Genomic DNA, 72,089 nt, shown 5'->3' with positions numbered 1-72,089 from the left:
AATCAATCTAGTACATTTTTTACACAGAAAAATAATTAATCTTCAATTATTAATTAGTTTTCTAATTACCATTAAGATTTTTATTTTTTGTCTAAAAGTGGTGCAAGCCCAATCTTAAATGTGTTGTACTACCCTATGAATATTGAAACTGTTCGATGCTTTTCAGAACATATTAATGCCAGTGCAAAATATCTCAGTCCTCCCCCCCACCTCCATGACGGAGTAAATTTTGGCTGGTTTTTGCCAAAAGACACAACCATTGGTTGGAGAAAATGGAATGAGAGAGAAAATATTACATAGTAGCGACATCCAAATGGACAGCTAACTTACCAAACTTACCATCGAGTAAATATATTCTTTATAACTGCTCATCTTTGATGCAGAATATTTTTGAAAACTATGGAGCAGCTCGGTCTTTGAAATTTTACAACACTAGCCTCCGGACATAGTACTTCTTAATAACAGTTGCCTATGTGACATCACTAGGCAGTTTAACAGCTCCTTTGCCTTACCCTAACATGGACATAGTACTTACCCTTACCTGGACATAGTACTTCTTAATAACAGTTGCCTATGTGACATCACTAGGCAGTTTAACAGCTCCTTTGCCTTACCCTTACCTGGACATAGTTCTTCTTAATAACAGTTGCGTGTGTGACATCACTAGGCAGTTTAACAGCTCCTTTGCCTTACCCTAACATGGACTTAGTACTTACCCTTACCTGGACATAGTACTTCTTAATAACAGTTGCCTATGTGACATCACTAGGCAGTTTAACAGCTCCTTTGCCTTACCCTTACCTGGACATAGTACTTCTTAATAACAGTTGCCTATGTGACATCACTAGGCAGTTTAACAGCTCCTTTGCCTTACCCTAACATAGAAACAATTGATAAGTATTTATTATTACTTTCTCAGTTTTCTGTTTTAATAGAAAATAGTTGTTTTATAAATATGGACTTGGTTCAAATCTCCCTTCTGTGTAGATTTTTTGTTCTATTGTTTTGAAAAATTTGCTTTGTAAAGGGTAAATTTTCAGTGTCAGACTTAAAGAAATTTGCTCCTATTTAACACAATGAATTTACCATGATCTGAGTTCATTGTCTGGTGGCATATATGGGTGAATTTTTCTTGCGTGAGAGCCATCTATTTCAGCTGGTTCAGTCATCTGACAGGAGCTAAACTTATCCGTTGTCTAGTCTGCACAGACTGACCAAAGAGTAAAGTAAACTAATAAACAAAGAAAATTAAATGACTTGATGTAGTATTCATAGAAATCGGAACTAATAACGTCACTGATGAAGCAGCATTATCGATCAGAAATAATAATAATAACAAATAAAAAAAATCAAAAGAACCATAATTTGAACTATGAATATGTAGATTTCGAAATTTTCTAAAATTACGCAGTTGAGTTTGTTTTTAACAAATTGCGTAGTTTAAAAAATAGTCAGAACTCTGCCAGTCGGTACGATATGGGTTAGAATAGTACAGAAATATACACAAATACACCTATCAGGATTTTTTTTTGGCAAAAATGGCTCTATTATCTTTGGCACAATTTTAATCCAAGGCGTAAAAAAATAAAAAAAAATAACGAATGCAACTAATCTATTTTATCTGATTTTCAAATACTGAGTTTGAAAACATTGATTTTACAATGTTTTAAAGTGACGATGAATATGAACTTGTGCGTTACCTTTGCTCTCAACTATCAAATTTTATTTCATATTTACAAATTAATTTAATTATTTTGCATGGTGATGCTAGATGGCGTTGATTTTATTTTTCAAAGACGAAAATATACCTCGTCTCTTACTAGCTAGTCAAACTTTTTAGGGTTGTCGGTATGATTTTTTTGTTTTCAGTCATTAATGAATCTGTAGTTTTCAAAACACCGCCTTTTATTTACTCTAGGTCATATTCGAATGATCCTATATATTCCTAAGAATGACCGTATATCAAACAAAGTACAGGATATTAAATTGCCACCAATCTTACTTGCTAGGACAGTAACAAAAGAATGGATAAGGTTTTTAGATCACGTTTCAAGAATGAAGGTAGTCAAAAATGGTTGTCAAAAATATGCTGTTTGACAATACAATTGGGGTTAAAAACAAAAATCAGGTTGTCATTTAAAGGGTTCGAAGAGGCCAGAGGATCAAATTAGAAGGATAATGGACCTCTGTTGGGCAGAGTAAAGAGTTAAGCTGTGAGGTTTGAGCAACGAAGAGCATCCACAGCTGTGTTGGTTTTTGGCGGCTTGGTTCTGCAGTCAGCTGTCAATTGTAGCGGTAGTAATAATAGTGGCAGTAAGTTAACTTCAGAATTAAATCTCTTCCTAAGATACACTTATTTAATATTCTGAAAATATATCATTGCGCGCCTTATTTATCAGATTTTTGGGTATGTAGCTTTTTTTTTCAGAAATTTCTCATGCGCAAAATATTTATATAATTGTCTCTGCTCAGTCAATTTAGTTCACACAATCTGAACCATAATGTGAAAAATATACCATAAATGGTAAATTAAGCTATATGCAGCTTTTAAGTAGATTTTGTTGAATCGATAGGTAAAACGAATATCTCGATTTTCTATTGGTTAAGTTCAATATGGGGTGAAATTAGAATTTATTGAAACTGTATAGTATATTCTTCACATTTTGCATTGTTTTACTTTGCTATTCGTTTTACTTTTGTCTTTGAAGCCCAGAGCAAATAAGGTCATAACTATTTTGATCAAACAATCCGTGGCAGCGAACTGTAAGTAAGTTGTGACTCAGGTTGATAGTAACCGAAACTCTACAAAACGAACTTTGATATCATAAGTCGTATCAAAACAATTGTTTTTTTGCAGTGATTCAACATATATATAGTTCATTAAGTTTACTGTTACTCATCAAAACTTACAAGCCAGAAAAAATTTCCTGATTTTTTAAAAGGAGGGCAAACGGAAAACACCCCAAAAGTCAAGGAATTTCAATGAAAATTTCATCGTCAGATTCAGCACCATATTCAGCGTATCAGAGAACCTCACTGTAGAGGTTTCGAGCTCCCATATCCAAATATGTGGAATTTTGTATTATTTTCTTGCCGGAACAAGGATGACGGATACGTGTTTAATGTTGTTTTTCCTAGCGTTGATCGCATCGAACCTACAGTACTAGAATATCGAAAGAGGACTCTTTTAACAAAAATTGAATGTTCTAGTGCCAGTTCAAGTGACCAAGAAAACCGGAGGCCCTTCCACTCCCCTTTTCCCCGAAATTTTCTGATCAAAATTTTGAGATGGCTTCGTCCAAGCCGTTTTGTTCAGCATTATCGAAACATTAAAACTTTGAAAAACGTCAAAACAACCAGAAATTATTTCGTATATGAGAGAGATTATCCCCTTCCAAATACCGTGCTCTTTATGGTAAAGTTCTACTTTGGCCCCAGTTCTTTGAGAACGACTCCGGCCCATAAAGGGCGTTTAATTTGAATGAGATACTTTTTATTTAATTTGAATAAAAAACTTTTGCGTGAAGAGTGATGTATTTAGTAGAGGGCAACCCCCCTTCCACATATATGGAATAATTTCCATTCATTTTAAGCTTAATGCTTTTCCTTACTTTCAGTTGAAAAAAACTTCTTTTTTTATTTAAACAAGATATGGTTCAGCGACTTAAAGAATCAGAACGTCAAAGTTGTCATTAAATTTGTCATTAAATTTGTTACAAGCTTTTGGTTTGTATTGATCAGACGGCATTAGTCTCTAATTTGGATATAAAGCAAATAGTTCAGCTCATTTGTTTAAGAGGCAAAGGCTGATACACAATGCTCTGAAAATAAAAGTTAAGAAATCTATTAACATGGTCATTTGTTTGAGGAGAACTAAGTAAGAAATTAGGAATAGGAAATATAATAGATAAACCTCAAATTCTGTACGCCATCTGTCTAGAATCTCAAGTACAACATGTAATATATTGTACTCACACAATTAAATGTAGGGGCTAATTGCACAGCATAGGAGTTGTTAGAATATGGTGGTTTCAAAAATAAAGATTAATTACTGAAGAATATGAATATTTAAAAAAAGGGGGTGAAAACTCGCAAGGAGGTATGGTTTGAAAATACAAAAATCACTCAAGCAGGATTCAGGCCCCACCGCTCTATAAGCGAGCAGACATTCAGTCAACGGGAAGCATTAGAATCGACGCGTGAGATTTGAAAAAAAGGCGTTCATAGTCTTCGGCATGTTTAAAACGCTTACGACTCTGTGTGCAGGGAGTCACTGTGGCTCGTACTGAGCCAACCAGTCTGCCCAAGAAGTACTACTCTCTTCGAGATACTGAATGAATAAATGACAAGCTATGTTCAAGTCAACAAGAAGATTAGCCATAAACTCAATATTTGTTCATAAGTTCGGCAGGGATGTGTCGCATCCCCTGAGCTATTTAACTGTGTAGTTGACAACGTGACGGTGAGGACGGCTACCTAATTGAACATCCACCTGCAATAGATTAACAGGCTTTTCAGTAACGCTTATAATTTCGTCCTCATGAAAAGCTCAAAGAACGTTTCGTAGCGTCGACAGTCATGAGAGGAAGCTAGCAAAACTGGGCTTAATGTCAGCTAAAGCAAAATGAAAATCAGTCTACTGATCCACACTCACTTCAACCACCCTCATCTGCATTCGAAGTATCTTAAAACCAAGTAGCAGTTATAGAGGAATTCGTATACTTCGGTCCGATTCTGTCAAGTGGCAGATCAGTCGACAGGGAAGTCAACGCACGAATCCCCAATGCATCTTCTTTCCTAAGGAGAATCAAAAACAAAATTAGGCGAAACACTGTGGTCATGCAGCTTTCAACGATGCGGATATGTAATGCGTCTGTTGGCGCAATCCCACTATCTGGAGCAAAAAATTGACGAACAACAACCACATTCCCGAGGAACCTGGATGTGACACAAACCAAAAGGCTCCGAAAGATTGAGATGTCCCACTGGTAAGACATCATCAACAACACCAGCCTATTAGCCATTACAACATAGATTGAATTTTCCCTGCAAAAAGCAAGCGTATGGTGAAATGGTAAGGCCACCTCCTGCAAGTGCCAGAGAAAAAACTCATATCGCATCGTCTATAATTTTAATGCCATCGTTACGAGTTAAATACCACCATGAGGTCGTTTAAGAATCAAATAGTCCAACAGCCTATATCAGTTCCTAAACAATACAAAAGTAAGAGCTGAAAATGCATCCTTGGCTGCCCATGAACTGCTGTTCTTAAGGAGGATGGAATCTCGTCTTTCAATGCTGGCACAATGCCGGCAGCAGAATTAAGTTAAGTAGGTTTTTATAAGAAAGATGGTAGGACTGAATGTAGTAAAGTCAGAGGCATTGCCTTGATTTTCACAGTGAACAAACTACTTGGCATGATGATACTTATTTGACTAGGAGATGGTCACACAACCCCTTTAATCCTCGATTTAATTGATTGACGACGAGAAATTTGATTCAGCTGCTAGAAAAACTTTAGTGAACATCTTATCCTTGTAGGGTGTATCAGATAATGCATAGAAATGATTAATGATTGTTAAGTAGGAGAATAATATTGCTGGGATAAAGATAGGACGTAAGGATACTCCTTGGCTCAATTTGGAATCAGGAGTCAAGTGCAGTTGTGTCTTGTCCCCATTTATATGGATAATTTGTTTGTAAACATTGTACTAAGAAACAGGGCAAAGAATATTGAAAATGATGGTGTCAAACGAGTAACATGGTATCACTGTATCAAACTCACCTATATCTAAATTATGCAGATGCTTTGAAATACTTAGACAAAATGTCGGTGATACGAAGGAATGTTTACAGATTTTGATTGTACAGGATGAAGGAATAGGTTTGACAGTAAATGTCAAGAAGACTAAGTTGCTTAGACTATGAATAAATAAATATGAAGAGATGATGTTACAGCTGTATGGTACAAACTTTCTATCTAAATATGCTGATTATTCTTCGAACAAACTTGATCTACTACGAATTTAAAAATTGCAGAGAAACAATATGGTATTAGCTTACTTCAACATTATTTACATTTGTAAACAGTTAAATCTTATCATAGCTGATAGTCAAAACTGAGTCTTAGCATTAATTCAACCCAAGCATCAATAAATTCTCATTGAAAATAAGCCTAGGAGGAAATGTCATAGTATTAAAGGGCACAGTTTTTCTCACTAGGGGAGAAGTAAAAGGGCATTATGGGAGCATACGTGGATCTTGAAAAGGTAAAGTGCATAAAATGTTTCATGCTTAGAATCTAAAAGGGATACTTTAAATTTTAATATAAAAGTAATTTTCAAGAATACTCCTATTCAAACTTTAAGAATTTAATAGTTTAGATAGATTTATCCGCACTGTAGCAAATACGAGGTTTTCAATCTTTAAGAGAGATAAGATATCAACTAAATAGAAAATTTCCTCTGGACAAAAGGTCAGACGCATCGCACCTCTACCTAATCATTGCACCTCAAAGACATGCAATTTTCACTTTTAGTGGTGATACGGATAGCTTTAGAATTTCAAATGACGCTCCCTAAAAAATGCTACACACTGGACATCTACAAGGAAATCCATGTATTTTATTTGTTACCTCAAAATTCTCTTGAAAAAATACGCCTTTGAACCATTATGATTTTTATAAGGTAAAAGTTAGAGGATAGGTTTGAACAGCTTCTTAAACCAATGAAAATATAGAAAAACGGATATAAAATTTTAAATAAGACAGCGGACAGAAAAAAAACACACTTTTAATAATAAGAAATTACCCCCCCCCCCAATTTTTTCGGGCACTCGGTAAAAAAATAAGTCAATAAAATCGAGACGCGAAACAACACTATTTTTCCGAAACCGCTAAAATTCTTTGTTTGGTTTAACAAAAATCACGAAAATACTGACATGCCATCGACAGAAATCTCGAATTTGGTCGGTAAACCTAGCAGTTTCATCGACTCCCGCCGCGAGTTTACAAATGGTTCCGCAATTCTCTATTTAGTTAAATAAAGAGCATTAAGATAGCGATATGGTATGCAACAAAATCTGAATCTCGGTTGGTAAATGCAGCGGTTTTACTGACTCGTGTAGTGATTGTACGTATTATATTCGGAACGGAAATTATGCTAATTATTGCTAAAAAATAGTCAGTAAAAATGACAAGTTTTTTTTTATTATATAGGAAACTAAAAATTAAAAAGGATCTGCTATGAAAGCACTGTTAAAACAAATAAATTTTAATATGCAAACAGCACCCAACCCGAAATTAACTGCTTTTCCTTGAACTGTTAGTTACTTATTTTAGTTTAAGGCCATCAATTTTTGGGCCCCTTTTTAGAGGCTCAAAGAAGGGTGGCGTTGTGATCCAACTATGCCCCCTCCTCTGTTGCTGCTAAACTGTTTGATACTTAGTCGTGTTATTAAAGAAAGTGTTTCTGTGATTGTTTTTTTTTTTTGCCACTCTGCTGTACTTTCCAAAAGTATTCCCTGTAACTCAATAGTGGTCCAAAGCATCCGTTTGTCCTTCAATTCCTCTATAGGCCTGATTAAACCCCTGCCCCCTTCCGAGATCCACCCAAATTAACAATTTTTTTACCTCACACAGCCAGTTTATTGAACAAATCACTATTTGTCAACTCGGTTGTGATAATAATCTGTATTTCAACTGTTAGGAGATTAGTTATTCTTAAAAAATTAAACTGATAAAATTGGAAGTCAAATTTCCCGCACAAATTTGAAGTCAAATTTTCCGTAAACATTGCGGTTTTTGTAACGGAATATTGTACGGTTAAAAATTCGTTTTAGGATACTTTGCTGGCGATCTTGACATTAGAATAAATGTAACAACATTGATCAGATTAGGTTTTATCTCAAGTATATACCTTGAAATAATAGGAAGAAGATATGAAAACATCGATGTAAAAAAATTCTGGAAAAGCACTTTTTGCCCGCTATTTACTGTGCGTTAAAAGTCCACCCGAAAGTTTTTCTAGTGTTTATAACAGTACATTTTACTGAGGTCCAGGTCCCTGCAGGAAAGGTTTTATTTATTTTTATTTTTTGTCCCAATAATTATTGAACTTTTATGGTCACAGCTGTTAGGCCTTCGCAGTAAAATAAAAGTAAACTTCATTCATTATGTATTTTCTGCGAAGTCTTAATATTGAAATTTCGAACACAGTTTGTATTTTATTATTGACTAGGTTGTCATTGACAACCTTGTCTTTGACAAATAGTTATACCTTTGACAAATAGTTATGGTTGTCTTTGAAAAATAGTTATACAAAGTTTACCTTTCTAGCCAATATCTCCTTCAAAACTAAACAGCTCCTCTAGGGAGGAGCCAAAGAGTTTCCTGACAGAGTGTGCGCAAATCATTGCCATTTTTTAAAAGAATTCATTTTCAATGGGGCAACATATTTGGCTGAAGGGGATGTTCCAGCTAAGTAGAAACGTTTTATTTAAGTATTCGAAAAATAATCAACTTCAAGATGATAAAAATCTTGAAGAAGAAAAAACAAGGGTATTTCCAGCCAGTGAAAAGGGGAGGATAAATATGCAGATATTTCAGTCAGGACATCCTCTCGGCCGTCCTCAGTGCCCAAAAGTAAATAAACAGAACAAAATATACGGATAAAATCTTAGTGACAAAACAAAACTTCGGAACAAAACACTGCGCTGACAACCCAAAACACAAACCTCAAAAACAAAACAAAAACACAGACCTCTCCAAGCAACGGTGAAAGGGTAACTAAATAACAGCATTAAACCTAGGAAGTCATTTTTTATGAAGCTTTCTTGAGCGTTGATCGCTTACTAGGTATAGTAATATCAGAAATTGCTGTGAAATAGAAATTTCTGAATAAAAATTATATGAAGAATCAGAACTTATAAAGTCTGATCTTCAGTGCACTGAAGACGGTAAGCGGAGGTCTTGAGAGAAACATAACTGGCCAGAAACATAACTGGCTTTTTCAGACGTCACCTATCCTTCCTTTTTCACTGGCTTTACAGCCAGTACCAATACCAATACCCTCGTTTTTTCGTCTTCGTCATTTTTTTTCATTTTGTCATGTATAGACAGTTTGACCTTAGAAATAACTTACAATAAACGGTTTCATGTATCTATTACATGAGCTTGCGTACGTCATACAGGGTCATACTTAAGGGGCTTCTCACTTTGCTTCGTGACCCAAAGAGAAGGAGAGGACCGGAGAAAAGGCACAAAAAAGACGCATGCTTAGAGAAGCAGAAAATGGGCTCGATTTCAGGGCCGGAGGCACGTGGTGTACACGAATAACAAACTTAAACTAATAATGATCGTCTTTTTTTAAATAGAAAACCAATTTTCACATCATGCGCTTGATGGATGGCTTTTATATAATTACGACAAAATATTGAAGTGTTTACCCTGTTGCCATTAATATAGAGAATGTCATGATAGCATTTGAGTAGGGACCCTAGTTCAATTTTGCGCGCGGCACCTAGGGTATTTGGCATCCTAGTCACATATCGAATCTTTATGTGGGTGAAAATTCGAAAACGCAACAAACCCCTAAAACCCAAATCCCTAGCAAGAAAAGCAAAAATCCACTTTATGCGTTGTTTGTCTTGTTCGTGTTTAACGCACAACGTTCCAAACAAGATAGTAATGCTTTTTGTTTAGAAAAATAAATAGAATAGATTACAACACAGAGTATTTTCCAGGAACCAATAATAGTTAAATTCTAAAACAATTATTATTCATTATGATATCCTACAAAAATTACTTTACATAATAAAGTTCATTATAAAAAATTATTGTATTAATAAATTATTATTAATTATCCTAAATTATTCGTTATAACCTTCAACCTAAAACAAATTTATTACTCTTTAGCAGTTAATTTTTTAATAGTACTTAATTGATTAAATTTGTTTAAAACAAATTTAGAACTTATGATAGGTAAAAATGGTTAATGTTGTACTCCAGTGATCATTTATAACTCCACAAATTTCTTATAGCATTGTTTTCCTTTGTCTTGGACCGAATACAAAGACAAACAATTATTACAATATAATGACACAATTAATCTAATGACAATATAACATACTATATTATATATATATATATATATATATATATATATATATATATATATATATATATATATATAATGATAAATAATTGAGTTCTGGAGCACACTATAAGTTCTAACTGTCGACGGCAGGTTTTGTCAAAAGAAAAGGAGGTCATTATTCGAATTTTGGCTGGTGTGTCTTCTTATTCTTTTTTTGTTTCATAATTTATAGATGGCTAATTCTCCAAGAAATTTAAGGCTTTGGAACAGCTGGAATAGAACCCAGGGCAAAGCGTTGCCAAGTAGAGTTCATTTCACTGAGCCACTACAAGGTTCAGGCAGGTATGTCTAATGGAAAAAAAAAATTCTGCACTTTTCTTAGATTGTTTTTTTTAATTCTTAGAATGGCTAAATAAAAAGGAAGAACAGCAATAACTCTTTAGTTCTGCATAAAATTTTATTTATTTTCAGCACTATTTTTCGGCCGGAGAAAAAACAATTTCAACTTTGATACAAAAGCGGACCGAGAATTCACTCACAAAAAAACATATTCTTCAGCCAGTGACGAAAAATCCAGCCACAAAAGCGAACTTCGAATCTTCCCAGAATTTAGCCCGTGGATGGAATTTTCGCAGGGGGGGGGGGGGGGAGAGAATTTCAATTATAAAAAATGAGTTTTATTTGATAGTTTCAATAAGGAGTGCCCAGAAATTCAAAAGCTTAGGATTTCCGAGGAAAACCAAGCCCCCCTCCCTGCGTACTTCTCTGACCTAAGACTACTAATACTTAAAAATTTTTTTTTAATTACCACAGTTTATATAATTATCCAGTAAGCTTATCGCAGATCATTTCTGGTCTTCGTTCTCGGTGCGAACAAAAAGCTCCTCCCACTTCTTCGTGCAGTTATGGATCAGTGTGTTTGCGTCAATCAATGAGAAATGTTTAGAAAGTGCATTATTCAAATTTGTAAAAACAGAAAAAAACTTGGTGAGCCGGCCAAGCGGTTTGCAACTGTCCCATCACACAGGTATGACTTAATTTATGTACAAATTATGACTTAATCTATTATTTACATACAGTAGACTCAAATGATTAGCCTATGTAGGATTTTGTAAAAAAGGAGGTAGAGGCGTTGATGATATTTATGAAAATAAGGAATTTTTTTTTCTTCTAATAACTGGTGGAATAGGTGTGAGGGTTTCAGGGGCGGATCCAGGATTTTTTTCGGGGAGGGGGGGCGCAAAGTAGGTTGATCCGACAAACTTGCGTTAGGAGCAAGTTTAATTAATGCAAACTTGCGTTAATTAGGTAAATTACACTACTTTACAGGGATACCCTTCGCCCCCCCCTCTGGATTTACAACTGGCGCGTTTATCATTTTTTTTTAACGTTGTAATATTAATTTTATCATATTTTTCTTAAGGTTGTATTTTAAAAGTCTAGTTACCTGTTTGTGAGTCTTATCTAGTGAGCCTAGATAAGACTAGTTTTGTTTTCAATCAATGTTTTCATATGAAATGGGCAGACCTTTCCTGAACTTTAAACAATAAACACCTCTGTTTGAAAATCTTTGCACTTTCTGAATTTAGATAGCGATAAGGGTTCCTGATTGAGACCAAATTTAGGACTTGGGTTGTAATTATTGGTTGAAAAAATTGATAAAACTTTTAAAACTGAAATATCAATGCGAAGCACCAAATATCATAATCAAATGTCATCGCTTTATGGCATTGTTCAAATAAAACTTATTTTTTACTTGATTATCGTCGTAAATTTATTCCTTGTCTTTCTTTCCATTCTTAAACCAATGTTATATTTACCTTTTGCATTATTACAGCCCACTGTATATACATTAATATAAATTTATATGCAGTGTTACCGCCATACCAATTATTCTCCTTTCCTTTTTTATTCTTTAATAATAATTTCTGGTCGTTTTGAGTTTCAATTATTGTAGGCTTCTATTTCTACTGATCTTAAGTTTAATATGGCCTTTAATTTTCTTTAAAAAAAACTTTCTTTTTCGTAAAGTTTTCGTAGTGTATATATATATATATATATATATATATATATATATATATATATATATATATATATATATATATATATCGGCGCGTACAAACAGCTCCTCTCATTTGATCTGCCATCAGCGGTCCAATTACCCTGGAACACGTATTTTGGCAGAAACTTTCTCAAAATGCCTTTGAAACCAAGTTGAGACTTCGAAACCTATTTTTAATTCCTAAAAACATGTAATAATAACATTACACTACTAACTACCGATTTTTATGTATGTATTGGAATAAATTAATTTAAAATTAGTTTCTTCAAAATTAATGTTCCAACGTTGAAGCCAAGTTTCGCGTCCAAGAGAAATCTGACTTGTCTACCCGTGAAAACATATAATGCCGCTTATGTTTCTACGTTCTCTGGAGCACTCGCACCCCGGTCGGGGTTTTTTATAATGGGTGAGATAGGGAATGATCGTACTGGATAACTATATAAACTGTGTTAATTACCAACAATAAAGCACCTTTTCTTCCTCCTGCAAAACTTGCATTTCTAGAAGCATTATTTTTGTACGGCAAACAGTTCATGAATTTTAGGACCAAAACCAATAGCGGTAGGCCTAAAACCAAAGTCTTAATAAGAAAAAAAACTTAGATGAAACCATATTTCCGAACAAATACAAAAATTCTAAATAAATTTTAAAAGCAAGGAAGTCTGATTGACCTTCTGAACAATAAAAATCTTAATAATAGAGTACCTCTTCTTCAAAAGCCCTCATAAGAAGGAATTTCGTCTATGACCCAAAAAAGCAACAAAAGTCCTAAAGCCAAAGTTCAAACGAAACAAGGTTAGCTAAAAACACGACCTTATTCTAAAAAATGTTAAGACAAAGATGAATTCAGAACATAAATTTAATTTTTCTTTGAAAGAGGCTTAGACAAATGAAAATAATATATCCAAATAAATATGAAAATACAAAATAGATTTGAAAAATCAGCTTCACTGATCTTCTCCGGAATAATAATCTTGATATGCTTGGACATATGCTTCCTTTTCAGACGCGCTCATCAATGCAATCTTTTCCTGATCAATTTCTGTGAGTAGATATGCCTTCCCATTGGCAAAAACGGTTGGGGCGTCTTCATCTTCATCATCGGTTTCCATAACTTCAATTACATCAGCTAAAACAAAGCAACAACATTAAAGTTCTCTCAAAACAAAATATATTTAAGGTACAATGTCCACCAAAAAGATAAACTAAAACGAGATACAATAAAATATTATAAAACCTTTACAAAGTTTACTGCTACTACCACTACTGACTACTCACTGCACCACCAAGCCACGTCAGGTCAACACACCTGCGCATGCTCATCCTCCACCCGAATTTACTCAAAGATCTACTCTAACCCCTCCCGCGAGGTTCTAATTTCTTTAAATCCTTCCTTATGGCGTCTTTCCACCCCATCCGGGGATGACCTACCGGCAAAGATTAATGCAGTAACCGTGATAATGTGATTTTTTTTTATAAAGCAAAAATGCAATAATTATTTTTATTTATGTTTTACAAAAGTTTAAATATACATCTATTAGTGGTAATAGTAAAAAAAAAAAAAAAAAAAAAAAAAAAAAAAAAAAAAAAAAAAAAAAAAAGTATTAAAGCCACTTTTACAGAGTAAAATTTGTTTAGTAACACAAGAAGATCCTAAAAAAAAAGTCGGTCTTTGCGTTCTTTACATTGGCTCAAAATTTATATAGAACACACGCTCAAGGAACAACGTGATTGGTTCGAAAAAGAAAACATGACGCCTGACGTTACAAAAATAAACCAATGAAATTAAAGGACTCTTTTAATAAGAAAATACAGAACAGTATATATTATATATTATATATATATATATATATATATATATATATATATATATATATATATATATATATATATATATATATATATATATATATATATATATATATATACATCGTTAGTTTACTCAACATATCCCAGCCACTGTTGGTGAATCCCGTCACGAAATCAGTAAAATTAGAAAAGACTTAGCTGATACACGTTCTTTACTTTACAATTTGGAAATAAGAATGGCATCGTTGGGGGAGGATTCGCCACTGTTGGCGAATCCCGTCACGAAATCAGTAAAATTAGAAAAGACTTAGCTGATACACGTTCTTTACTTTACAATTTGGAAATAAGAATGGCATCGTTGGGGGAGGAGGTGATGTAAGTGAGGTTAACTTCAGTCTTGATTGAAAGTTCGTAGTGTGAACACTTTATTTTTGGATATTAACCTTTTAATAAAGTAAGGTTTCAACCTGTGTGATTTCCCCAGAGACATTTATAATCAGATTACTTTATTTACTTGCTATTGACATTTTTGCTACTTAATATAAATTCCCTTGGGATTCTTGATCGCTACTCCATCATACCAGCCCCCCCCCCCTATTGGAAACCTGGAGAAACTGACAAGAACCAACATTAGACAGCCTTCCGCCAATTCGTTCGGTCCAAACAACCAACGGGGTTGGAATTTTAAAGAAATCAAACATTAAATCAAACATTCACCCACCATTCAAACTATGCTTTCCGAGTTTCCCAACTTGGAACCGATTCAGTGTGCTGGCAAGCAAATTCAAGACCGCAGTGTCAAGCCCCTCATTCATACCTATTCATTTCCGATAATACTGTTGTCAAATGTCCGGTCACTTATGAACAAAATGGAAGAGGTCGAACTATGCTTGAGAAATGAACTTATTGATATTGCTTGTATGAGTGAATTGTGGTCCGCGACTGAAAAGTATGTTGCATTTGATGGATATGATACCTATTTCAAACCAAGACCCCTTTTTATCCACAAAAATTCAAGTACCCCCTCTGAGTTACCGGTACTAAGTAAACTATACCTAAAATAAAAACAAAATTGCAGACCTAGAGCTAAAGAGTTGTTTTTTTTTTTGTTGGCCGGCCGCGTACCCCCTAAGAATTTGTGAGTCCTACATTTTAATCGATATACCAAATAAACACGGTTTGTGGTTGTGGTGCAGACCTAAGAGGCAACCCAAGGAAGTGGCATCACTGGAGATATGTGATGTTTACTATCCGCCCCGTGGCCCTTATCGCAAAGACCTTGTGAATTACTTACTGATTTGCACTGACAATGTACAATCCTTTTATCCTAACGCTGGTATCATAATGACTGGCAACTTTAGTGACTTGGATCCCAACTGGATAAGCAATTCACTGTCACTTAAGCAGATTGTTAATTTGCCAACCAGAGGTAACCGTATGTTAGATCTCATCTTTAGCAACTGTCTGGAATATTACAATACCCCAGTTACATTACCCCCAAATAGACAAAAAATAGTGTGGTGTACAGGCCCTACACACCTGAGCTAGTAAATATCTACAAGAAATGGCTCAAAAATCGTGACTGGCGTGATATGTTCTCATTACCTGATGGTGACGAAATGACACGTTTATTTTGTAAGGAACTGTTCGAAAAATCCTCTGAAATTCCCCCCCCCCCGAAAAAAAAAAAAGTGAAATCTAATGAAAAATCATGGATTACCCAAAATATACGAGCTATGATAAAACTCAGGAATGAATTGCATTTAACTGGGCTTGAGGACGAATTCAAAAGATGAAGAAATACAACGGAGTAAAAATAAGTTGTTCACTCAAGCTGTGCGTTTTTAGAATAACAAGCAAAATATATCAATCCAACCCAAGGAAGTTCTATCATACAATTCAGAATATTATCGGCAAAAATTTGACCAAAGTTGAAGTTGGAGATAATGATGGTAAACCCCTGCAACCGAACGAGATTCATGAATTTTTTGCATCAATTTGTAAAATTCATCCACGACTATCGATATTACCACCTAGTGACTCAATTTCAAATATCCCTATCTCAGAGATTAGTTGAGTTGTTAAAAAGTTGAAGGCACTTCATCCTCGTAATTCTAGTTACCCAGTAAGATACCAATTAAATTGATTATTGAGTGTGTTAATTTTTATCTACTCCTTTAACGGCAATTCTTAACCAATGTTTTATTGATGGTGTTTTCCCTAGTATTTTTAAACCGGCGTATGTTACCCCAATCCCCAAATGTAAGGCCCCAAAAGATACTACTAATGTAATGCCGATTTCAAAAACACCGGCTCTTTCAAAAGCTTTTGAAAGTTTTATTTTTGATTGTTTATTTGAGGACACAAAAGATAACATAGATTCCCAACAACTTGGATTTAGACCCAGGCACAGTACTGTTCATTATTTGGTTGCATTGTTGGATACCATCCTTAAACATTTAGAAAAAAAATGGGGCTTATGTTGATGCATTATTTACTGACATACGTAGATAAGGCTTTGGATAGTCTTGACCCTAATATAGTAGTCAAAGAAGCTAAGGTTAAGGGTGCCCATCCATTTGTTGTACGCATGCTTGCTAGTTATTCTTTTTAAAAGATTTCAGTGTGTCCAAGTCTCTGATCATGAGCCATTCGGATTTTTTTCGGATAGTTTTTACCGGTATTTTAGCAACAATTCGTGAGCGTTTTAAATTTTTCTGGTGATGTAACTGTCTTATCACTACGACTAAGCCCCCCGACTACCGAACAGTCTGACTTGACGAGAATTTTTGATGACCTTAAAGCTGAATTAGGAAAGGTAAAACTGACGGTCAGCGTAACTAAGAGCTCTTATATGACTTCTTCCTTCCTAAAGGTTGACAACCACTCTTCTCTTATTTTCCTAATGCCAATAAAGAAAATTGTTAAAATACTTGGAGTACTCTGGACGAATATTCAAGATGGAACTCACACGTTGACTATCTGACTTTAAAAGGGGCCTCACTCTTACATTCATTTTCCAACCTGAAGAGATTTGGAATGTCAACTAAGGTTTTAAAGTCTGTTTACTGCAGCTGCGTTAGACCTTCTCTTGAGTATGCATGTCCAGCTTGACATCCAGGTTTGACGAAAGATGAATCAGATAGAATGGAGAGGATACAAAAAAGAGCTGTAAAAATTATACTTGGACATAGCTACTCAACATACGATGATGCACTAAAACAACTCAAATTGAATTCACTTGATAGTCGTAAACATGTATTGACATATTGGTTTGGACTAAATTGTTTGAATTCCCCAGCTCATCGTGGTCTATTACCTGACCTTGAGAGCCACCCTACTGAATGACCAGTCACTAGACTCCGACAAATAAAAAATAATTGTCCATAGTTAATGAATTTTCCAGCCTCTAGTACCGAGGGATATTGCAAATCATTTGTACCTTATTTTACTCGATATTTTAATAATACTACCTTGACAATATTTAATTTTTGATGCAGTTTATTTCAGGTATTTGCATTTGAGTGTTTTTGAATGTACCAACCATTTATATATTTAATATTCTAATATATTCTGTATAAACGTTCACTATTTTAACTGTAAAAATTGATTCTTGAAAACTTTTATTTATTGACTTGCTGCCTTAATTTTTTGTGTTACTATTTATTATTTTTTTTTTTCCTTGTTTTGGGTCTCTTTTTTGTGTCATAACATGCTCATGTTAGCTACAGCTATTGTAGTGGATAAAATATATTCTATTCTTATAATTATATAATATATAGTTAAAAATATATTCTTATAACTCAGTCAAAAATAATTAAAGAGGAAATTAAGGAAGTTTCATCAACTCAGCAACTTGGACCTCCAACTCTAGTTACTTATAGCCGTCTTTTAATACAGAAGAATTTGCTCTGCAGAAATAGCCTGATAATATGGAATATAAAGTAGTCCACAGATACAAAGGCAGAACAAAGTGTTAACGACGTATTTGCAAAACTGTGGATCAATGCAAGATTTGGATTCGTTCAGACCCTAAACTACGCTCACCGACTATAATTGATTTGACTATTGTCAAGTTAACTGTAGCTGTGACAAGGTCCAAACGTCAGAAGTTCACTTCTTTGTCAGGTAGGCAATTTTCAGAGTGTCAGGCAAAATTTGTAGAGGGACTTACGTGGAGTGTGACGCATCTTGGCTGAAGCTGCTTGAGTAGGAACTGCCGTGCCCGGACGCGGATTTGCTGTATCATGAAGAGATTAGCAGCTGCTGTGGTCGTATGTGCTCTCGTGAATATTACAAAATGAAAATTTTCGAGATATGTAATGACGTTTGTGCTATTATGATCTCTGCAGCGTTAGCTACTATTTCTTCTGCTAAGTCTAGGTGTTTTCTTGAAACAAGTTTGTAGTGACGTGATGGTTTTTGTATTTAAAGTATATGACACTTCTCGATGTTGGTTTCTCCAATGACTTTGTGAGGGATTTGGCAACAGCAATTTTTTACATCGTTCGCGTTGACTTTGGAAAGTGCAGTTTCAGATTGCCCTTTTGTGGATGCAGTCTCAAGAATCAATGATGCATACAAATCAACTTGCTAAAAGGTTCTCTAAGAAGAAAGTTGATGCATTTTGGTCGGATATTTCTGTTTCGAATCGTATGAGTAGTGTCCTCCCTCCGGTTCCCCTTGGTCAATACGCCTGTTCTGGATGGATCAATTTGAGCACATCTTCAATTCTGTTGACAATTCAGATGACCTAAATTTTGATGCTGGATTGTACCTGATTGTCACCTGATGTGGTGGCCATGGTGACCTGCTGGATGGTCACCATGATGTGGTGACCTGATTATAGTCAATTTTTTACGCTGCAGATGTTTTACATGTTATCCAAAAACGGAAGCCCAATTCAGCTGGTGGATTTGATAGTACATCTTCAGATCGTTTAAGGAATTATGCGGCAACTGTTTCTTAATATCTTGCTAGTGTGTTTTTATGATAGAAGAATAAAATATACAGAAGAACCATTAGCTTGATTCATGTATTGCGGATAATTTATGGACAACACCTTTACAGTCAACAAAGTTGAAACTGGTTGAACATCCGTTGCTTTTTATTATTGAAGTCTTTTCTGGAAGAAAGTAACAACAAGCTTGCCTATAAGAAACATCTTTCAAGGACATTGCTATATTCATTCTACGTACTGTTAATGAATGCTATTGGTTACTTTCTAATCAGCTAACTTATTACTACACACCAGATAATGACTATGTTGAGGCACTATGTGCACCCCTTTTACGCCCTTCATCACCAATATGGTAGGAGCTGTATGAACCTCGCGATTCCGACTAGGCTATTTCTTCAGCACTTTGCTCGTTCTGTGTTATATTTGTTTTCATTTGCGTGGAATAAATTATTACATTTCATTGGATTGTGTTAGTAAATATCCCTGAATGAATAAATCACTGCCTTTAAGCAGCGTGCTTCGCCTAGCCAGTGCTTCAAACATCAACATTAACAAAAATAACGATTAATATCTCACGTTAGTATTTGTGTATTTATGGATGTTGATAGTGGGATGGCGCAAGTGGTATGGTGGAACGTTTATTCAGGTAGTTTTAACTGCAAAGCTATATTTTTGAGATTTGTACCTATAACAGATATAACCCGTAAAAAAGAAATTGAAGTGTTGGCATGTCTTATTTAAGAGATTTTAATAGAAATTACATAATACTTGATGAACATGGTTTGAAATGAGACCAGAAAACACCATCCGAGTTTAAGGATTCGGATTTACAGTTAAAAAGCTCCGAAGACAAAATTAGACGAGATGTCACGATATGGAATCTGGAAATGATATTTCAAACATTTATTCTAGAACGTGAAACAAATGAAAGACAATTACAATTACAAAATTTACAATCGAAAGAGCTCCCTCTGAAATTTCTATGACCATCCTTAAATATGAAGCGTCTCTAGGGGAGAAGATAATAAATAATATATTATAATAAATAATATACCCTCCTGATCATACGGTAAACGTTTCCTGCAACATGAAATTCAATTAAACAAGCTTTTATTAAACGGCTTGTTTCTTCCTATATTTTTCGAATTTACCCGTTCACAAGGATTTAAATGATTTCTAAATAGACAAGAAGGTAGTATATTTGAAAGAGAAATAGAGTACCTATATCATCGCCGTCAACTGCTTCACCAAGTAGTATAGATGTCGGTACTTTAGCAGAAAAGCCAAAGCTTAACCTACTGTCTTCATCCACTGCACCAAAACTATATTCTTCGTCGCTTACTTCTTTCAAAGCTTTGGCGGAATCGGATGATACAGACGCACCTACAAGAAAAATATCAACCGTTTATTTTGTATAATAGTATACAAAAGTAACTTGATATATAAATATTCCCTAAAGATTTCATATTACGGGATATTTATTAATACTTATTAATAAATATTAAGTAATGCTTATCAATATCTATTAGATAGAGATAGATAGATAGATAGATAGATAGATAGAAAGATAGATAGATAGAGAGAGAGAGAGAGAGAGAGAGAGAGAGAGAGAGAGAGAGAGAGAGAGAGAGAGAGAGAGGGAGAGAGAGAAAGAAGAGAGAGAGAGAGCGGGAGAGAGAGAAAGAGAAAGAGAGAGAGAGAGAGAGAGAAAGAAATAGAGAGAGAGAGAGAGAGAGAGAGAGAGAGAGAGAGAGAGTTTTTCTGGCAATTCCCCGTTTTTTTTCCAATACCAAACAGTTTGTGGTAACGAACTGCAAGTAAGGAGCAATTCGGCCGAATAGTAACCAAAAAACCTAAAAAAAAAAAGGAATTTTGATAACAATAGATACCTCAAAAGAATTGTTTTTTATGCTGATTCCTAACGTACAAAGATCATTAAAGATAATGCTATTTATCAAAAACTACGAGCCTGAGAAAGTTTGCCTGATTTCCAAACAAAGGAGAAATCACCCACAAAAAGTAAAACGATCGTACTGTAAATCCCACCATCAGATTCAGCATATCAGAGAACTCTGTTATAGAGATTTAAAGCTCATACTTGCAAATATGTGGAAATTTGTATTTATTGCCAGAAGAAAGATCACGAATGCGCGTTTATTTATTTTTTTTTAGTCCCAGGTCTGATCTTATCAAGCCATGATCTTAGAAGATCAGAAAAGGTCTTATTTGAATCTTGAGTTCCGCTTACTTTAAGCACGAATCGCAAATTACTTACAGATCATTGCCACATCACTGTTTAATATGTAAAAAATAAACACAAAACAAAATTTATCTAGTAGCCCAGTCTGGTAGAGGTCATGATGACAAAAAATGGCCCCTACGAAAAAGTCGTGTTAAGTACGGACCCCATTAAGAAGAACTAGTATAATTAATCTATTCTTATTTTTCATCAAGTTTGATTTTATTTTACGAGAGGATAATCACGGATATGTGTTTATGTGTTTTTTGTTCCCTAGGGGTTATCGTGGCAAGCTTCCTATAAAATTCCGAGAGGGCTCATTCTAACGTAAATTCAATGTTCTCGTGCCTTTTTAAGTGACCAAAACAATTTTGCCACGGCAAAATGAGATGTTCTGCCACTTTGTGGCACGACTCAATTACTTTAATACCGGTAATTGACCCAGCTTTTTTGTAGGGGCTTTTTTCTGTCATCATGACCTCTATCAGAGTGGGCTACAGGATAAATTTAGTTTTGTGTTTATTTTCAATACTCATTTTTACTAATTAAAAGTCGATAAACAAAGTTCCTAGTAACACCTGCTTCCTTCCTTCTGTGAAACTTCCTAACAACACTCAAGGTGCCCCTTATCATCTCCATCTTGTGTGCCGGTAAGTATATGAACGTAATCTTTTATGTCACAAAGTAAACATTTTTCTGCAAGGATAAAGGAGCTATGACCCCGCAGCATCTATATTCCGGCTTAATCAAAACAACAGAAGATTAGAGACTAATTTACTCCTTCTCCCACCCCCCTTTCAGATCGTCTTCAGTTTTTGTGTTATCGGGCACCCTTCCCACTTACTTTTGTAATAACCCACTGATCTCCTCAATTATAGCTGATGTGAAATTATGCAATACTGTACACAATTTATCAAACATCGAGTGAGTCAATTTGGTTAAATGAAGCTTTAAAAAGAGTGGCAATATTAATCATGTACTTCATATGGTCTACTTGATTCTTTAGGAGTGAATGACCGTGCGGCATTTTTGGCTCTGAAACTGGGAAGTTTTGGAGCCAAAATTGTATAATTTTTCATTATTCAAAATTTATTGGCTATCACAGAAGTCCCAATCGAAAGCAACTTTGCCATTTTTGGGTCACGATTGTAGTTTGGTGCCACAAAACGGCAGAACACCTCCTTTTGCCGTGGCAAAATTGTTTTGGCCACTTAAAAAGGCACGAGAACATTGCATTTACGTTAGAATGAGCCCTCTCCAAATTTTTTAGGACCATTGGCTTACCACGATAACCCCAGCTGAACAAAAAACAAGTAAACACATGTCCGTGATTATCCTTCTTGTTAAAATTGCAGAATTCTCCATTTTGTAAATGGGAGCTTGGAACAATTACAAATAGGGTTTTCTGGTGTTCTGACTTTGGTGGTTTAATTTTCATCAAGTTTTTTTTTTGCCCCCTCGGGGGTTTTTCCCCTTTTGGAAAATGAAACATATTCACAGAATCGTAGCTTTGATGGGTAGCTTTAAACTTGATGAATTCTATATATTTGGAATCAACATAAACATCAGATTTGTTTGATGTATATATTGTTATCAAAACTCATTTTCCTAGAGTTTTGGTTACTAATACTTCTGTTACTTTATAGCCCAAGCCACCTCTTACTTACAAGTTCGTTACCACCAACTGCTTGACACAAAAATCACATTTTACCGGTAAATATTACAACTTTTTTCCAAAACGCATCTTAAGATGATGTTGCCTTTCAGACATATTCTGAAGCCTTGTTGTCTGCAGGTAGTACTCATTGCATGTACCGTCTCGTACCGGCGATGTCAGATTTAGCCAGACCCCTAAATACGAGAGACCCAAATATGCTCAAGTCCCCAAATCTAAGAGAGAAAATTCATTTTTATTAAAGATCAATATTCACAAAAAAAAATCATATCAAACAGACCTACCACGTGAAAATCTATACAGATTTGTTTGTGGCTTGACTCACTATTTTATTCACTTACTACATATATATTGAAAAAAATGCAATCACATAAATAAATAAGAAATAAACCTCATGGGAACCGTGAACCAATACTTACACAAGATAGAAGACAGAATACAATAAAAAATATGAGAGTAACTAATACTGCAGCATTGTACCTTTAAACCATATCGAAAACACAAGCACTAGTATACTTGAAAAAGTAACGCACTTAGGTCCTTTTGGAATGGATAAAAGCTTATTCAGGCTTCTACCCTCTACAAAGTAGCGTTTTCCCGACCTCTATTACATCTCTAAGAAATCCAAGGCTGAGACACAGGTAGATTCTTCTGCTTTATCTTGACCTGATTAAGGTAAAAATGCCTACTTTGGGTACCTCTCACAGAAACCCCAAAATTTTAGATTCTCTTCTATTCTTCCCATCAAAACATAACCTAGGAAGTCTTGTGTAATGTGTATTTGAAAATCAATATTTTTTTTTAATTCGTGTTAGCGCGTATATTCTAAATTACTACAAAAATTCTCGAAGGCTAAGTTGGATTAGCGAATTAAATATAAAAGATTGAAATATTTGTGTGCTTAATATTCTTCTAATATTTCACGTTAAAAACGAAAGTAGACTAAACACAAGTAAAAAAGAGAAATACACAAAACAGAAAAAAGAAATAGGAAAAAGAGAGAAATACCGAGATTAGTAACTCCTTCAACTTTCTTTTCATGCTGCAGTAATACGGACATAATATCAGATGAACGAATCGAAGTATCAGCTGAAACCATTTCTGGTGTACTGGCAACCAGTGACTCGACCGCAATGGACTCTTCTGTTCGTATTGTTGATCCAGCCATCCAAATTGGTTGCTCCTTCTTTTTCTTCTCACCACTTTTAGCCTCAGCATCATCACCAATACGAATTTCAAGACGAGATTCCTCCTAAATAAATAGACAACACATGAATACGGGTAAAGAAAGGGTTATAACCCAGAATTAGATTCCAGTTATGAGATTATTCAAAAGTATATCCACAACAACAAAACAAGAAAAAGAAGAAATGGTTCCAACCACCAGCAACTTATAACCAGATTAGGAAATTTGTCTTCTCCCGTTAGCAATTTCACATTTCGCTGATTTTTTTAATTGTGCTTAGTTTGTTCTTATTTCACATGTTGCCACACACTTCAAGTACCTGAAAATAATTTGTACCTATATTTTCGTGGGAAGGCTTCTCAATCAGCTATAAGCGTCAAAGGGTCAGTACCAACCGAGGGTAATGCCTTAGTTTCAAACAATTACAAGGAAAAATGATTATTGAAAAAATTATGTATCTAATTCTATGTAAGATCACCCTACTTATATTATCAACTTATCGCAACAAACTACCAAATGCCTATAGATCTGCCCATGCTTCTTCTGCGTCAGACTATACTAGACCTTTCCTTTTTACTTCCTTCCATGAAGTTCCCGCTTTCTTTCAATTTTTCCGTTTGACTACTTTCCACCTCCTTCAAGGGCGTTGGCCCAGCTGGAATCCCAATGCTCCATTTTTGGCAACTTATTATCCTTTATCGATAAAAGGTGACCTAACCACCTTGACCTTTCAATCTTTATAGGCCTGGACATTCGGACCAAACCATATTTTCGTTGAGGTTATTGTTCCGTAGATATACAGCAGCTCAAACGAATGTCTATAAATACTCAAATGTTTACTCTGAAAACAATTGACGTATCTTTCACTGGGCCCATATTTCAGAATCACCCTTGACAATTGTCACTACCGTGAAACTAAACATTCTAGCCTTAGTTTTTAAGTTTCTATTTTTCCAAAGTTTTTTTTTTCAAGTGAGAAAAAGCCCCCCACGGGTTGACTATTTTACTGTTTACTTCACCACTGCATCATGCTTTCCAACTAATTATACTACCTAAATAGGTGAAGCTAAACATTCATTGAATTCTCTAGGCATCAAAATTCATCCTAATTTATTCCTTATTTAAGGAACTTAGTCTTGTTAACATTAATTTTTAAAAGACATCAAGCTCATTGAACTCTCAAAACCACCAAAACGATTCATTTAGGTGACACTTTTACCTAGGAAATTCAAATCTCTGCATACTCTAGGTGCAGACGAGTGGCACTCTCCTAATTAATACCACGCTGTCTCTTATAGTGCGTCTACATTCGGCGTTTTTCAGAACAATCGGACGAAAATTGCAAGATAAGTGGCAGTCTACATTGCTGATGAAGACTGCTAATGGAGGAATATCCGAACAGAAAACAAATTAAGAGGAATCTGTAAAATATTATGAATACAGTGAGACTTAGGCAAATGAAACTAACCCAAAAAATTGCTAATTTTCTCGTAAAATTTCCACTCTGCAGCGTCTTAACTTCCCCTTTCTCAGCCACCTTTCTTGGGTTTCATTCTGTTATATTAGCACCCCAGACCCTGAAGCCTGACTCTAATCCCCACAAAAGATTTCGCCTGGATTACAACTCTGCCATGGCCAGATGAGTTTGAACTTTGGGTCCTATTTTCTGTAGGTCTTCAAATATGTCTTTCCAGATCTCAATTAGTGAGAAGGTCTCTTCATTTGAACATTTATGAGATTTTTTAGAAGCTTCTTTATCTTTCTTGGTAAACCCAATGGCTTACTTTTCAAATCTATTGCTTGAGAAAGCTCCAAAGAAACGGAAAAGCCAATTTTCATTTCCAATCTTTTGGCATACCGGCCCATTTATTAGCGTCTTTTTGGGCCGTACCCAGAAACGGGAAACTGTAATGACAGTATCGGTCTATACTATCGAAATATCAAATATGTTCGTCCCAGTTTTAAATAAAATACAGAATGGAAACGCCTATTTTATATTAATGGCGTGAAAGCCAATTCTTTTTATATATCTATGTACATCAAAATTTAGTTTTTTAGTGTTTCGGTTACTATTGAGCTGCGTCGCTCTTTACTTACAGTTCGTTACCATTAACTGTTTGATATTCGAAATATAAAAGAAATTTTTAAACACCCTAATAAACCAAAATGCTAGCATAAACTGCATTTGCTATTTACAGCTAAACATGTCATCTTCTCAGCACAAAGTTTTATTTATTCAAAGTTTCGATGGACTTTCTTAAGAGCTTGATCAGAAAATTAAATGGGAGGCATGGCTTTCAGGTACAACTTCTCACAAGCGATTTTTTTTTTTTTTTTTTTTTTTGCTGAAAAATGTTCTCAGAAACGGTGTTAATGGAGAACTTTTTTTGTGAATCATAAAAAGAGGTTTTAACTCAAAACTTGAGGTGAAAGTCATTTTTTAGATCGGTGATTTAAGCTAGATTTGGGAGTACACTGCTAATCCCGTCTTAATGGGAAAGTTAAAGCCAACTCACACTCGCACTTGTGAGCCCAGGATTCTATTTTCTTGGAGGGATGGGGTGGGGCGTGGATTCTGACAGGAAACTAAAGTTGACAAATTGTCCCCAAACTGTAAAAGCCTTCAAAACTGGCATAAATATGCCTTTTCTGTGTTTCTTAGGACAGAATCCATTAAAATAATCCATATGCACACGGATAAAACACAACCCTGCTTAACTCATGACTCCACAACGAATAAACTATTAACTTGGATTCCTAAATTCATCGCAGCAATATTGCTTTCATACATAGCACTAATCACTTTAATCTGATACAAGGCACCACACTAAGATTGTACCTTCACTAAAAGTTCTGTATCTCTGAATGAAACACCTGTTCACAATCTATAAAACTCGGGACTAAAGAGATTCAAAATGGATAAATTGCTAAATTATTTAATAAACTTTATTATATAGAGAGGTCGAATTCAGAATAGATCTTAGATGTAGTAGAAGGACTCGGCTACATTTACATGGAATCAGGATGACACTAAATTGAATCTAGAAACATTAGAAGAACAAGAATTAAAATGATTAAGAAGTCCTTCTTTTATGAAGAATATAAAGGATTTATAACTGACATGATGTTATCTTACATTCTACAAGTGCTGGCGAATTAAAAATACGAATTAAGGAAACCTGGATTTTTGGGTAAAAGTTTTCCTTTTCAGCTACAGTTAGGTTTATTTTGAATTCGCCAGTGAAAAAAACTGTTATGTATACCGTAAAAAGCTTACAACAATTCCTGGTTTCGCTCCAACTTCGGTCCAAGCTGCCACAGGTTCTTCTCTCTTGATACCTTTGGTTTTATCCAATGCGCGATTGATGGCAGTTATATCTGAGGGCTCTGGTTCTAAGATCTTAGGATCCAATTTAATATTTTCTACCTAAAACACAGGAATCAATTACTTTCTCCAACAACCACGTCAAATTAGCTCCTTTAAAGGAAACTTTTTCTCTTCGCGCCATCATTTGTCAAGACAATCAGACAAATATAAATACATGATTCGCTCTAAATACCAGTAGGAGAAAATACACTATGCTAAATAATTAATTAATTATTTTCATTAAATTTTAAGCATTCAATTTAGTTTTTTAGTGAGCTATAATAAAATTTAATTTAATTTGAAAATAATAAAATTTTTATTAACGAATGCTAATTAACTTTAATCAATTAAAGTTAATTAATTACAATACATTAACAGAAGTTATACCGATTAATTGCTGAACAGAACTTTCCGATATTGTTTTCAATATACTGTGCTTATTAATTAATTAATTAAACTACATTACTTGGAGACATACCAATTCATTAACAGACATTAATGATTGCACTATTTGTTCAGTCGAAACGGTCGATTTGAGAGGCTTCAAAAAAAAAAAATCGAAAAATTGAAAGACAACACAAAAAATTTTCGAGAAACACATATGCAGAATTTACTACTAAATTGCATTAGTTTATTTTAGCACAAAGAAATTAATCAGACATTAAATTTCTATATGTATTTTTTTTTAACAGACACAGTGAAGTATAGACAAAAGCTATGTTAAATGACCTTCATAAATTTAGTTAAGAATAAAGAGCTTTTACTATGCTTATCTAGGTATGTCTAGTTTACAACTTTGATCAGAATATTGGAATGGGATAAAAAGATAGGTAGGCAAATGAAGTTTTTGCTTTATATTTCACAGCATTGAAACCTCAAAAGTAACAGCAATTCAGTATTTCATAAAATTCACAAGCCAAGAAAAGATACTTCAGTTACTCTGGGCTAATTGAATTGGTTGCTGGTTAAATAGTGCCTGGTAGAAATATTTTCAGTATAATTTTGCATGTATTCAGTTTTCTGGGGGGTGAGATTTGTGCGGAATGAGTTTTCTTGGGTAGACTTTTGTGCGTTAGAATCTTTTCTTCGTTTAATTTCGGTGGTTTGAGTTTTATATGGGTGAATTTGCTTGGGTTGAGTTTTGCTGGGTTAAGTTTTGTGTGAGTTGAATTTTGCTTTGTCTATTTTTTACGCGCGTGGCTAAGTTTTAGATGAATCGGATCAAATTGTTAATTGGATTAAATTAAATTAAACGATACAACAACGTTGCCTGATGACAATTGTGACTCGACCTTACAATCTTGATTCCGATTTCGATTCTTAGAAAAATGAACCTACTGCATTAAAAATGTATTTTACCAACAACAATTGGAAAGGCCGATGGATGTGATGCTTTTTCTTTTGTGTTCTAGTGTTGTCTTTGAAACCTTAGATTTTTTTTTTTTTGGGGGGGGGGGGGAATTATATTGAATAAGTTGCTGATCGTGGATATTTTTTCAGGACTAAACTTTAGGTGGATAGTGTTTGGCATGGGTTAAGTTCTACTTAACTGAGTTTTGTCAGGGTTCAGTTTTGTGTAGGCCGAGTTTCAGTGGCTTGATGTTAATGTGGGTCAGATTTTACACATTTAGTTGTCCCCAGGTTGAACTTTGTGAGGAATTGTACTATAATAAGTTTATCCCTGAAGACTTTATATAGAACTGAATGAAAACTTAAAATAAATAAGTCAAGTTCAATAAAATCAAACATCAAATCAAGATTAGTAAAAAAAAAAAAAAAAATCAATAACCGATAAGCGTAATAGTGCAGGTTTCATTAAAACAGTCAAAATTTAAATGGAAACTAGATATAAGTTTGAAGTGGCAGTTCAATTTGCTCATTAAATAGCAGAAGAAGTAAGATATATCAAGGAGGTGGGAGAGGCGTTACTGGGTCTCCCCCCTCCAAATTTCTGTGGGACTCGTAAAAAAGTAACAAAACACATAAAAACAAATTTTGATAGGATTTTTAAAGTTTTTTACCCTCCCCCCCCGAAAAAAAAATAATACTGGATGCGGCCTTTGGGAGAAGCATTCTAGTATCTACCATTTGAACTGTCCTACCAATGCATTACCTGTTGAAGAAGGTGCCAAATAGGCTCTAACTGCTCATTGTATCGTTTAAGAACCATTCTACCATCCTGTCTGTTAATCGCAGATTCGTCTTCTTCAACGGTGCTATGACAATTGGAACAAATTAGCAATCGCTCTCTATCACTTGGATCTGGATTCAGAAGACGATCTATCTAAAAATTAGGAATTAAGGGTTAAGAGTATTTTTGAAATGTGAAAATTTGGAAAGGAATCGCCGATGACTTTTAATTTGACAGTTGAGATTTTTAAATAAACAAATGAAACAATACCTTTTGCTTTAATTTTAGTTAAATGATTTCCAAACCTGTGAAATGATTTAATTTAATTTCTTACAAAGTTAGGTCCTCCAACGCCTGGTAAAACATAGGACAGCAACAGCTGACCTCCACGGCGGACGATCCCGAGCCACTGACCGCAGCTCGTTGACAAATAGACGTAGACCTTTTGCCTCAGATTGTTACGTATGATTATTTATAGGCTTATCATACATAAACAAAATACAAATTATTACATACAATTTAATCAAAACTATTTCAATGCTGTATATTCTTGACCAACCACTATAGCATTCTACCATCGTTTCTGTTAATTGTGGTCTCCTCGTCTTTAACGCTATCATAATAATTGGCGCATACAAGCAATCGTTCTACATTTATTGGATCTGAATTCTGAACAAATAAACTTTCAAATGGGGATAAATCCATTTATTTAGACAATGAAAAAAGTCCGGATATTTCGATCACATATACAGCGACCGTCTTCAGTAGAAATACTGCCGAAGAAGTATTTATACTGAAGACGGTCGCTGTATATGTGATCAAAATATCTGGAGTTTTGCACCTGCTTTTTCACTGTCTAAATAAATGGATTTATCTCCATTTGAAAGTTTATTTGTTCATCATCGAAAGGCAGTGTGGTCTAAGGAAACAACACCTAATTAAAGGTGTTACGTCAAAAATACGCTGAATTCTGCAAACGGCCCATCAACATACGAAGATTAAATGGACTGGCCTAACTTCGTAAATCAGTCTATATACGAGAAATAAAGGGTAGTCACTAGCTTGAAGTCAGTGGCAAAACGGTCTTCCAGCATGTGAAATTTACTAGCACTTCTAACAATATTTACAGCAACAGGCCGCCTGATCCCGACAGAGCTGCCCAAGTTCCTCCGTCACCCTAATATAGCAGAGCTTTAATCTTTATTCCCTGCACACAAGTCCAATTTCCTTTAAATACTTTCTTATGGCCGTTTTCCACTCAGTTCGAGATGTCTTGTTTGTTACTAAAAACCCTTCATTAATAAAACGTTACTGAAACATCTCAACTTTTCTTTCCTTATAATCCAAAAAGTGAGACCGAACCCCATTTATGGTTCAGCTTATCATTTTTATTTTTAAACAACCACTCGTTGAAACTCAAATGAGCACCTTACGGTCATTTAAACGAGCCCGTAAAACGATGCTTCGGAAAACACTTAGCCTACCTGACTCCGAGTTTCGAAGCTCCCACGTTCAGAGCAATACTTGAACGCTGTCACTACTATGACTTCAAATCTTACCATGATCCTATTCTTAGTTCAAAGAACTGTCTTTCTATTCTTCCAAACTGTTTTAACCCTGCAAAGACAATGTGAGCGAAAAACAGGAAAAAAGTAGTTGGTGTACTATAGGTGTGAGATACTTAAGATTAGGAATCATCATTGAAGCAGGATCGTTCAGCATTTTCTTTTTTTGAATTGTAATGCATTTGGAGATGCAAGCATGCTAGTCTTTGGTACCTCCTGTAATAATTTTCATCAGTAATCCTTAAAATCCTTTTTCATTTGCAAAGAGAAAGTTAATAACCCATTGTAAAAAACAAAGTTCGTTTTTTGACCCTCCTAAATTTTCTTACCTTCAACAGTGCTATGTGAGAGCAATTCACACTTCCAAACTAGATACTAACTTACTCGCCCTTACTAACTACAAAAAATTTAATATAGCTAATATAAAATATTCAAAACCAACAATTTATATTGATTTAAATTTGCAAATATTGATATCAATTATCGATCCGTACACTTAAAACACATGCTTAGAGTGCGTATTGCTAGGTAATCGGTCTAAACCATGTAATACATTTTTAGTGGCAAAGAACTTAAAAGGATGAATATCCTTCATTTTAACCTAGGCAGAGGATATAAAAGCGTTTAGAAATACAACATTGGCCGGTGTTACCTGTAAGTCATCGAAAATCTGCCCACAGGCAACGTTAACACATTTGTATCTCGACCGTCTTGTTGCATCCATTTCAGCCGTTTCCATTTTCCTCCTCATATGATCTAGCTTGTATTTGACAACATTAACGAACGACTGTAAATATGGATCAGTTATGGGATCATTCACAGAAGAATGAATGAATTTATTGAGAATATGTCGAGTTAACAAAAATAATGACGAAGCAAAAAAAAAAACAACAAAAAGATACACTAAAGAAAAATCACAAGACAAAATAAAAAGAGTCGAAAAATAAACAAAATATATAAAAATAAATGATACAATTAATAACAAATCCCCTGATTATTGTATGGTTATTGTAGAAGTAAATTGTGCCACTGGTGATTATAACCTTTTGTAAGTCTAATTAGACTTACAAATTTAGAGACGCTATGTCTAAGATTTCAAATTCTACCAATCAGGAAACTTCTTTTGTGATTATATCTATCACCAGGTGTGACAATTATGGGGGGAGGGGGCATTGCCCCTTCCCCGATTTTGTGTTCCCATAATTTTTGAAAATTAAGACTTTTTGCCGTATTCAATGAAAATGAATACCACCCCCTCTAGATTTCGAAAAGTGCCTTTTTTGTATCTTCATTAAAAAAAAACTACTAAAAAAAACCTTTACCCGACTCCCATTCCGTGAATTCTCAACCCAGTCTATCACATGCGCTTTATAACATTGTCCAAATGTACGTCTGGCTAAACTTCTACACCTAAGGAATTGCATGGCTAGATAAAATTGTTTAGACTCGGAGGTCTTGCTGAAATTGCATGTCAACGTTACTTTAAAAAGTTTGATTAAAAAAATCTTATTCAAAATAAGCAAAACATTTCAAAACTTGTAGGCCAGTAAAATAACTCAGAAAATTAATTTTACAAATCATTTGAAAAAATTTGATGACAGAATTACCTTCTAGAATTCAAAAAGTAATGACAAACTTTGGTAAAGCGGATTTACGCTCGCTTAGCATAATAAAACAAATTTACAGAAATTTGAAGATTTTTAAAGATGAAATTAATACCTATTGTTAAATTGCGCAGGCTAATAAAGGTAATACCAACAGTTTTGAAAAGAAAAACTTATTCATTGGAGAGAGACATTTTAGTGGAAGGGGAGTCTCGATCTGTCAAACTGCATTTCTAGGCCTTTCTTTCCCGAACTTTGAGACCCATCTCAAAATTTGGGAAAAAGGGGCGTGGGAGGGAAGCTAGCTGACCTCTAATTTTTTTGGTCACTTAAAAAGGGACTAGACCTTTTAATTCTTGTTAAAATGAGCCCTCCCCCGATATTCTAGGACCATTGGTTCGATACCATCACCCTTGGGAAAGGGGAAGCCCCCTTCGATGGGTAAGATCAAACTTAATTATCTAATATATTTATAATCAGCAGAAAAAGCCAATTCTTTTGAAGTATCTATTGATTTCGAAATTCCATTTTTTAGAGTATCAATTACTATTGACCAAGTCACTCCTTATTTACTGTTCATTACCGGAAACTGTTTGAAAATCAAGCAAGTAAAAAGAACGGAAGTCTTTGAGTCACATTTCTTAGAGGCAAACTCTGTTTCTCAAGGGTTGTATTTAGTAAGATATTTGCGTTAGTCCTTGACAGGATCAGTGCCACTAGTAGAACACTAATAGAGACATTTCTACTAGTACCAAAAAATGCCAATATTTTCCCGTCAATGTTAAGAGAATGCGGTATATTAAAGAATGGCTCTATCTTTAAAGAGCGATTTGTTCGGTCTATTCAAGAATTGGTCCACTATATTTTTTTAGTTCGTACGCCCAAACTAGTAAGAATGGATTGGGTGGTGTTACCCTAACTTGTAGAGCTTGGATAAGAGATCCGAGACAATTACAGGAGACTAAAAGCCAAAACCTACTTTCCGAGGAACCGTAGAAAACTCAAGTGACACCTTTGTTTTCATTTTAAGATTCTTTTTAGTCAACAAAAAAGCAATGACTTTTTACAAAAATGAACAATTGCATAAGAAGTAATAGCAGATCCATGGAGGCCCCCCTCCCTTTCTTGGGTACCATTTTCTTTTGTATAGTTTTCACCAACATTTGAACAAAAACATTGGCCAAAACACAAAGTAGTTAATAGAATCTATAAAGGTTTTAAATAAATAAACCTTTTTCGTCTTTGATTATAAAATAATTTTTTACTAAATAGTTATAGGTAGGCAAAACCAAGGAAGAATACAGACCCAAGTCTGGGAGGATTAAAACACAGGAAAGTCTATTTAATGCCCAACCTTTTCCCGAGGCGATCCCCCGAGAGTTGAATGTTAAGAGAAAATCCCTATATTCCGCTCTACATGCGAAGATGTGTTTAAAATAAATATTGAATTATAAAACAGTCTGAGTGTAAAATATATCCCGTTCATGTGTATTTTATCTGTTCAAGCATTTCAGATGGCACTAAAGTGTATTGCCTCATTTAGGGAAATACATATTCCTTATGACCTAGCAACCAATCATGGTACATTGCAGATACAGGTCTATGAATGACTGTACTGGACATAAGCAAAGGCAAATACTTACCTTATAGTTAATAAAATAATAATTGCATTTAACTGCTTTTCCCTCAGGTCCCGTCTCCGATCTCATCCTGATTTGTACTATCTTGTCGCTTTTCAGTGTATTTATCCGACTCTTTAGCATCTTTACATCAAACCGTAAAAGTGCAGCTAGGTCAGTTTCCTTCATACCTAAAAAAAACAGGATACACTTGAAAAGATTACCGTATATATATATATATATATATATATATATATATATATATATATATATATATATATATATATATATATATATATATATATATATATATATATATATATATATATATATATATATATATATATATATATATATATATATATCTACATATATACAAGACCCACATGTAATGAAAATCTGTGGAGTAAAAAGAAAAAAATATAAAATTCACTACACTAAAACAAATAAATAACTATACAACTATCAGAAAATCAACAAAGAGAAAAATCTCTAAAAAAAAAAAAAACAAACAAACGAGACCGTAGCCAGTGGAGAGAAAGAAAACAACAGAAACAAAACAACGCGGATATTTCGCCTGTATAGCAAACAAGGCGTCTTCAGCACGAAAAGACACAAAAAAAAAAAAACAAGATAAAACTAAAAACCAATAAAACCACCACCAAAAAAAAAAAAAATGTAACAATGTAAGCGCAAACTAATCCACGTAGGGAAAGATGCTAATATAGAGTTACTCAGTGAGGACACCAGAGTAACTCTGGTGTCCCTCACTGAAGTAACTCTATATTAGCATCTTTTCCCTACGTGGATTTGTTTGCGCCGATTGTACATTTTTTTTTTTTTTTTTTTTTTTGGGGGTTGTTTTATTGGTTTTTAGTTTTATATTGTTTTGTTTTGTTGTGTATTTAGTGCTGAATACGCCTTGTTTTTATACAGGCGAAATATCCGCGTTGTTTTGTTTCTGTTGTTTTTATTTTCTCTCCACTGGCCACAGTCTCGTTTGTTTTTTTTTTTTTAGAGATTTTTCTCTTTGTTGTTTTTTTGTCATGGCTGGCCGGTTCGGCTTAAGATCTTTCATACAACTATCAGAGAGTATAAAGCAACGGGAGGAGACAGTAATGGCAGCCCAGCTTTAGGCTCGCTTCAGAAGCAAGTTCCTATTGATGCTGGTGGACAGTACACATAAAATCGATAGCACAAAAACAAGATATGACTTTTCTCTACTGCTAAGAACATGATAAATAAAGAAGAAACTTGCAATACTAGAAATAAAAAATGCGGATTTGATTCAGATCACTATATTAAAGCAAAGGGTAAAGACCATACACAAAGAGTATAGCGTGACTGCAAAAGTAACAAAAAAAAACAAGTCAATTACAAAGATCCCTAGGGTCTGGAAGTAGTAGTAAAACTGGCAAGTGTTTGTTTTCTTCTTTTTCATTACATACCTAATGCCCTTTTATGGCCAATTTCTAGCTTTTTTGTAAAACAAGAGGTCCATGAACACCAAAGGCGGGCTCTTTCACCTCTTTTTTGGACTGGTTAACAGTACTAGAACATAATTTTGACCGACCAAACTAGGCAAATCAGGTACCATACATTTGGATCAACAAAGGATTACTTTGTTGGACGACAAAGGACCAACATTAAAGGATCAACAAAGGACCAACAAAGGATCACTATATTTGTTTCTTCTTTAGAATCTCCATGAATGACTTAAATATAATTTTATCATGATGGAGAAGGAGGTTGGACTTCAAGAAAGTACTGAAAATGTCTGGGATGTTAGCCAAGGAGCAGTGGCGCTTGATGGCAATGGTCTCCTCACAATAGGGAGACCATTGAATTAAAAAAAGACAAGCTGAATTATTACAGCTATTATTTTCCTTTCTTTTTTTCCAGCTAATATTCTACACATTTCTTTGGTAAAAAAAAATAAAAAAATCACAGCTTGAATATAACATGTATCCTGGAAATCACACTAATATTTCTGATTTTTGACCTAACTGTTTATGATGCCAACAGTTTCCTGATAATTCTTTCTTCTCCTCTCGTCATTATACACGCTTCCATCATATATTAGCCCATTACAAGTCAGAGGAGTCCATACTATCAAGATCCTGTCAAGCTCTAAAGTACAGCTTCAAGTAACTTATTTGAAAGTTTTGCAGAAAATTCAGCTTTCTGCTCCTTAAGTTTTCTTTGGAAGTTCTCAATTGTCTCGTTCTTTTTCTTTCAATTTCTCTTTTTCGTTCAGAACTCTAGAATCCTGTTTAGTGTTCCATCTATGCTTCTGACATATTTCCGTACAGTTTCACTGATGAGGTCACCTGAAAGTAAAGTATACAAACTCCTGTCATCTAATGATGAAATACTCAAATGCTCAGTAAAGGTATAGAGATATTTTGTGTTGAGAATCCTCCCAGCAAGTACAACAACAACTGACTTCAACTTATCATAAAGCAGATTGAAAGTTGGCAGCCAAATGAGAGAGAACTATTTAAAATTAGCTTAAGTTCAGTCTACATTGTCTCTTGAGTTTAAATTTTTTTAATCTTTATATCTGTGGGCAGCTTGATAGTAGCAGGATTCTTACTGGAAATGAATTTGAGGAAATAATCTGATGGCTTACACCTGCTCTAAAAGTTCATTTGTTGGCAGGCAAAGTGTGGGCCAGTGTGTTGGAATGCACTATACAAGTAGGCATTTGACAAGTTCTTTTCTTCCTGGATTTTCTGTTGGCCATCTATTCCGCTAGGTCACCCATGGACGAAGTAGAACAATGGAATGTTTAGCTGGAAAGACTTATTCTACACATCTTCCATAGCCTTCTGAAATGCATCGTGTGTGGAGTCAATTCGGCAAGACCCATTATCACAAAGCCACTTCCACCACAAGTAATCCTTTTCTTTTTATCAAAATTTCGAATACATTGTTACTTATATTACATTACGTTCATTATAACGGAGAGTTGGCATATTTTTGAATGACAAACAATGCTCAGATATGCACTTAATTAACTCGTCTACAAGATCATCAGCTGTAGCTTGGCCAAAGAAAGCATTCTTCAAATATGTGGTGACAACCTTTCCGCCCACATCAGACCAAAACCTCACTTATAGCTGCAGTTTCTTCCGACTTTTGTGATTGTTGTCTCATCATATGCAAGAAAAATAATAAGATTCCCTCAGTTTGGTTAACAGGAGGTCTCTGAAGTAGGGATGAAGTGCTTCATTCACCAAATACATAGAGCTTCAGAGGTCCAAAAACAAATTCGTCAGGTACTGCTGTCCCAAACATTGTCTAAAAACTTTACCCAAAGCCTTTATTCTGACAAGAAGCTGCAGAAAATTTGAGTCTAAACTTTTAGTGCTCATATCAGTTTTGCTCTCTGGCTGTTGTCTTTTAGCTAGGACAGACTCAAGGATCTTACCGTCATTCTAGAGTTTTCATCTGCAGTCAGACTAACATATTATTGCAATTGATTAAGTTTCAGTATAACTTTAGTTTTGTAGCTGTCACTCTCAGGGGCGTAGGCAGCATATTGTCTAGGGAGGGGGGGGGCAGTCGATAGTGTGATGGAGTTTTATCAACTGCTTTTTCCAAATCATCTGCTTTTTCAGCCATATCTAATGTAAATCTGAAGGTCTAGGGGGGCAGCTGCCCCCTGCCCACCTCCCTACGCCCATGGTCACTCTTGGAATGTTGTCTTATTGTCTGAAAGCAGAGCTTTCAGAAAATGAAAGGTGAAATGGTAAGGCCCCTGGATAGAACTGCACCAATTAAGAAAGGAGCCAGAAAATGTACCATTGCCTCACCTTCTTATTTCAATAATTATGTCCTCAAGGTTCAAGGTTTAATTTTAAAATATCTGTACAAAATAGACATAAATACAGGGTAAACGCCGGAGACACAAGGTCTAATGACAAAAACCCGGTACATTAATCGGAATAAACCTGTTTAACAACAAAAAAATAAAAAAGAGTTATTCCATGACTAACCAATAGACGGACACCCACCCCACAAACCCACCGACACCGGGCAAAGATCCACCGAAAATACCAAAAACAAAAAAAAATACCAACGGGCGAATAAGGGTAACCGATAACCGGCATCACACAGGGCAAAACACCCAACAAAACAATAATATCAAATGTACCCAGATTTTCAATATATTATTAATTCTTAAAATTATTTATAAGGATAGAATGAAGTTGCTTTTTTATATTTGGAAGAGATTTACTGCAATCAATAAATGGTAGATGAAGACACCATGAACCCGTGATTAAAAATGAGGGCGAGAACCGTGATCTCTCTGTGCTTAATTTTAGGTGCTGAATGTTCCATTTATGTCGGGTTTCATAAGAATGGGCATGTTGCACAGGGAAAAAATTATTCGAACGAAAGTACGTAGGTAGTTCCGACCGGTCATATTTTACCTTAAATAAAAAAGAATTGAGGGTGAATATCTGTGAAACAGGCAAAATGTTAGTTAGAAGATATAGAGTTTCAGTTTTACTCTTATTAGGATACGAAGACGGTGATGGTAAATATTTGTTTAAAAATAGAAGAGCCTGGTTTTGAAGAATTTGTGTCAGTTTTACATTACATCTGAATGTTGCCAAATATAACGGGGGGCATTACGCGTGATGGAAATGAACCAACGAAAGATAAATGAGACGCAAGAGTCTATATGGAAAAAAATGCTGAAACTTTCACATTATACCGACCCCCTGAGCAACTTTATCCCGTAATCTTTTGTAGTATTCATTATATGACAGATTTTCATCAATAATAATACCCAGATACCGGAACGAAGTTACCCTTTGAATTTTAATATTTGTAGCATGATCAAATATAGTTGAAATTCCTTGAGCATTCTGCCCAATTCTACTATAAATGATGAATTTGGTTTTTGAAGCATTTAGTGACAAACGATTAGCTTTTAGCCATACAAGAAGTTGTGAAAATACGATTTGCAGCTTCTGATTGAGATCCTCTTCCGAATATCCAGTTAGTGATGATCCGGTATCATCAGCGAAAAGAACATTCAGACCAAGGTTTTCTGTTGCTGATGGAAGGTCATATATATATATTATAAAAAACAGTGGTCCCAGGATTAAGCCTTACGGGACGCCAATATATGAAAACAGACATTGATCTAAAATTGTGTCGTTAATCATAGTCACTTGGGAGTAACGACTTAGGTAAGATGCGATAAAATCGTGTGCTGGTCCTTGTATCCCACCGTGGTTTAATTTATACAACAATATTTCATGGCTTAACGAATCCAAGGCCTTCTCAAGGTCCAGAAATATACTCGCCGGGATCCATTTTTTGTCCAGACACTCGTGAATAAATTGTACCATATTTAATATAGCATCCTGCGTACTATGCTCTTTTCTAAATCCATATTGAGTTTTTGAAAAATAATCTTTTGAACAGAGAAAATTATACATTCGATTATAAAAGCAACGCTCCATTACTTTAGAAAAACCCGAAAGAATAGAAAGGGGTCTATAATTTGAGCAATTAGTCCGGTCACCACTTTTATATAGTGGTAACACTTTCGCTTTTTTAAAAGAATCCGGAAAAGTTCCCGATCTAAATGACAGATTTATTGAATGACACATAACTTTATTAATGCTAGGAAAAATGACTTTAACAATATTGGTCGACGACTCATCAATCCCCGGGGAATTTCCATTATTTAAAAGCTTAACAACCTTAGCAAGCTCTTCTTGTGTTACCGGAGTTAAAAACATAGAATTCTCAGAAGGACTTCCTAGGTACTTAGGATAATTACATTGCCCATGGGACATATTACGTTGGAGCTTATTAGCTATTGACTGCCCGATTGACACGAAATGAAAATTTATGTAATTTGCCATTTCTAGTTCCCTTTCAATTGTATTACCATGGGCATCCCGTATTTTTGATGGTGAAGAAGACGTCCGCGATCGATTTAAACATGAGTTGATTAGTTCCCAAGTTTTCTTTGGGGATTTACTTACTTCATTAAAAGAATCGAAATAAAATTTCATTTTAGCATTGCGTATTATTTTTGAAAGTAGGTTTTTATAATTTTTGAAGGTTCTTCTATTTTCATCACTTTCGAAAGAAAGTTATGTTTTATTGATGTCAAAAGGGCTGGCAATATCCATGGTTGGATGGGTTGATTATATTTCCGTTCTCTTTTTTTTACCCTTGGGCACGACTCATCAAGTGCAGCATGACATCCCTCTAAAAAATAATCCGTCGCAGAGTTTATTTCATCAGGATCAAATACAGGAGACCAATCAGTTAAATTCAGTTTATCCTTTAGACATACTAGATTTTTTTATTAATAATCCAGCTTGCTGTTTCTGGTGATTTTATTTTATGAACCTGGTATCTCACATCAGAAATTAAAAAAAAATGATCAGAGAAATCCGTCAGAACAACCGGTGAAGACGTGGCTGGTGTTGTTAAAAATATGTTGTCAATGAGAGTTGCACTAGTCGATGCAACACGCATTGGAATTGTAAAAGAAGGAATTAGGGAATTCGATGACATTAATGTAATAAATTCGGTTGTATGGGTATTTTCTTTATATTCTAGTAGATTTATATTAAAATCTACCATAACTAAAACATCCTTATCATCCAAAGGTGCTAGTAAAGACTCCAGAGATTACAAAAAAATGGTATTGGGGCTGACGGGGGCTTATACACAACACAAACTTGAATTTTTTTAGTCCCAAGCCGACATTCAACAGCCAGTATTTCACACACTTTTTCAACATTATATTTTTCCAGTTCTGGCAGTCGCTCAAACTGCGCTCCATCATTTAAAAATAACCCAAGACCACCTTTTTCATGGACTAGTCGATTCTTATCAACGAATTTATATCCCGGGATTTTCACATTATAACGTGTCTTATCATTAATAAATGTTTCACAAATCCCCAAAATGTCAATTTGATTTGCTGGCAATAAATTTGTTAGTTCATCAATAGAACTCATGAGACCTTGTACATTCACAAACCCCATTTGCAATGAATTATCTTCAAGTCTGTTTATTTCATCAGGAGAAACGTACGATGACGGTCTGATTTTAGAAAAAGTGTTGTTTCCTCTTTGACCGAATACATGAAAAGTTTCAGAAAGTAAAGATAGGTTAAGGGGTTTCCCCTCCAAAGCCACCAGTCTATCGGTCCCCCCCGCACCCGCAAACTTTAAAGTCAACTAAGTAATAATCGAAAGATCCCACCCCGCGCCAGTAAGCCCGCGTGATAAGGAGCCCGTACCACTGCCGAGTCATGAAAACCAACTATGCTTATCATCCATCGAGAAGACCCAAGTTGAGAATGTATAAGTAGAACAGAAATAACTGGGGAAGAAATAATCAAAATAAACTTGAACCGAGCTAGCCTAAATAACACATCAACATAAAAAATCAACATATCTCAAACACAAAAACGAAACAATTATCAATCTAGAGCGGGATTGATCTAAAATCATACACTAGTCGCCTTTAATATTTCTTATGCTTTTGCCCACTGCGACTCAGAATCCGATTTATACTCTAGCCAGAGTTTAGCCCCTTATTGTTTCACTCGTGTGAGTTGCGCGGATCCATTCTCACTCATTTCCTCACCCTTAGACAGTAACTCGTTTCTAATAGAGTTTAATTTGGTTGGCAAGTCCGTGCAAATCTGGACCCCAGTTCCTTTCATCTTTGATATTGAACTAAAGATTGATAGAATATCTTATTCTGCCGACACTGTTACAAAAACTGGAGGGGTGTTCGGCTTACGGCTAGACACAGTTGACTTCTGAGGCACTCGGTAGCACTGTGATAATCGGATTTTATCCGTGATTTCCATTTTTGATGTCAGTAACGTAGACACATTCGTGAGAACTGACTGTTGGTTTTTCTCTTTCGGTAATCCGAAGATGATTAAGTTGAGTTTTCGGTATTTTACTTCTATTTCCAGCAGTTTCGTATCGATTGTATCAAACTTTGACTTTTGCTCCTCAATCTGGCTTTCTAGACTAGCAATCTTCGCATCACGAGACTTCAATTCATTTTTCAAAGTCTGAACCTCATCCGAAATCAAGGACAGTGTAACAGCAAACTCTTTTTGTTGGTTAATTATGAGATCCAGTTTCTTTCCCAGTACCTTCATTCCATCATCAAAAGTTTTCTGGCTGACTGACGACATATTTCTTTAGCTATAAAATCCGCTCTCAGGTGAGATTTATGTTTTCATTTAGAATTTCATTAAATACAGACTTACTGGCAAGTATCCAAGCAGTATCCAAGTGACAGAGTCTAAGACCGGTATAACTAGTCAATTAAGTTCACTCGTTGAATGATAGATTGCTATGTCTCTAATTAAAAAATTCTGACGTCACAGCTATAACAATTCACTAATACACAGTAGTGGTCAAACTTGTTAGTTACGCAAGCTAAGCTGTTGAGATTTTAAGCATATGTTTTATCCGACTGAATTGAAACTTATTTAGCTGTTAACTCTATGAACTCTAATTCAATACTGATGTCAGAAGCATTGCATTCATTCTGGCCTCAATATCTCCTTAGCCACTTATGCTGATGACATTTTTTTACCTCAGCCAAACTTTGAACAGAATTTTAGAAACTTTCCAAAAGCTACAAACAGAATACTTAAAATTTGGTCGCGAATTCTATGCTGAAAAGTCTCACTTAGTGCTTTTTAACTGGAAAAGCCCAATTTCCGATGAAATTGTACTTGGAAATTCAAAGATCCATCCGTATGTCCAAATTTTTTATCTTGAAATTCCCATTAGAAATACAATTTCTCACACTAGTCATCTCGTAACAGAACACATCAAACGCTGCATATCAGCTTCATATGCTTCTATAATCTCTGCTAAGCTTCGGTTTTTTCGGTTATCTGTCAACTCTGTACGAAGCTGTTGTTCTTCCCAACATTCTCTACATTGTACCCTTCTGGAAAGTTCTTACACACGCTGATAAATTGAAAATCTGCTCCACTTTCTTCCGTTTTGCAAAATACCTACAGAGATATCCAATTTGGACATGCAGTTCAAAGCTCATCAATAGTCTTCATATAGCAGACCCTACTATAGCTGTTGCTAAACTTATAGAAAGACGCAGCCAAAGATTTCAAAACATGCATAGAACCATCTCCTTCAACACTAGTTACATTGTTATACTTGTAAAGTACTCTTTTGCTTTGGTTTTGTTGTTGTTATTTTTTGTAGTGCTCTGTCATTTTCTTTTTGGATGAAGATAAGTATTCAATAAATAATATTAATAATAATTATAAGAAAAACTATACTATAACCTGTAATACAGAAAATTATACTTTGATCCATTTGGACAGTTATCAAAAATAGGCCCCAATGAAGCAGAAAATATAGAAAAGACTACAAAAACAAGGGGATCAAACTCTTTTAGTACTTTCTATTTAAAATTTTATGCTGCAAGTAGCTAATCAATAAACAGTAGCAAAAATGTAGCCAGGCCTTGTTGTAAGGGTTTGTGAAAAGTGACAAAAACATCCTTTTCCATTTAGAAGTAAAAAAAAGTGACGACATGAAAGAAGTGACAAAAAAGTAAATTTGACAACACATCCCAAAATGGGTCGAGATACAAAATATAGGTCATAATTTTGAATAACTTTGCTAAAAGCTTCCACTATAGACTAGTCTAAAATACAATAAACTAGCATAAGCAGCATGTTGTTTATTTTCAACTAGCTTAATAAGTAGCTTTCTTGTATTGTTCAGGGAAGACCCAATCAGAAGACTGAGATAAGTCAGCTCTGGGACTGGGATGATTTTTGAATCACCAAGTTGTACATTGTCGGGGAATATTCTACTAGATCAATTGAACAATATCACTTGCAATTTAGACAGGTTAATTGATAGGCTTATACTGCAATAAAAGGCTGCAAGTTCTTGCAATAGAACGGTGCAAATTCAAAAGGTCATAAAGATAACAAATTACTGAATTATCCAGGCCAATGGATGTGGAACTAATAGGTAAATCATCCTGGGCTTGAAAATCAGCATTGTTATATATAGCTGGGAACATAGTCATACCTTGCTTAATTTAGACATAAACAGAGTCTTCATCTCTAAGCATATAATAGTGGTATTATTCCTGTCTATGGGCTCTTCTGAAAGAAACTATAATAACAAGAGATTAGTACTACATAGTATATTTGGTAAATTTTTTATAGTTGACTACATCTAAAGCAAATATACTAATAAATAAAAGTAGCACAATTTGATTCCTTATTTTATACTTTTTACAAATACCATGGCCGCTTTTATGATAAAACATACTACCCCCCTCCCCTAATGGTCGTAGATATAGCCCTAAGATACACAAGAAATCAAAAGAAAACACAAAAATAATGAAATAATTACTTTATACTATGCAACATATTTCTACTCATTCGATTATCTAAATTATTTCAAATAATACTTTATCACAGCAATTATATTGAAATCCCTTAACAGAGTGTTTTACTTGGTTAAGAATGCAAGAAAACTAGTTTAAAAAGAAGACATAATGTCCCACAGGCTGTAAAACAATGAAGACATATATTATTAGGGCTAACTCTGGGACCATCAGGGGGAGAGTTGGGGTGCATTATCAGAAAAGTGACCACAATTTTTAGATAGGGTATAAAATAAGGAACCTAATAATACCACTTTTAGTTTTTTAGCACATATTCTTTAGATACGGTCAAACCCAACAAATTTACCACATATTTACCCATTGTCTTTGATTGCTAGAATCATTTCATCCCTTTGTCAAAAAACATTTTATTTTTAACTGGGTCTATTGCATCATCTCATTATAAAATTCAAATGTAAAAACCATTTTTTCAACTGAAAGTAAGGAGCAACATTAAAACTCAAAACGAACAGAAATTATTCTGTATATGAGGGGTGCTGCCCCCTCCTCAATCCCTTGCTTTTCATGCTAAAGTTTGTTTTAGGACTTTTAAAAAAGCTTATTTTTCTAATTAAACTGTTTTTGTGTTTCAAGAGTTATTCTTAAAGAATTGGGACAAAAGTCTAACTTAAGCATAAAGAGCGATTTATTGAGAAGGGGGCAACCCCCCTCATATATGGAATAATTTCTGGTCGTTTTGAGCTTTAATGTTGCTCAGTAATTTCAGTTTAAAAAACTTGTTTTTTTATTTAGTTTCTGATAATTTTTCAAATAATGCTAGTAAATCTGGCTCACCCTTCATGAAAAATTCCTTCAATTATAGGCTACAAGTTCATCAAAGTTTCACTGGACACTTGCAATAAAACAGCACAAATTCAAAAGGTCATCAACATAGCAAAGTACTGACACTACTGAAGTATCTAGATCCATAGATATAGAAGTAATAGGTAAATTATCATGTTTGTTACCTGAAGTGCCCCCCCCCCCTCGCGACTGCAGATCGTAAAATGGCAAAATGCAAACAGTTCGATCTTGTCCTAGTTTGTATCGATCTTGTCCTAGTCTTGTCATAAGGGGTGTCTTAGATCTTGTCCTAGGACACCCCTTATGGCCATCAATAGTTATTAAAACCACCAAAGACCAGACAAATCAAGCTAGATATCTAGTATTTTGCTACGGTACCCACTCTGAGCATAATATAGCTGAAGCTCATATCCACAAATGGAATGAGCCCTTTAAAGAAGCTTGTACAAGGACAGATAAAGATGTAAATAAGGCTTTTGAGGAACAGAGTTTATTCCCTGATATTTTCAAGACTAACAGTAAAACCTACTTGTCTCTACCCACTAAAACTAAAGCAAAACCCAACCTAGCGTCGTCAACTCCGACTTCTGCAGCAGCATCAACTTTAAAGGAAATCATAAATGAAACTCAAGAGGAACTAATGAATACTAAGTCAAACCTAATGAATAACATTTCTTGTGTCGTGTCAGACACAATAAAAGATCGCCGAGCTTCGAAAATTATCACTGAAGATATTTTGAACGAAGTTTATATTTCTATTTTGCTTGAATATAATGCTAATTTGAAAAAATTGAAACAACCCTTCAAAAACTTTTATAATGCTGTGAGCTTGAAAATAAAATTTCTAAAATAGAAAACAGGGTTTACCAACTTGAGCAGGGTACCTTACTTGACACCCTAATTTTCTACGGTGTGAAACCAAACCCCAATGTGGAACTGATGGATAATCTTAATGAAGTGAGAACACAAATAATGGACTTGCAAGATTTCAAAAAAATGCAAGACCTCTTAAAGGCTAATCGATTCCGTATTCCTGCTACTCAAACTAGGAATGTGAAAATTGCCCCCATCCTGGTAAAATTTTCAAACTTGGATATTGCTCGAAAATTATTTGCAGCAAAAAGTAAGTTGGCTAAGTCAGGTGTCTAAAAACATTACTAAAAAGCGTCGCGATCTGTTAAACGCGGCTCTTAGTACCTTTGGCCCAAGAAGTATTCGGTCTGATCATAGGCAAGTTCTAGCCAAAGTTCCGGGTGAAACTCTTATACGTAAAATAAATTATTTGCATGAGCGTATTAGTATGTGACTTTTAGTATTTTTCTTGATTTGTAAATACCTTCCTCAGGTCATTACTTTTCATTTTTTCTTTTTCATTTCGTTTCATTTTTTATTTTATTTATTTTTTCTTTTTGTTTCTCTTACTGTGCTAATGGTTCATTCCAATAATACCTGCTGTGCAATTAGTTATTTATGTGTTTGTAATCCTTTGACAGGTTTTTCTTTTGCAATCAATTTAAATAAAGATTTCTTTTTGGTTCATCTGGTGGCTAATGCGGGGCTCCAATGGCGTCAATAAAGTTTCTCTTGAAAGTGCGAACCATAAAGTTTGTCCAACTCACACAAGGATTTAACCTTATTGACAATACAGCAATTTTTCATAGAAAGTAACTAAAATAGTCAGACATGGAGCTGAAAAAACCATCCTTTTGAGGATTTCTTATGTTTAATAATAAATGAAAATATTCTTTGTGTAACCCTTATTCTTTTACCAAGCAAAATATTTCAACAAGTATACACTATTATATTCGTAGACATTGATTTGTATGTTGTATATTTAAAATTTTTCACACGTCTTTTGCTATTAGTTGAACTTTGCAGACTTTCTTGAAAAAGTTCAACAAAGTTCAACTTTATTCCGATAGCAATAAAGTCAACAAATATATGGAAAGAAAACAGTTTATTAACTTTGTGGACAGCTTTATTAACTTCATTGATGCCGTGGGAGCCCTGCATTAAATGGACTCCAAGTAGCATCTGCTTTTGTGAATATTTTAAGCCATGAGAGTTGCCTTTGAGAGCTTGAAAATAATCCTTTTGATGCAATTAGTATCGTAAATAATTCTGTGGGTCAGGCTAATCAAAATCCGATTAATATAAAGCCTATTTGTAACAGTAAATATGTTTCGGATTTGGGGAGAGAGGAGTTACCAAAGGAAATTATTCTCTGACAGCACTTCAGTTTAACATTCAGGGTCTCTCCTCGTCAATAGACAATTTAAGACAAATTGTTTCGGATGGACAGCCTGATGTTGTGGGTTTAAGTGAGATGTTTTTGGATTCTGGTAATGAAATGCATTTGGATATCCAAGGTTACAAAATGGGACATATAAACCACTGCAAGATGGCTAAAGGAGGTCTTGCCATGTATATATCTTGCAATTTGCATTATTGCTTGCGTGATGACTTATCAAGGAATTTTGAAAGGTATTTTCGAGTCACAATTTATAGAAATTAGATCTAATCATAGGCAATATTTATCGTTCTTTTAGTGGTGCTGTTCCGTTGTTACTTCGGAATCTTGAGGAAATACTTGACATAATACTGAAACGTCCATGTCAGTTAATCATAATGGGTGACTTTAATATAAATTTGATGGATTCAAACTCTTCGGCTTCAGTTGATTTTCTTTCAACCATGCTTGCGGCTGGAACTCTATTATCTACATCCATCCCCACAGGAGTAACTAATGTTACAGCTTCTTTGATTGACAATATCTTCTCTATGCTTAGTTTGAAGGAAAACTCAATTTTAGTTAATGATATCTCCGATCATTTTCCAATATATTCTCGGTTCAGCTTTAAACAGGGGAAGAGTAACCGGACTCAGGTGTTTGATTCCTATTCTATTAGGCTTGGCGAGACAGAGTTATCTCTTCTTTGGTCTAAATTAGCTAAAAATTCGTGGAGCTTGTTTGGTAATGATAGGGATTTTTCTTGTTTATTTGAGTCCTTTTATGGAACCATAAAAGAGGCTATTCTTAGCATTTGTAAAGTGCCAACTTCTAATCATAGGTCTAAAAGGATTGTTCCTCTAAACCCATGGATGACATCCGGACTACTCAAAAGCTGGAGAAGGAAAAATACTTTCTGGAAAAATACGATTTTTAAATTGTAGAGGTTTTTTTTAGTTCACAGGATGATCTTGTCGATGTAGTTCATAAGCTATCTTGTCATGTCCTTGGATTCTGTGAAACTTTTCTCATAGACACGGCTCCTCATAGTGCTTTTCCTGGATATCAATTTACTTTCAAAAACCGACTGACAAGGCGCCAAGGTGGTCTAGCAGTATTAGTTAAAGAAGGTATCTCTTTTCGACGCCTTTTAAATCTATAAGGTTCTCATGAGGAAATACTTTTTGAAGTAATGGTAACTGAAATTAGTCTTGGAAAAAAAGATATAGTTTTTTTCGTAGTATACCAACCTCCTTCTTCTCCAGTCAAGTCTTTCCTCTCTAAACTCCATGATTTTTTGCATCAACCTCATTTTAAAAACAAAGATATTATCCTTTCCTGATATTTCAATATTAACCTTCCAAAGGCTTCAAATAAATGTTCTGTCGATTTGTTGTCTTTTTGCTTTTCTGCATAACTGCCTCCTACTTGCCTGATAACTACACAAAATTCGGATTGCTTTACTTCGCTCTTTGATAATAGTTTTATATCCTTAACAATTAGAGCTAATTTTGCTGTTTTAAGTGATATATCAGATCATTTCCTGCTGGTTTCAGATTTAGCTTTTACTTATAAAATACCGCAGGTAAGTAGGGAACGTCAAGTACGGTTAATAAGTAAAATAACATTAAAGCACCTGAATGAAAGCCTTGGTCTATTGGATTGGCAGGATGTAATATCCACGGAGGATACAGATGTGGCAACTGATACTTTCCTAAGAAATTTCAATTGCTGCCTTGATTCTAGTTGCCCATCTGTTACGAAGAAAATTTGCAGAGAAAAATTTCCTATAAGGCCGTGGAAAACGTCTGGAATTTTGATATCAGTTAATAAAAAAAAACAGTTATTTAAAAAGCAGTTAAAGAATCCAACTGATTATAATATTAAAAATTTTTAAATCTTCAAAAATAAATTAAATGCACTGATACGATTGTCGAAACATAGGTATTATAAAGAGTCTTTTGAAGAAGCTCAAAATTCTCCTCGCAAAACGTGGTCTTTAATTAATTCTATTATTAAAAAACAAAGGAATTCTAAGTTGTCTGAAATTAGTAGTTTAGAAAATGGATCGACTACTAACAAATTGGAGAAAGTGGCTGATGTTTTGAATACTAATTTCGCTAGTATAGGAGAGAAAATTGTTTCATCAGTAATGAACCAGTTTGATTCACGTAGCAATAAACATTTTTCTTCATACCTTCCATCTCCTCAAAGTAATTCAATTTTTCTTACGTCTATTTCTCGGTCTGAAATAACAAAAATAGTGTGTGATCTAAATCCAGGTGATTCAGCGGGAATTGACGGGTCTAGTTCTATAATTGTTAATGAAATATTGTCTGCAGTAATTTTGCCATTACAGCATATAATTAATCTTTCATTTAAAAATGGAGTTTTCCCGTCTGCTTTTAAAGAAGCAAGGATAATTCCGCTTCACAAAGGTGACTCTCCTGAAAAACCATCAAATTACCGCCCTATTTCTATTTTGTCAGCATTTTCTAAAATATTTGAGAAGGCAATTTATAAGAGGATCTATGACTTTCTTAAATCGTTTAATTTTTCCACTAATTCCCAGTTTGGTTTTAGGTCTGGACACAATACTGAGCACGCTATCATTGCTCTCATCCAATATATTCATGAATGCTTAGATAGAGGTGAAATTCCAGCAACAATATACTTGGATTTTAAAAAAGCATTCAATACAATACCCCATTGTTTTCTTTTTCGTAAATTGGATAATTGTGGTGTGCGCGGACCGGCGTTGGATCTAGTTAAATCTTATCTTGATACGAGAAAGCAACGAATAGATGGAGGTAATCTTCTCTCTTCGCCTGATCCTCAGTCCTCGATAGTTGGGGTATCTCAGGGCTCTGCCCCAGGTCCTCTGCTTTTTCTAATTTATACAAATAATCTTCACGACGCTTTTGCAATCCTATGGCTCGGCACATATTTTGCTGATGATACGGCAGTTTTAATTTCTGAGAGGACTGACGAGAAGTTGGGGGAAAAACTTGATGCTGCATTTTCTAATGTTCTTGATTGGTGTTCTTCAAATTTCATTGGTTTGAATTTATCAAAAACTAATTTCATAATTTACGGCAGGAAGTCAAATATATGCCCTCGTATTACCCGAGTTACTTCTTCAAAGTGTCTATTATCAATATCTCGGGTGAAAATGATAAAGTACCTTGGACTTGTGATTGATGAAAGCTTATCTTTTAAAACACACATTCAAAATATACGCTTAAAGATTTCAAGGTATGTTGGTTTAATGTGGAGGTTGAAGCATTATTTGCCCTACTCTGCTTTACGAAGCATTTATTTTTCTCTGATTCAGTCTAATATTAATTATTGTTCTCTAGTATATTTATCTACATTTAAAAGCCATATTAAACCAATACAGATTTTACAAAATAAAGCAGTAAGAATCCTCAAACTTTTTATTTCATCGCCTATTTCACTTCCAAATAAATATACTTATCTGGATATACTTCCAGTTTCTGAACAATTCACTTTTGGAGCGATTATTTTCAAATTTAATTACATTAAGAAATTACCGCCATATTACCTCAATAAAAGTTTGTTCTCCCGATCATAAGATTTACATGATTATAACACGCGACAAAAAAAAGAGTATCTACATTGACAAGTACAGTACTGAGAGATCTAAATTCGCTCCGTTCGTGTCAATAGCCCGGTGCTGGGATGCTCACAAGGATTTTATTGATAAATTTTCTTCTATCCATTTAATAAAAAGGAATCTTAAATTTCATTTAGCTCAGGATTATTTTTAATTAAGTGTCTTTTTAATATGATTAAGTTATTTATTTGGATTGTTGTTCTAAGTGAATGTGGGCCTCTCGGCTATCTTTTAGTATGAATTTATATTTGATAATATTGATCTTTTTTTTATATATTTATATTTGGATCCTGGGCTAGCTGCTACTTTCATATTATTGTTGTATTATTGTATCTTTGCCGTCGTAATTATCTTTGTACTGTAGCGTAAAATTTTTTATTGTATCTTTGTCTAGGCCTAGTTTTTCGAGCTTGTCTCCCCATGGGCCTATGTCAATTATATACATGTATATGTTAATAATAAAATGATTGAACTTGAACTTGGAGAGGTTATATATGCGCTACAGTTTCAGCAAGTGCTACTCGTCTTTGTCAATTCAAGATCTACCGGAATATATATAATTCCTTGTGTAGAGGCAAAGTGTGTGTGTCTCAAGCGTGCTCGGATTATTGTTTTGTATAAGGTTTGACCATGAAATGATCCAGCAAATTATCGACCAATTTCAATTTAATCAGTATTTAGTAAAATCTTTGAAAAGGCTATGCTTTCTCGTCTCCTTACTTTCCTAAAATCTAATTTTTTTTTAATGATTTTCAATTGGGTATGCGAATGAAGCACTTCACTGAACATGCCTGTTTGACCCTTTTGAATTTTATTCATTCTGCGTTAGATTCGGGATTGATTCCGGCTGCTATATTCCTGGATATTCGTAAGGCTTTTGATTCCTTAACCCATGAAATTCTTCTATCAAGATGTCTCATTTTGGCATATATCTAAGGGGAAATGTATTTTATTGGCTTCATTCTTATTTGAAGGATAGGTTAATTTCTGTTGATCCACTTTTCCGGTCACCCTCATAAGTGAATTTCGGCGTCCCCCAGGGATCAGTTTTAGGGCATGTGCTATTTTTGATTTATGTAAATGATCTTTATTATGTTTTTAAAAATCAGAAACTTATTAATTGTTGTAGATTTTGTCATCCTAGGCCTTCCCTTGCCCTCGTGGCAACTATAGTTCACCTTCTTCTGATGTCCTTGTTTGTTTTGCTGATGACAGCACACTTGACACTTCGGGAAACTGCGAATCAGAGCTTCGATTAAATTTGAATATTTTTGAGAGAGTAATTTTATGTCTTGATGCAAATTATCTTACCCTAAATTTTTCGAAGTCCAGTTTTTTTTTTATTTTTCGCGTGTTTCTCAGCTTTATCCCCAGTTATCAGAAATTCAAAATCCTTTTTCACTGCTTGATCCAATCTTACGTTTCTTACTGTCCAATAGTGTGGATGTCTACCTTTCCTTCATTGTTAAAACCACTTTCTAAGGTTTACAATAAAGATAGAAACCTCATTCAGGAAACTAATTGTTAATTAGTTATTCCATTACATGATCTTGAGTCACTATACATTCTTTCATGTGCATGTTTTACTTTTGCTCGGCTTCATGGTGACCTCCCCCAGCCACTAAGTGTTCTGCTATCTTTTACCTCTGATCAAAATAATTATTATCTTCGCAATATGACAAATCATGTTCAAGTTCCATTTACTCCTTGCATAAGGTAAGATTTTCATCCTTTAATTGCGTGTCATATTGTTTGGAATAAGTTGCCTGAATCAGCTCAAAGGTACAACTCATTCGATTCGTTTAAAAAAAATTGTTAAAAATCCTTTGGCTACTTAGAAGTTATTTTTATTTATGTTTTTATTTTATTTTTTGGAGTCTATTTAATCTACTTAATTAATTTAGTTTATTTATTCTATTTTTTTCTATAATTTTCATTTTATCTTTATTTTCTTCTCCTTTTGCTCTTCAGTCTGTGAGTAAGTGATCATTTTAAATTTTCTTTTGTTTTTCATCTCTGAGTAAGTAACTCATTGGTCTTCCCCCTTCTATACAGGCCAATGAGCCTTTGGGGGAATAATAACATGTATTATTGTATGTGTATTTAATGAAGAATAAATCTTATCTTATCTTAGTACTACATAGTATATTTGGTAAATTTGTAGTAGTTGACCACATCTAAAGCAAACATACTAATAAATAAAAGTAGCACAATTTGATTCCTTATTTTATATTTTTTACAAATATAATGATAGCTTTTCTGACAAAACATACTACTCCCCCCCTCCCCTAATGGTCCTAGATATAACCATAAGATACATAAAAAACTAAAAGATAACACAAAAATTATGAAATTATTACTTTATACTATGCAACATATTTCTACTAATCAGATTATCTAAATCATTTCGAATAATAGCCTACTTTATCACAGCAATTATATTGAAATCCCTTAGCAGTGTTTTCACTTGGTTAAGAATGCAAGAAAACTAGTTAAAAAAGAAGACATAATTTACCACAAGGTGTAAAACAATGAAGACATAATTATCAGGGATAACTCTGGGATCATCAGAGGGAGGGCTGGGGTGCATTATCAGAAAAGTGACCGCAATTTTTAGATAGGGCATAAAATAAGGAACATAATGATAGCATTTTCATTGTTTTTTAGCACATATTCTTTTGACATGGTGAAGCGCAAAAAATTTACCACATATTTACCCATTGTCTTTGATTGCTTGAATCATTTCATACCTTTGTCAAAAAACATTTTATTCTTAACAGTTCATGGTAACAAACTGTAAGTAAGGAGCAACACAGCTCAATAGTAGCCAAAACTCCAAAAAACAGAATTTTGATGCCAATAGATATGTCAAATAAATCAGATTTTTATGCTGATTTCAAATATATAAGTTTCATCAAGTTTAGTCTTAACCATTAAAAGTTATGCGCCTGAGAAAATTTGACTTATTTCTGAAAAAAGGGGAAAGCACCCCCTAAAAGTCATACAACTTTAATGAAAATCACACCATCCGATTCAGCGTATCAGAGAACTCTACTGTAGAAGTTTCAACCTCCTATTTGCAAAAATGTGGAATTTTGTACTTTTGGTCAGAAGAAGGATCACAGATGCGTGTTCATTTGTTTATTTTTGTTTTTTTGATTTCCCCAGGGGTGATCGTATCGATCCAATAGTCCTAGAATATTGTAAGAGGACTCATTTGAAGGGAAATAAAAAGTTCTAGTGCCCTTTGTAAGTGACCAACAAAGTTGGAGGGCAACTTGGCCCCCTCCCACGCTCATTTCCCTGAAGTCACCCAATTAAAATTTTGAGATAGTCATTTTGTTCAGCATAGTCAAAAATCTAATAAATATGTCTTTTAGGATAACTTAATCCCTCACAGTTCCCAGGGGAAGGGCTGCAAGTTATGAACTTTGCCCATTGTTTGCATATTGTATTGGTTATTGGGAAGTATACAGACATTTTCAGGAAGTTTTTTTTTGGTGGGGGCAGGGGGCTGGAGGAGGGGGTCACTCGGGAGAATCTTTCCGTGGAGGATGTTTCCTTGAGGTAAGGGACATTTCTATGAAGGGGGCGCCAGATTTCCCAGCATTATTTAAAAAACGATCAGAAATTAAATTTAAAAAACTAAATTTTTTCAACTGAAAGTAAGAAGCACCATTAGAACTTAAACGAACAGAAATTATTACGTATATGAGGGGGTTCGCCCCCAAGTCCATACCTCGCTCTTTACGCTACAGTTTTTTTTAGTGCCTTCAAAAGAGCTATCTATTCTAATTAGATGGCCTTTGTGATTCAGGGGTTTGTGAATAAAACAAAATTTGAACTTTAGCGTAAAGAGCGTGGTATTGACTAAGGGGAAAACCCCCTCATATACATAATAAAAAAACAATAAAAAAAACAAGCAATATGGCTCAATAGTAATCGAAACTTTTAAAAAAATAATTTTGATGTCAATAAATGTATCAAAAGAATGGGCTTATAATGCTGATTCTAAATATATACATTTTATTAAGTTTAGTATTACTCATCAAAGGCTACAAGCCTAAGAAAATTTACCTGATTTTTGAGAGGGGGGAAACATCCCCAACAAGTGAAAGAATTTTAATGAAAATCACACCATCTGATTCAGCCTATCAGAAAACCCTATTTCATAGGTTACAAGTTTCTATCTGTAAAAATGTGGAATTTTGTATTTTTTGCCAGAAGAAAGATCACAGTTGTGCTTCTTTTTTTTGATTTTCCCAAGGGTGATTGTATCGATCCAGTAGTCCTAGAATATCGTGAGAGGGCTCATTCGAACGGAAATTAAAAGTTCTAGTGCCCTTTTTTAAGTGACCAAATAAATTGGAGGGCAACTTGGCCCCCTCCCATGCTCATTTTTTTTCCTGAAGTCACCCAGTCATAATTTTGAGATAGCCATTATGATCAGCATAGTCGAAAATTGAATTAATTTGTCTTTGAGAATGACTTAATCCCAACAGTTCCCAGGGGAAGGGCTGCAAGTTATAAACTTTGCCCATTGTTTACATATAGTATTGGTTATTGGGAAGTATACAGGTGTTATCAGGAGACATTTTTTCTAGTGGGGGGTCGGGGTTGGAGTAAGGGTTACAAGGGAGGATCTTTCCTTGGGGGATGGAACATTTCAATGAAATGTTTCCATGAAAATTCGCCTGATTTCCAAGCATTATTAAAAAAAAACGATCAGAAATTAGATTAAAAAACAAGATTTTTTCAACTGAAAATAAGGAGCAACATTAAAAAAAACGAACAGAAATTATTACATATATGAGAGGGTTTGCCCCCTAGTCAATAGGGTGAATCAGGGAAAGTCCGACAGTGGGGTAAGTCCGATACCAACCTTCAATTTGTCTATGGTCCATTGTATCTGTGGGAGGCTTTCATATTTTCTTCCATATTAGTAGCAGTAGGCAACAGTGCCATCAACTTCTGGCAGAGTTAGCACGCCTTCTGTTCAGAGGGTTTTGAAGTTTTTTGGACGGCGTTTTTTTAGGAACACAGGTAACTGACTTTACCTTAACTTATGCAGATTATAAAGTAAGAGAGATAGAGAATTTTTTTTTCCTTTCTTAGAAACTAGAAGACCAGGAGCATCTTCTTGTTTTTTCTTTTTAAACCATCTAATGTTATTAGTTGAAGAGATAAGAGTGGTGTCGGTCTTACTCCCGATAAAGCGCATCTGGGGAAAGTCCGACATGTCAGACTTGCCCCCTCTGGGGGAAGTTTGGCAGGGATGTCGGACTTACCCCCTTTAATCAAAGATTGATATTTTAAATAGTAGAACAGATTATAAGCTTTAAATAATAAAGGTTGAAGCCAGTAACCATCCTTAAATGGCTTTACTAACTTAGTGGAATGTAGTGTTGTGTTGATCATTCATGAATTGCAGTTCTGTGCCTGCTTTTGTTTATCTTTCTCCCCTGTAATTTTTTTTTTGTCTTAACCTTTACTTGTGGCATGCCGTGTAAAAAGTGTAGCAAAGTAGAAATGCTACTTGGCTTGTATCAAATTTGTTGGCAGATTTTGTCTGAAAATAACCTTTTTACATATAAAATAATTTTTGCTCAAAGAAAAGGTGTCAAAACACAAGTCGTGCTCCGCCGTGCAAAAAGGTGGGATAGCATAGTAGCAATGCTACTGGACAGTTTTCATGGCCTTGCAAAATTTGTTGGCATTTTTTTTTTCAAAAATACCAGTCCTTCCACTATCCCCGAATTTTTGGGGATTTCCCCCAAAATCTGTCTTCTCATAAACATTATCAAAATCGGTTCCTAAAAATCCTCTTTCTTTCAGGGTTGCCACCCCTAGTGATTTATCACTGACGACAATCCACCCCTAGTAACTATTACTTTCACTTGACTTGAAATAATTTTTTCACTATTTTCAAAAGTTTATGTCTCAATTATTTACTACACATCAAAACCAGACATAGATTACTGAATTACTGACCTTTCTTCCTATGCTAGTAAAAGTATACTGACCTTTTTATAGTTGTAGTACAGTGATCAATAAATATTAAGAATGCAGTTGGGTGTGTATTATTTTTATAATACCAATATCATTGGAGTGTACAACTCAATCCATAAACTACCAGCAGTAAGCTATATACTGTATACTTGAGACTTTGAATACTATACACCATTAGCAGTATTAGAGTAAATATGAGACAGTACTTTAATATGATTAAATATGATTAAGAAAACTATTGATATTTCTAACCGCAAGCTATACTTAGTTACATTTGTTACTTTTCTGAAAATTTTACCTATAGAAATACTTCTTGCTCAAAGAAAACCTGTCAAATCACGGATTTTGCTGCTAAAGTGTTGGCAGCTTTTGGAATTCTGCTACTGGCTGTTTTGGAATTTTTTGCACACCTGCTTGTGACAGGTTTTCGAATACATTCATCAATTCATTCATAATTCCCCTTCGAATAAATTCATCAATTCATTCATAAGTCCTTTGTCTTTTCTAGATGCCAAGAAATTATGTTTAGAAAACACAACGCGGGGTTGGAGGAACATATGATGCAACTCAGCTACAAAACGCACTAGCAGAGATATCTTCAAAGAGAATGTCTATGCTACAGGCTTCGAAAGTATTTCAAATACCGCGCACTACCTTGCATGACCATCTTATGAAGAAGACAAAAGTCAAAAAAACAGTTTGTGGTGGAGGGAGGAGTCAATAAAGTCCTGCTAAAATAGAAAAGAATATGGCTCAGTTTCTCCAAATACTTTGAAAAGCGGAGCATAGGTCTGATCAAGCATTAATTTTTTTGACAAAGTCCAAGATTCTCTACTCAAGAACACATTTCAAACAATAATTAAGTACAAACGCCCTGGTACTGACTGATATGTGGGGTTCAAGTGCTAATACAAAATTTCACTAAAGAAACTTGAAAGGTTAGAAAACAAAAGACTTTTGCAGCAATCCGACCCCTTCATAATGTATGGTTTTTATGAGCTGTTGTATGAAACTGCCACGGTAATGGATATTCTTGACAAGCCCCAGTTTGGTTTAATTTGGATGAGACATCTTTCTGCAGGGATCCTGGCAACACGAAAGTTGCAGGAGCCAAAGGCTCACCAGCCACTCGTATAACAGGTGGTAATGGACGTGAAAATACAACTGCCTTGGTTTGTATCAGTGCAAACGGAGAAAAATTCACACCTTTAATAGTTTTCTCTGCAAAGAATACCTGGACCTCATGGATACCTGTAGATGGAGCTTACCCTGGTGCATCTTACTCATCTACCAATAAAGGGTGGATGACGTCTGATCTCTTTATGAACTGGTTTGAATTCCAGTTTCTTCCTCATGTAAAGGGAAAAGCACTTCTCATCTTAGATGGACATGGCACACATGCTCTTGCAAAACTTGCAAAGCTTTCTCTTGCTCTTGCAAAACTTGCAAATGAAATTAACGTGACAATTCTCAAGCTACCTCCACATGCTTCAACCTCTCGATAAAGTGGTTTTCAAGAGAATGAAAGTGTCTTTTGATCAGAATCTCTCGAAATGGCAGAGGGAGCACCCTGGCAACATTCTGTCAAAGAAGGATTTTGTATATCTCTTATCAAAGGTATGGGATACCTATTTCACTCCTAGTCTGATTGAAAAGTCGTTCAAAGCAACTGGAATCTTTGACCTGAGTGTTCCAATGAGAGTAAACCCATCCGTAATTGACCAAACCAAGTTTGAACCTACCAAGTTGAGACGCTATGCACAAATGAAAATGGAGCAAGAGAAAAATTCAGGCACATCTAAAGTCACAACCACTGTCAACACTGAACTAGAAAAAAATACCTTTTCTGTTACCTTTAGTCCAAAGAAGTTGCTTGGCAACCAATCAAAAACTTTTGAAGAGATTCTTCTTAACTCAATCAAGCGGCCCGACCTACCATCAGTTTCAGAAATAGAAAAACGGAAGAAAATTGCAAGAGAGGCAGAAGTGATAACATCAAAAGAACATCTAGAGGTGCTTAAGAGGGAAGAAAATCTGAAAGCAAAAGGCAAAGGGAAGAAGAAAAGTTGAGATGGGAAGGGTATAAAATCTAAAAAAAAATTTCCTAAGAGGGAAGCCAATAGAGATTTGGGTGATAGCAAATCAGACATCAGCCTTGAACTTGGCTCTGATGAGGATGATCAGAGTATTCAAGATACTATTCAAGAAAGTGACAACAATGACAAGGAGACACCCAGTAAGCAAAAGATTGTTCCCAATCTAAATGAGTACTATGCAGTTAGATACAATGCAAGGAATGACGAACAAGGTTACATAGGAAGGGTTCTAGACTTCCCTGACGAGGGAAAATTTAAGCTCAAGTTTCTTCACTGCTTGCGCCTTGCCACCTACTCTTTCAATTGGCCAAAGAAAGACGATTTCGATACTGTAGATGACAAATACATTAAGCAGGACCAGTAAACTTAGTGGGAAAACCGGACCATTTGAAATACCCCAAATCCGTCAGGTTATTGTATCGTACAAGGCAGTTACTAGCAAGCGTCAGTAGATCTTTGTTTTATGCCCATACACGTAAGCTACAACATATATGAGTAACTTTTTGTATCTGGAGTCAAACCATATTTTGTGTGATATGTTTTTCTTTTTTAAAATACAAGCAATCATTTACATTCAGTGATTTGTGCACCTCGGCTATGATTCTTGTAACGTTTATCTGTTGGGTAAGTCCGACACTGTCGGAGTTACCCCACAGCAGCAGAAAAAAGTATGGTCTGGCCTTTTGATGCCAGTCAGTTTGGCATAAAAATTGTTTGCTTATGGACTTATAGTGATTCCTCGATGCCCTTTAAGATGGTGAAGTCATATTATTTTTGACATATTGTTGAAAAAAGCTAGTAAGATATGTTGCACTTCCCCCAAAGCTGGGGTAAGTCCAACATAGCAGGCTGCACCAACTTTGAGACCTGGTGATGGGCTACAAGCACATTATATGTGAAAATCATAAAGTGAATAATATGGGAAACTGTTGTAAAAAAAAGGTTGATAGAAGATGATATGACAGACTCATAAAAAAAAATCTTGAGAGTCAATTTAACAAAAAAAAACATGTTAAGGTGTCGGACTTTCCCCGATTCACCCTACCTCGTTCTTTACGCTAAAGTTTTTTAGTACTTTCAAAAGAGCTAAAGGTTTAAAAATGTAAACAAAAATAGAAGGAAACATAAAAATATGATTAATAGAAAATTTTTGCATATCATTTTCATATTTTGTATGTAACCTAGGGTTATAGCTGGCCCTCTTTGAGGAGCAGGAAATTCAATTTTCATGGTAGTTAGCATTACTTTTTGAAAGAGGGTAGCACTAGAGAGTTAGGGCTCTTCTTAAGGAAACATGCTAATAAAATAAAAGTAGTACCATTATTTAGCATGTATATTAACAACTGTACAAATCATTGTAAGAACCCATTAACATTATATGCTGACAAATGCAAGCTCCTAGGACAGGCCCAAATTAGCCAGAATCACTCAACAATTCAAGAAGATTTAGATGAACTATCTAAATGGTCATCTGAGTGGGGTTTGCAGTTCAACGCATCAAAATGCAAAGTCCTGCATCTTGGACACAACAACCCTAGACAAAAATACCATATTGAAGATGACCCACTTGAGGCTGTAAGTAAGGAGAAGGACCTCGGGGTATTTGTTGATGATGAACTCTAAGTTCCACAGCCATACACAAGCTCAAGTTGCTAAAGCAAACCAAACCCTAGGGCTCATAAAACAAACGTTTACCACCATGAAGCCATGTGTGGTCAAGAAGTTGTACAAAGCTAAAGAAATTGGAATGACCCTGGCATCTCCCCTGTATAAGATGGATGTTAAAGCACTCAAGAGTGTCTAAAGACAAGCAGCCCAGTTTATAACAGCTTTGCAAGACAACCCATATTAGAAGTGTCTTGTGTCCCTTAAACTCCCCACCCTAGTCTATTAAAGGAAGAGAGCAAATGCAATTGTTACTGGCAAACTACTCAAAAACGACCTCTCAAGTCAAGTTTTCTCCTCATCCCTTGCAAGTACAACAAGAGGTGACACAAAGAATCTGCAAGTCCCCCATTGCTATCAAAGTGAGCACCAGCACTTCTTCTCTGTATATGCTGTCCCTCACTGGAACAGCCTTGTCAAAGCCACCATCCAGTCCCAAACCATAGATACATTCAAGAAAGGAGTTGATTGTGACTGGGCTAATGGAGATTACAGGCTAACCTGGGATGTCACCCCACCAGCAAAATGTTCTATAGGAGGCTTGTCAGCACCTTATCTTGCTGGACACACAATTTAAGGTAATTTAAGATAATTAAATTTATAGTTTTATTCTCCATTTGATATGTCATTTACTCTGACAATGCACAGCCCCCCTTTGAATGGTCTTATATATAGCCCTAATAATATATTTTCCCATTAATCAAATCTAGTCATATGTCATTGATATTTTGTTAAAATGGGTATTCTTGCAATCTGGAATGTATCTTTGTCTGTGATCAGGTATGTAATTCATGGAAATATTATTTGAAATGATCTAGAAATAGATAATAACAGAAGGGAACATGATAACTTGTTTAATTTAAACATGCTGCATATTATAAAGTAAGAATATCATCCTGCAGTGTTACTGGAAAGTGTTAATTATCAAATTGAATAATACTCCACTTTTGTTACTAATCCATAGTGTTTTTCTTCAGAATAGTCAATGAATAAGAATGATACCATGCAAGCATGTCAAGCTGATTAGAGTGATAGCTCCCTATAAAGAAAGAGCACTGAATGATGAACTTTGTTATGTTTTTTTTTTCCAGCCTATTTGAGTTTTGCCAGACTTTACCTTCACCATGATCTCCCCCTTTACAATGCAAATTCTCCATGTTATTAACTTGCATTTATTAGGGAACTTTCTTTAAATTATGCTATCTATGAAAGTTTGTTTAGAAAGTGATTGCTACCTCTCCTATTGAACCATTTTAGTTTATTCAACAGACACAGAATATGAGATATTTCTTTACAAAAAATTGCAAATAAATATCTGCAAGGTATTGGTTTGGTACCCCTACTCTCCATAAGGAAACACTAGCCTATAGAATTCTGGAAACTACTTGTAAAACATTCTACAATGTTCACTGATACCATTCTGAAATAGAGACCACTATACTGTCCCCCCCCCCTTTGTGCAAATACATAGTCTGAATTGTGAAACTTAATGAATCTTCACCTAACTCAAACACTTTCCAAGATAGCAAAAATCCTCTAAACAAGAGTTTTAATGCATTTTAGAAAGTTTTGAAGCAGTTTCCAGAATTTGACAGTGTTTTCCTATGGAAAACTGGAGTACTAAAACAATACCATTTAGATATTTTTCAACATTTATGAGTATTTTTGAGTAATTACTGTACCATGGACTGTTTAAACTATGGTGCATTATAGGTTATTATTTACCATAAATACTGTAGTCAATATATATGAGATTCTATAACTGACATATAGACAAGGTGAAGATACTAGGCTTATTTGTTTCCTTTTTGCATTCTTATTGTAAATATAAGCTGCTAATCAACTCACTTTTTTTTATAAATACCTCCTGGTCTTGGAAAGAGGTTAGGTTATGAAAATCAAACTTTCAGGGATGGATCTGCAGACTAAAGTATGTCTCAGGAGGATATTTTTAAGTACCTATCTCCACTCCTTCTCCCTCTAGAGGGCATTGACATTTGATGAACTTTAAAACCCTTGTGTTATAAAAGTGAAACCTTACAAAATAAATGAAGTACCAAAAAAGTATTCCCTGCTTCTCATCTTTCCTCAATCCCAATTTATGAGGTTTCAAAGAACTGCAAATACATTTCCTAAATTTAGAAAAAAAAACATTGATATGGCTTAAAATCCTACTCAAGTAACAGGAATACCATTTTCAAGACTAAAACCAGAGAAAATGAACTGAAAATTAAGGTATAATTTTTTTTTCTCAAAATTCCACTAGGTGGACCTGTCAAGTAGACAAATTTTTGAGACTTAGAAATCAGAAGAGTCACAAAGTAGGCTGGCAATACCCTTCATGGAGTATGTTTTTGGCCTTTGATTCATTGCTGAAAGTTTTATTTTCCTAATCTAACCCCTTTCCAAGATAGTGAAAAATAGCTTGTCTAGAATTTTACCTACCTCCCTTCTCACCTGATTGTTTTAAATAAGTATTTTTGGAATATGTTACCATTGAACAACCTATTTATAAATTATTGATACATTTTTAACCCCTTTTCAATAACTTAACAAGTGTTGATAACTACTATGTGTGGTTACAAAAATGAAATATCTTTGGGGCTGCTTTAAGCACTCAATATGCAAATGACCCCTGAAGCAATTATTGAAATATGAAAGAGCATAAACATGGCATCAACTGATGTTTTCAGTTTTATGTTATCTAAATTATGTGGTCTACTGCAAGTTTACCTAGAAAATTTACTGACAATTCTTACTTCATGAAATGCAGAAAAATTGTAGTTAATCAGTCCTAAAAACCACTTATATTTAATTTACTGTCAACAACCCTAATTTGCATATTACATATTTTACAACTATCCCCAACTATATATTTTCCATGCATTTTGCCATAGCCTAAATAACTCTTTGGTTCAACTTAGGCCTAATAGGCCTAGGATTAACTGCTTTAAAGATTTTGCAGTTAAATATTAACTGTAAATTTATTGTATAGTATGAATTAATAATTGCTTTCTTAATATGTGTCCTTCTAAATAGGCATAATTATACACTGATATCACTTCCTGTAATTATAAAGTAAAAATTTCATTATTTTAATGTATTGTTTCAGTTTTTAGATAGTCCATGGACTGTATATGGGACAACCAGGGGGGAATACATTTAAGAGTAATTGTATTTGGAAAGAGCATACAAAAAGGAGTCAAATAGTATGTTCACCTTGTCTCAATGTCAGTTAGGCCTATGGAATCTTGTGTATATTGATCAACTTTGTTCTGAGAAATACTTTTGTCACTTACAAGGATTTCTGATCAGCATGTCTAATATTAGACGATCTTCTATTTGATAAAATCCTCTACTGACCAAACGAACCAGCTGTTTCAAATCACTTGGAACTTCTGTGACAAATTGATCCGCCATTTGCTCTTGCTTTAAAAATCATTGCTCAATCCATACAATGCTGCCAATACTTCCACACCAGAAAATGTAAAATCCGTTACCGTCGCTAGAAAAATCCCAGAAAATGTTTTTTGGGATTAAGAAATCCGACATTTTTCCTGGCATGCTCGTTCTTCAATATTGCAATAAGACCTGTTAAATCAAGTCCGGCAATCAGACAGTTTGAAAAGTCTAGCTGACTGATATTTCAACGACGGAGAAGGTAAAACTCATTTAGTCTTTTTGCACAAAAAAGAACATGGACAGAGGGTACCCAAACAAGTAAACAAGCTGTAAAACCACAGTTAATAAACATGGCGTAAGAAAAAAAGCTTATCAACTACAGGAAAAAAAAATCAGCGAGTAAAAATTGGTAAATATACAATTTTTTGGACAGGATCTTCATTCACTTGTACTTAGTGCAAAAAGAAGGACAATATTAAATAAAATGGGTAAAATGCAGTAAAAGGACAAACCTAATAAAACACAAAATTTAATTCAAGCCAATACATTTGAACATTCAGAAGAATTTAGACCTGCCAAGGAAGGCTGAATCCACGGGGTGGGGATTACCGGGTTTGCGCCGTCCCCTAGGAAAAGGTTTGTCCAATATGTAAAAAAGTAGCACAATGCATACTAACAAATTTTTGATTATTTCATTAAAGTTTTAACCCCCTCCCCCCAAAAAAATAAATCCTGAATGCCCCCTTGCTGGCAAGTGATTAGCTCTTTGACGTACTTTGAATAAGATGGATTACAGAACGAATGTTTAATCGTTAATTCTACATCCGAGATTTATTTATTTATTTATATTTTTTGCAGTCGTATTCTATTGTTTTTGCTATTAAGCAGCTGTTTTAATTTTGTCGTTTGTTCTGTTACCATTTTTTTTGTCTCACGTTATTTTTATACATCGATTTCTAAATTTTGTATATATAGTGCCCATTCTCTTACTGCCAAATTTTAAATAAACCCACATTAACCCAGGTTAATATATTAAATTCAAAATCCTTGTTCGGCAATCGTAAAAAATACATGTTAGACTTTACACACATGTTTAAAGTGTTATACACTTTAAAACATGTTTACTAGATTTTAAAAACATAATTAGATGTTTAATAATGCATCTAATTTGAATCTATTATGCACTTTACTGAGTTACAATCGAAATTTTTATTTTTAGGTGAACTTGATTTTTTTATTCATTTATTCTACTACATCCTCTATCTATTTTGAAATGAGGTCTCATGCATGGCAATATTTATTATGTTTATAAATATAATAAATGTGTATGTTTGTAAACATAAGAAACAGGCTAACGGCTTGCCTGTTTTGTCATTATTCAATCTTTCAAATGTTTAAAACTAATGTACGTTCTCCAAAATCTATAACAGCTCTGAATTTTAAGACATTATACGAATCTTTGGGAACATAGGTAATGACTGTAGAATTTTCATTAGAACGGTTGCTAAGCTACAATTCTAATCAAATTTTCTGTCTCACGGATTCGTAACAAATTACACAAAATTCAACTGCACCCAAAGCGAAGCACCTGGGGGGCAAGAGATTGCGGCCGCTTCCCTTATCTATCGTCTACAATTTTAATTTTAGGCATCCAGCCATTTATTCATATATCTTGATGGAAAAAAAGTTTCAGGCATAGATCTAACAGTAGATGTTCAGAAGATTCTAAACAATTTGTAACTTAAAAGCTTTTATTTTATCTTGTTTTTCTTGATTAAGTATGTAGTAATCAATACTCTCCCCACTTTCACTTATCTTCGGAATTCGGATGAGCTGTCATTTTGTAATGCCTTTTGATTCTCAATGACTTGGTTTAGTGGTGTTGCATGACCTTTCCGAAACCGAAGTAAAAACTGGCTCCATTATCTTTCTCGAACTATTATGGTTAGCTGGTTATTCTACCACTGAAAAATAGTAGCCTCCCACGTACTCCCCTTCCCACCTGACCCCCCCCCCCCAAAAAAAAATGTCTTTATACTTACCAACAACTAATACTACATGTATACAATGAGTATAGTTCAATGATTGCAGTTATTCCCCTGGGGACTGTGGGGTATAGTCATCCTCAAAGATATAGTTATTTGATCTATCGACTATGCTGAACAAAAGATTTACCTCAAAATTTTGATCAGAAGGCTCTGAGAAAAAGAACTCGAGAGCGTGCTGCCCTCCAATATTTTGGTCACTTAAAAAAGTCACTATAACTTTTGATTTTTTATCAAATGATCCCTCTCCCTTTCTTTGAGGATAAATGGTTTGATACGATCACCCCTAAGAAAAAATAAAAAACAAAACAAAAAAATAACAATTAAACACGCCTCTGTGATCTTTCTTCTGGCAAAAGATTCAAAATTCTACATTTTCTATATAGGATATTAAAACCTCTACAATTAGGTTCTCTGATAAGCTGAATCTGATACTGCTATTGTCATTAAGGAAACTAAATGTTTTGGGGGTGTTTTTCCCTTTTTTCAAGAATTGGGCAAATTTTTCAGCCTCGTAACTTTTGATGGGTAACATTAAACTGGAATAATTTCATATATTTTTAATAATCATCAAAATTCGATTCTTTTGATATATCTATTGTTATCAAGACTCTGTTTCTTTGAGTTTCGGTCACTACTGAGCCGTGTCGTTCCTTATTTATAGTTCCTTATCGCGAACTGTTTGAAAATAACACATGGCACTTTCGGATCATGAATAAAGGTACCAACCTAAGTCTATCAACCTCCTCACTGCGTGAGTTCTGTTTATATTGTATTTGAGCGCAGGAACAATATATAAACTTTTTATTGTCTTATTTACGGTTGACAAAAAAGCGACAAAATTGAAATTTTTCAATATATTTGAAATTTTCGGACTTTCCTTTTGAAAAAAATTTGAAGATGTGACTTTGAATTGTTTTTCAAAAATTACATAGTTTAGGCCGTCTTTTTCCTCCTTGTTTTTATTCCGCATGCTTTAGATGTATCAAACAGTTTGTGGTAACGAACAGTAAGTAAAGAGTGACTTGCTCTAATAGTAACCAAAACGTCCCTCCCCCCAAAAAGCCAATCAATGAAATTGATATGACTGCTTTGATGATTGGGATAAGGAAAATCATCTTTCTTCTTAAGTCTTGCATTGACTGCGATTTCATTTTCTATTGAATGAAGTAGTTGGCAAAGTTCGGCTGCAGAGACACATGTGGCTTTTTGGTCCCTTAAGAGTGGCTCTAGCAGAAATATTCACGGAAGGGGCAATAATATTTTCATTAAAATAAAACTAAGCAAGAAAAAAATTGCTTCTCATTTTGATAAATCAAAATTTTTCTATAAATTATAAACATGTATAATTTTTGTCCAAGTTAAAAGACTTTAAGAACAAAGCAGCTATTCTAAAAAGAATTAAAGAAGTACCATTGTCTTTTAAAATCATCAAAGAAACAACAATTGAAATTTGTTCAAATATAAACACACAGCATATCGAAGATCTGAAATTACTGCTAACAAGTCACCGCAGCACCAAGCCGGTTAAGGCCAACATAACTACGAACGCTCCTGCATCCCAATCTATTCATAGCCTTTCTTTTTAAGTCCTCCCAGGAAGTTCCCATGCCACTTAAATTTATCTTTAGGACTTCCTCCGACGCCAACCACAGACGACCTATTTTCCGTTTAGCCCTAGACGGCTGGCCAAAAGGAAAACAGGACGACCTGCTTTCCATATAGCCCTAGACGGTTGGCCAAAAAGGACAGTCTTCAGCAATCTGTCATCCTTCATCCGCAGAACATGCTCTAGCCATCAAAACCTGTCTCTAATCATAGTAATAGAAAGTGGGATTCAACCACACTTTTCGCATAGCCTACTGTGTTTAAATACGGTCAGTCAGCCGGATACTTAGATTAATCTGTAGACAATTTCGCTGAAAAAAAACACAAAGCAAAGCTCCATCCGCTTTTCGGAGCACCCATGTTTCAGAGCTATATTTGACCACTGTCATCACTGTAGCTTCTAATATTCCAATCTTAGTTTGCAGACTTATCTTCCTATTCTTCCAAACCCTTTTTGACTGTTAAAAAAAACTCTGAACCTTGACTATTCTACTTTTAACATCTTCCCTGCTTCCACCGTCTTTATTAATAATTAATTAAAAAAAAATTAAGTTTTCCAAGGGAAGCAAAGATCGAAGTTGAAACTTAAAACGAACAAAAATTATTACTTCACAACATATCTAACATAAATGAATAAAACTAGTACAAATAAAACAACTAATTATGTTTCCCTATGTTTCTAGGATTATAGAAAACTAGCGTTTTACTGAAAACAGAAAATAATATAGAAGTTTTGGTACAGCAAAAGCAAGCACTTTTTACAGAGTGAAAATAAAGCATTTTAGGATTGTTGCTTTTTTTCGTGTAATTTGGTATCACTTCTGCCCAATAGCTCACTTCAATGACTGGCTCTCTTTTTTTGCACTGAAAAGGACATGTCTTGATTAGTTAACAGACAATTTGAAGTAAAGCCACCTTGGTAGTACTAGGATTATAGACTAGCTTTAGAATTTGTATCATAGCTCGAAATTCACTGTTGAATAAAGAGAAATAACCGGATTTCCAGAGCTCGTATTATGTCTTATTTGATCTTCATTTCAGGTAATACTAAAGCATATTTCTTAATATTTGAGACTGCATATTACTCACTATTGGTAGTACAGCTGGTGAGACCAAAATACTACCTGATAAATCAATCTAATATTTCTGTATGCTGTTCAATGACTTTGCTCTTATTTAAAAAACATGTAATTTTGCGCTTATGTTTTTACGATAATTTTAACTATATATTGGAAGTTACTGATGTCACAACTGGTGTAAGACTATGAAAAGCTTTATAAAATAGTTTATTGTTGTCAGGCTACGTACTCACTTTTGAGTCCCAAATCAATATTCCTGTTTTTTATACTTGTCTCTTTTGTTAAATTGTTGCAAAAAAAAACTTGTGAAAATTTCGGAAATTTCAAAAATGGACTCGTAAGCATTTCATTCATTTTAGGATGAACCTGTCCTTATGACGTGTCCTGTTAATATTGATTAATGTATAGGAGTCCTTCTTTGAATGATTTATTTTTTCTTTTTTAGCAAGCGCGATTTGTATCATGGAGACTACATGACCCATGAGAGCCATCGTAGTTGGCGTGCTGTCAATTTCCATTATTTATGGACTTTACACCAGGGCCTGTGGGTCCTAGCAATACTACGGGTATTGAATCTTTTGACAGTTTTGATGCGAAGTGTGTATGTAGAGGTTTGAATGAATGTCTTTTGTAAAACATTATGCTACTACTCAACGCAGCACCAAGGTGCCTGAGGCCAACACAGCTACGCACGCTCCTCCTATATTCCAATAAATTCAAAGCCTCTCTTTTTGCACCTTCCCACGAAGTTCTCATTTCCTTAAAATCATTCTTTATGACGTCTTCCCACCCCAGACTAGGACGACCTTCTTTCCGTTTAGCCCTAGACGGTTGGCCGAAAAGAACAATCTTCGGCAATCTGCCATCCTTCATCTACACAACGTGCCCTAGCCACCTCAACCTTTCTTTCATATTCACCTGTTTCTATCCATAGTGACTTAGTCTTCTTGACATTCATTATCAACTTTATTCTTCGACCCTAAACCTAAAAAACCTCTAAAAGCTTATTTATTTTACTCAAACTTTCATCTAGGATGCTTGAACCAACTGAATAATCTATGTCCAGGAGACTTTTCCTCCCCATTTGATTCCGTGGTCTCCCATAGCCTTTCCTGTGCTCCTTAAAGACAAAGTCTATCAAAATAATCCATATGTTAAGCACATCCCTGCTTAATAGTTAAGCACATCCCTGCTTAACTCCTGATTTAATACAAAACCAGGTGATTTAATACAAAACCATACAAGGATAAAACCTCTACTATGGCTCTTCTACCAACAGAATTGAAGGCTTGCTCATAATCTATAAAACTAAGGATCAAAGGCGTTTGACAACTCAGGCACTTCTCAATTATTAACTTAAGACTAAAAATTTGGTCGACGAATCCTCTACCTTTTCTAAAACCGCACTGTCCTTCTCTTAAAACTTTGTCTACGGCATCTCTCAGTCTAAAAAGTATCATATTACTAAGTAACTTGCTACCTACAGGGACCAGACTAATGCCTCGATAAGTACCACACTCACTTTTATAACCTTTCTTATTAAGTGGCTTAATTAAGGTTTTCCTAAAATCGTTGGGTACTTCCCCTTTTTCAATAATCATATTCATAATCTTCAGTAATTTATTTCTAACATCTTACTGTCACTTACTGTCGCTAATTCTTCCTCACAAAACAAATCTTCCTCCACATCCAAGGTATTAAAAACTTTTTAATTTTCCTCTATATCTTTACTTGCAACTCTATCTCAGTTTAGCAAATTCTCAAAATGTTCTGCCCATCTATCTTTAATTCTTTCCTTATCTCTAATTACGGCCCCACTCCTATCTTCAACTGGGCCAAGTCGGATTGACTGTTCCCTCTCAATTTATTAACATGCCAGTACAAATTTTTACTATTATGCTACTAGCTGTAATTTCTAGATCTATTTTACTAGCTGCAATTTCTAGATCCTAGGCAATTTTATCCATGGCCTCCACTTCACACCTCCTTTGTTCATATTTTAGTACTTTCTCCACTTTCTTTACATTCTTTTTGTTTTCATATGACCTATCACTCAGATAATTCTTGTGCAAGTCCTTTCTCCTTTCTATTAAACATAAAGCTTTTTCACTATTATTCTTAGCTGCTTTCCTAGCTTTCTTCCCTAAGACACCCTCAGCAACTTCCCAAATTATTTGTCTAAAATTATTCCAACCATCTTCCGCATTATCAAATTTTAAACTCTTAAGTTTAATATTCAACTGTTCATGGAAAGTATCTCTCAAATTCTCATCCTGGAGTCTACCAAAATCACAACTTGCCGGAAGGTAGCTGCCCTTCTGATATTTGAGCTTTAAATTAATCCTTGACACTACTAGATGGTGATCTAGTCGTCCCACGAAACGGAGATCAGCACCGCCGGTTTGGACCTTAAGGGTCTAGTGCCGCATCCTTTACCTTTACCTTTACCTAGATGGTGATCTTTGCTTTTCACATCAATAACAGCACTCCTATATACCCATAGGAGTGCTCCTATATACCCAAAACAGCAAGGTTTGCTGTCTTACCATCAGGTGAATACTATGTTAACTTATGAGCCATTTTATGAAAAAACACCCTATTGGTTATAACTAGATTGTTATACCTACAAAATTGCAAAAGTATGTTACATGTCCAAATACAGATCATATTATCTACCCTCAGACTTTCTTGGAAAGATTCAAAGTGCCAACAATACCCTAATCATTGTTAATAGCAGTCCGTCGA

General features: G+C 34.7%; 1 protein-coding gene across 1 annotated transcript; it reads right to left on the bottom strand.

Annotated features, from left to right (window-relative positions):
* Positions 1-13,003: 13,003 nt before the first annotated feature.
* On the bottom strand, positions 13,004-64,649 carry TfIIEalpha (transcription factor IIEalpha). Its single transcript, XM_089107979.1, has 8 exons — positions 64,510-64,649; positions 34,336-34,502; positions 31,741-31,875; positions 29,506-29,676; positions 27,303-27,452; positions 23,848-24,091; positions 20,147-20,308; positions 13,004-13,285 (listed from the first exon to the last, which is right to left on the bottom strand). Exons 1-8 carry the CDS (start codon positions 64,628-64,630, stop codon positions 13,104-13,106), a joined length of 1,332 nt encoding a protein of 443 aa, XP_088964105.1. The 5' UTR covers positions 64,631-64,649; the 3' UTR covers positions 13,004-13,103.
* Between the last annotated feature and the right edge of the window lie 7,440 nt (positions 64,650-72,089).

The sequence above is a fragment of the Artemia sp. Qi Xiang Cuo genome, chromosome 2 (assembly GCF_049724085.1).
Source record: "Artemia sp. Qi Xiang Cuo chromosome 2, ASM4972408v1, whole genome shotgun sequence".
Taxonomy (NCBI): Eukaryota; Metazoa; Arthropoda; class Branchiopoda; order Anostraca; family Artemiidae; genus Artemia; species Artemia sp. Qi Xiang Cuo.
The sequence above is the reverse complement of the archived record's forward strand: the minus strand, read 5'-3'. Positions and strand labels throughout refer to the sequence as shown.

Coding starts and splice junctions, on each gene's coding strand:
- TfIIEalpha (XM_089107979.1), bottom strand. CDS start 64,630: ATGGCGGATCAATTTGTCACAGAAGTTCCAAGTGATTTGAAACAGCTG. Junction 24,092..27,302: donor GAGCGAAACCAGGAATTGTT/GTAAGCTTTTTA, acceptor CTATTTATTTAG/GAGGAATCTCGTCTTGAAAT. Junction 20,309..23,847: donor TGAAGGAGTTACTAATCTCG/GTATTTCTCTCT, acceptor TTTTTCTTGTAG/GTGCGTCTGTATCATCCGAT.